This window comes from Bufo bufo, chromosome 3 (assembly GCF_905171765.1).
Source record: "Bufo bufo chromosome 3, aBufBuf1.1, whole genome shotgun sequence".
NCBI lineage: Eukaryota > Metazoa > Chordata > Amphibia > Anura > Bufonidae > Bufo > Bufo bufo.
This window is the reverse complement of record NC_053391.1, coordinates 646,744,958-646,817,046: the sequence shown is the minus strand read 5'-3', so window position 1 is coordinate 646,817,046 and position 72,089 is coordinate 646,744,958. Positions and strand designations below refer to the sequence as shown.

Genomic DNA, 72,089 nt, shown 5'->3' with positions numbered 1-72,089 from the left:
GAATGGCAGTGTTATCCAGTCACAGTATGGTGGTATCATTCAGTGATGGTATGGAGATTTTGTCCCGTCATAGTATGGGGCTATGAGGATACAATGTTTGTTATCCACTCATGGTATGAGCTATTATCCAGGGGTCTTATTTAGCCCTGAGAAAATGAGCCTTGGAGAACACAGTCCACACCACCGATTTCCAGGACCCGGCTGTGCGCTATGTAACAATGAGTGGTGCTGGCACAATTAATGTAACCACATCCCCACTGATGTTCAGTGATAAGCAACAGTTTTAGCATTGATCTTCTTCTCTGTTAACACTGACCACTTTATTATTACACTTCTATTAAAAGCAGCAAAACATGGTGGTAATTGTCAAGCGTAAAAGTACCTTTAATGGGGGGCGTATATGACCAGGGCCTAGCGTAGCATGAGCTGTAAATGCAGCCCTGGTTTCTCTTCTTATATACAGTTTCTAGCTATATTACAACCTTCTAGAGGTAAAGGTGGAATGGAGAAGCACAGCCGAAGCACAAACACTGTTGCAATTTCTGTTTATCATAAATTTGTATAGAGCTTTAATTCAAGGCTATGCAAATGCATAAGCAGTTTTCCAGATATAAACAAGTCTTTAGACATACACAACTGAGCTAAACCAGACAATCAGAATGTCAATGTGTCTGTTTTTTTTCCCCCTCCAAAACTTTGCATAGGTAAAAGTCAAAAATCCTCTCAGTATTAGCTGACTGTACTGTACATTTAAACCCTTCCACAGTGCAGTGCAGCTAGAGTGTAATAACAGTACAAATGAACAGGATATACCGTATTGCAAAAACATATTAATGCAGTTCAACAATATAAAACAGTATAAGTACACACAATAGCATACATTACAGTGCAAGTTAACCCTCCAAAGTGCAATAAAGTAGGGAGTTGATGGCTTTCCATAGTAGCAATAAGGGCAAGTTTCCACAAATGTCCACTGTCCATAGTCCATTTGCAGGAGCTTAGCAGAAGGAAATTGTTACGAAGCAAATGCGAAAGTGCTGCGTAACTTAAACAAATTTGGCTCGGGGCCTCTCCTTGGGTCTTTAGGGAGAGGTTAGTGGCCCCCCTTATATTCACTCTTTAACCATTGTACAGGGATCTGGACTTCACTGCAGTGGATCCATCAGGCCACTACTGCAGCATCCTGCTCCATGAGTCGCATTATACTGCAAAGTGCCAAAAATATGTTTGTCATGTATGCATTTACTATATTTTTTCTATAAGCACATGGTAATCACAGGCTGTGTCTTTAGCCACCACTATATTGGGCTGGTGTCACCCTGTATATAAGAGAGGGCAAAACATTCTAGAGTCAATCTATTCCAGTTAGTCTGTTGTAGCCTACTCCAGCCTAAGTCTAGGCGAAGGAAGCATATGTAAATCTGACAGGCCAGCTCTTACTGGACCTTTTACCAATCAAGATACAGCCAGAACATCTCCAGAAAGCGAGCCCGATGCAAGAGAGGTGTAGAGAAAGAGCTGTAGAGGGGATCAGTCTTAAAAATGACTTTATGGACTCTAAGGCACCCCTGTTCAGGAGAAGCCTTCAGTGCCTGAGCACACGCCACATCGTTTGGACCACCTGTGTAGATTTCCATATTGCAAGGTGGAAGAGTGGATTAGCAGCCTGTTCAAATATTGTAGCAGAAGGTTGGGAGATATTGCTTATGGTAACGTATTACACCACACACTGGGATGCTAAAGTACAAGTCAACTAGCAACGTGCAGAGTAGGAAAGTTTGCTTCAACAATTTTAATGGGACACCTTTTGGCCTGTGATTACCTGTGCAGCTGTGAAAACTGTAAAATCTGAGTGTGACAAAACCCCTGTTTTAGGAATGTCCAGACTCTTGTATTTCGTCTGCTGTTTATGTAGTTGACCCTTTTTTTTGCCCTTTAAATGTACACAAACCTCTTCATCTGCCTGTGACGCAGTTAGCGAACACAATGGACATTAGCGAACACAATGGACATTGCCCGTGACGCAATCCACAAACACAATGGATATTGCCTTTGATGCATTAAGCAAACACAATGTTCTTAGTCATCGAATGCATGGAACTATGTCCGGCCCCTTTATCCAATTATCTCCAGGATAGAGAGGAGAGATTTTACTGTTCATGTGGGAGTGTGTTATTTCTTACTGTATATTGATTGGTCACTGTATTTTGTGTGCCTGTTCCCTACAAGGGCCCCGTGGGAGTAACCCTTGCTGGAGGACTTGATAAAAGGGTGAGCTGTGGCCATTAATAAAGTTGATAGTTTTTACCCCCTTTCTGAAGTCCTGGATCCTGTTTGTGGGGGATTGGGAGCTATATATTCACAACACCTTCGGATTTACTTGGTTTTCGGGAGACGTTGTACGGATTTACTCATCTGAATGGCCTATAGATACGAACGTTTCAAACGAACGACGATAAAGGAACTACTGGAAGCTCGCGGCATAGTGGCAAGTAACAAACCGAAAGCCACGATAATTGCCGAATTGCTAGAGAGCAACAGAACCAGCGACGCTACCATGGAGATGCCAGAAGAAACAGAATTTCAAAAGGACGTAAGATGGAGGCTTAGCATTTTGGGTCCCAACCCATCACAAGAGACGATCGCCCAAATAATGGCGCAAGCAATGCAAGCACAAAGCGCAAGAATACAAGCGACTACAACCCAACAATGGGATAAAATGGCACTACAGAGAGCTGCTAATGGACAGGGATGTAAGATTATTTATGCTGCATTTAAAGCCTTTACAGATGGTGAAATGGACATAGACAGCTATTTGCAGGATTTCGAACAACAATGTGCATTGGAGAACCTGGAGAGAGATAGCTGGGCTGCAATATTGAGCAGTAAGCTATCAGGTCGAGCAGCAGAAGCCTACACTTGCCCGAACTTGACCCCGAACCCCATTGAAGTCAATGGGGATCCGAACTTTTGAGCACTAAAATGGCTGTAAAAATGTCATGGAAAGGGCTAGAGGGCTGCAAATGGCATCAAAATGTAGTTAAGAGCATGGCAAGTGCTGTGGATAGGGAAATGACTTTAAATAACATAAAATATGTAAAAATATAAAATAATAATCTTGATCTAGGAGGACTAGGTTCATATGCAGTAGGAGGATAAGGAGGTGGTGGATGTGGCGGTGTGGGTGGAAGCGGCGGTGGATAAGGAGGAGGTAGTCTACACTGCTTTTAAATTTAAATTTATTTTTATTGATTTAAATCAGGGTACACCCCCAAAACATTGGGAAATATAACCTGTGATAACCCGCTCCAGTCGTGCTAAACACACGTTCAGACAATACACTGGCTGCAGGGCAGGCCAGCACCTCCAAGGGGTAAAGGGCAAGCTCAGGCCATGTGCCCAATTTGGTGACCCAAAAGTTGCAGGGGCTGACCCCTGTCAGTCAGTTCGTGTAGGCGTGTGCATACTTACTGCCCCACCATGTCGCACATCCCCATGATGTTCACGATCCAATTTGATATCTGCTCTATCAACTTTTGATGTTCTTTTATGCGCCTACCATGGTGATCACGGGTGGCGGGGAATCAGGATTCCAGGCCGATGAGGGAGCGTGAGAAATAGAGACCACATCCAAGGGAGGATTAATTTTTTTAAATTTAAAATTATAGAGCGGAAATATGGGACAAAGTATTAAAGTGTAAAAGTGGGACAACTTTTTAAAATTTAAGCATTGAATGAAAGGATGTGTCGCGCATCAATTAATGAAGAATTTCTTAAATTTTATTCCCTGTCAACTATGCAGAGCAGGTGTTTCTATCCGGCAAAATTTGAAAAATTTCACCTGACAATGTAATTGATGATATTTTTAAATTTATGTTCCTGTCACCTATGTAGAGGTGCCCCAGTGACATCCACCATCCATTTGGATATCTTCTCTATCAACTTTCAATGTTCTTTTCTGAGCCTACCATGTTGATCACGGTTATCAGCGAATCAGGGTTCCACACAGGAGAGGGAGCGTGAGAAAAAGAGACCAAACTTAAGGGAGATAAAAAAAATTTTTTAAATAAAGAGCGGAAATGTGGGAAAAGCTGTCCTCTGTGGGAGGTGTATCGTCTGTGTCCTCTGTATCCCCCCAGCCACGCACCAGTGATGGCCATTAGCTGGTCTGCGTGCCACCCTGCTATGAACATGGTTCCTCCTCCTCATCCTCCACCTCGTCATCCTCCAGAACTGTGCCCTGGCTGGACAATTGTGTACCTGGCGTTTGTGGGTGCAGGAACCCACCCTCGGAGCTACTTGGGAATGACTGGCCGGAAACCCTACGTCCTCGCACGAGCGCTTCGGGGCCCCGCCAGTTGCTGACAGGCGTGAGAAGCCTTTGATCTCCCGCCTGTAGCACTTTGCATTCCGGGCAGCGTGATAGTAATCGCGCTGCCGGAATGCGCATAATAGAAGGAGGGGAGGTTTCTCCCTTCCTTCTATCATGCATAATTATTTCCAGCAGCGATAATTAAAACAAAGGACTCAGATTCTGTTGAATCTAAGTACTTTGTAGTCATTAGGATGACCGGACCCTTGTCCGGTCATTCTGATGCAATCAACCAGATTGCATCAGTGTGAATGCTTGGGGCACATTCACACTGATGCACCTGGTTTCAGGTCAATTTGGGGACATATAAAGGGGCCTATGGATATGGGGGTATACGATTTATAAGGGGAACATAATATAAGGGGACCCATATATGGGGGCACATGTATAAGGGGGCACGTATTCCCCACAGGGGCCACAATGAGCCCCTGTGGAATATTAAGGACAGATGTGCGCAGATGTTGGGCACATCTGCGCACATCATCCTATAATGCGCCTATTTATGTATGTATGTATATATATTATACATGCACGCACGTGTTCTCATGCATATATATATATATACATACATACATATATATGCATATATTTCAACCCTTCCTCAACAGGCACGTCGCATATGAGGCGGTGAACGGAAAGGCCGAAGTTACGCTGCAGCGCTGACAGGCGAGCAGCAGCAGGGTGAGAACGCCGAAAGCGCGCACAGACGGCCTGCACTTTATGCAGCAGCTCTGACATATCGGGGTAATTTTTAAGGAATCTCTGCACCACCAAATTCAGCACATGCGCCAGGCAAGGGATGTGCGTCAAACCGGTTAGTCCCAGAGCTGCTACGAGATTTCGCTCATTATCGCACACCATCAGGCTGGGATCTTGGGCACATCTGCGCACATCATCCTATAATGTGCCTATTTATGTATGTATATATATTATACATGCACACACGTGTTCGCATGCATATATATATATATATATATAAATTTATACACTCACCTAAAGAATTATTAGGAACACCTGTTCTATTTCTCATTAATGCAATTATCTAGTCAACCAATCACATGGCAGCTGCTTCAATGCATTTAGGGGGGTGGTCCTGGTCAAGACAATCTCCTGAACTCCAAACTGAATGTCAGAATGGGAAAGAAAGGTGATTTAAGCAATTTTGAGCGTGGCATGGTTGTTGCTGCCAGACGGGCTGGTCTGAGTATTTCACAATCTGCTCAGTTACTGGGATTTTCACGCACAACCATTTCTAGGGTTTACAAAGAATGGTGTGAAAAGAGAAAAACATGCAGTATGCGGCAGTCCTGTGGGCAAAAATGCCTTGTGGATGCTAGAGGTCAGAGGAGAATGGGTCGACTGATTCAAGCTGATAGAAGAGCAACGTTGACTGAAATAACCACTCATTACAACCGAGGTATGCAGCAAAGCATTTGTGAAGCCACAACACGCACAACCTTGAGGGGATGGGCTACAACAGCAGAAGACCCCACCGGGTACCACTCATCTCCACTACAAATAGGAAAAAGAGGCTACAATTTGCATGAGCTCACCAAAATTGGACTGTTGAAGACTGGAAAAATGTTGCCTGGTCTGATGAGTCTCGATTTCTTTGAGACATTCAAATGGTAGAGTCCGAATTTGGCGTAAACAGAATGAGAACATGTATCCATCCTCTGATGGCTACTTCCAGCAGGATAATGCACCATGTCACAAAGCTCAAATCATTTCAAATTGGTTTCTTGAACATGACAATGAGTTCACTGTACTAAAATGGCACCCACAGTCACCAGATCTCAACCCAATAGAGCATCTTTGGGATGTGGTGGAACGGAAGCTTCGTGCCCTGGATGTGCATCCCTCAAATCTCCATCAACTGCAAGATGCTATCCTATCAATATGGGCCAACATTTCTAAAGAATGCTATCAGCACCTTGTTGAATCAATGCTACGTAGAATTAAGGCAGTTCTGAAGGCAAAAGGGGGTCCAACACCGTATTAGTATGGTGTTCCTAATAATTCTTTAGGTGAGTGTGTATATATATATACACTTCTCAAAAAAATAAAGGGAACACAAAAATAACACATCCTAGATCTGAGTTAATTAAATATTCTTCTGAAATACTTTGTTCTTTACATAGTTGAATGTGCTGACAACAAAATCACACAAAAATAAAAAAATGGAAATCAAAATTTTCAACCCATGGAGGTCTGGATTTGGAGTCACACTCAAAATTAAAGTGGAAAAACACACTACAGGCTGATCCAACTTTGATGTAATGTCCTTAAAACAAGTCAAAATGAGGCTCAGTAGTGTGTGCGGCCTCCACGTGCCTGTATGACCTCCCTACAACGCCTGTGCATGCTCCTGATGAGGTGGCGGACGGTCTCCTGAGGGATCTCCTCCCAGACCTGGACTAAAGCGTCTGCCAACTCCTGGACAGTCTGTGGTGCAACGTGACATTGGTGGATAGAGCGAGACATGATGTCCCAGATGTGCTCAATTGGATTCAGGTCTGGGGAACAGGCGGACCAGTCCATAGCATCAATGCCTTCGTCTTGCAGGAACTGCTGACACACTCCAGCCACATGAGGTCTAGCATTGTCTTGCATTAGGAGGAACCCAGGGCCAACCGCACCAGCATATGGTCTCACAAGGGGTCTGAGGATCTAATCTTGGTACCTAATGGCAGTCAGGCTACCTCTGGCGAGCACATGGAGGGCTGTGCGGCCCTCCAAAGAAATGCCACCCCACACCATTACTGACCCAATGCCAAACCGGTCATGCTGGAGGATGTTGCAGGCAGCAGAACGTTCTCCACGGCGTCTCCAGACTCTGTCATGTCTGTCACATGTGCTCAGTTTGAACCTGCTTTCATCTGTGAAGAGCACAGGGCGCCAGTGGCGAATTTGCCAATCTTGGTGTTCTCTGGCAAATGCCAAACGTCCTGCACAGTGTTGGGCTGTAAGCACAACCCCCACCTGTGGACGTCGGGCCCTCATATCACCCTCATGGAGTCTGTTTCTGACCATTTGAGCAGACACATGCATATTTATGGTCTGCTGGAGGTCATTTTGCAGGGCTCTGGCAGTGCTCCTCCTGTTCCTCCTTGCACAAAGGTGGAGGTAGCGGTCCTGCTGCTGGGTTGTTGCCCTCCTACGGCCTCCTCCACATCTCCTGATGTACTGGCCTGTCTCCTGGTAGCGCCTCCATGCTCTGGACACTACACTGACAGACACAGCAAACCTTCTTGCCACAGCTCACATTGATGTGCCATCCTGGATAAGCTGCACTACCTGAGCCACTTGTGTGGGTTGTAGACTCCGTCTCATGCTACCACTAGAGTGAAAGCACCACCAGCATTCAAAAGTGACCAAAACATCAGCCACGAAGCATAGGAACTGAGAAGTGGTCTGTGGTCACCACCTGCAGAACCACTCCTTTATTGGGGGTGTCTTGCTAATTGCCTATAATTTCCACCTGTTGTCTATCCCATTTGCACAACAGCATGTGAAATTGATTGTCACTCAGTGTTGCTTCCTAAGTGGACAGTTTGATTTCACAGAAGTGTGATTGACTTGGAGGTACATTGTGTTGTTTAAGTGTTCCCTTTATTTTTTTGAGCAGTGTATATATATATATATATATATATATATATATACATACATACCTATATATGCATATATTTCAACCCTTCCTCAACAATCCCCCTGTTTTTGGAAATTCAACAATCTTTTGGGGGAAAGGGTTGAGACATATTTGTCCCCCTCACCCCCATCCTTGGTGGAAGTTCAGGAAGAACTGTAGTGAACATTGATCTTTAGGTACCTAGACATCCCCCATCCAGCTTCCTCCGACCTGCCCTTCACCGTAACCTACTCATCCATCCACAGGATACACCGTCTTCTTCTCGCGGGAACTTTCTTGACATCTTTTGCTTCCATCTTCCGGTATCAGCCCCTCCTACTGTCGTCTTTTCCTGACTTCCGGAGCGATTTGACCCTCACAGAACAGGCCTTTCTTTCAGGGAACCATCTTCCGGTGTCGGCCACCCCCAATGAATTTGGAGTGACCACACCCCCACAGTCTCTCGGTATTAATGCCGATCTTCAGGTGTTGTCCACCCCCAAGGAACCTGGAGCGGGTTCACCCTCATAGTCTCAATTTTCCATCTGCGCTAACTTTCTTTAACCAACATCCCTTGTTCCGTCTTGATTGAAGGATGAGTGCGGTTCTCCCATGGACAGAGGACAGATGGGTTCAAGGTGGCAAATGGCGAACAGAGGGGGCCTGTCCCTATCGTGCCCTAATCTTACCCCCATTCACACAAAATACATCGTATTTACACAGTTCCCCTCCCCAACCCACCTAAACCTGAGGACATTTATGATATACACAATACTACACTGCGTGCAGAATTATTAGGCAAATGAGTATTTTGACCACATCATCCTCTTTATGCATGTTGTCTTACTCCAAGCTGTATAGGCTCGAAAGCCTACTACCAATTAAGCATATTAGGTGATGTGCATCTCTGTAATGAGAAGGGGTGTGGTCTAATGACATCAACACCCTATATAAGGTGTGCATAATTATTAGGCAACTTCCTTTCCTTTGGCAAAATGGGTCAAAAGAAGGACTTGACAGGCTCAGAAAAGTCAAAAATAGTGAGATATCTTGCAGAGGGATGCAGCACTCTTAAAATTGCAAAGCTTCTGAAGCGTGATCATCGAACAATCAAGCGTTTCATTCAAAATAGTCAACAGGGTCGCAAGAAGCGTGTGGAAAAACCAAGGCGCAAAATAACTGCCCATGAACTGAGAAAAGTCAAGCGTGCAGCTGCCAAGATGCCACTTGCCACCAGTTTGGCCATATTTCAGAGCTGCAACATTACTGGAGTGCCCAAAAGCACAAGGTGTGCAATACTCAGAGACATGGCCAAGGTAAGAAAGGCTGAAAGACGACCACCACTGAACAAGACACACAAGCTGAAACGTCAAGACTGGGCCAAGAAATATCTCAAGACTGATTTTTCTAAGGTTTTATGGACTGATGAAATGAGAGTGAGTCTTGATGGGCCAGATGAATGGGCCCGTGGCTGGATTGGTAAAGGGCAGAGAGCTCCAGTCCGACTCAGACGCCAGCAAGGTGGAGGTGGAGTACTGGTTTGGGCTGGTATCATCAAAGCTGAGCTTTTGGGGCCTTTTCGGGTTGAGGATGGAGTCAAGCTCAACTCCCAGTCCTACTGCCAGTTTCTGGAAGACACCTTCTTCAAGCAGTGGTACAGGAAGAAGTCTGCATCCTTCAAGAAAAACATGATTTTCATGCAGGACAATGCTCCATCACACGCGTCCAAGTACTCCACAGCGTGGCTGGCAAGAAAGGGTATAAAAGAAGAAAATCTAATGACATGGCCTCCTTGTTCACCTGATCTGAACCCCATTGAGAACCTGTGGTCCATCATCAAATGTGAGATTTACAAGGAGGGAAAACAGTACACCTCTCTGAACAGTGTCTGGGAGGCTGTGGTTGCTGCTGCACGCAATGTTGATGGTGAACAGATCAAAACACTGACAGAATCCATGGATGGCAGGCTTTTGAGTGTCCTTGCAAAGAAAGGTGGCTATATTGGTCACTGATTTGTTTTTGTTTTGTTTTTGAATGTCAGAAATGTATATTTGTGAATGTTGAGATGTTATATTGGTTTCACTGGTAAAAATAAATAATTGAAATGGGTATATATTTGTTTTTTGTTAAGTTGCCTAATAATTATGCACAGTAATAGTCACCTGCACACACAGATATCCCCCTAAAATAGCTAAAACTAAAAACAAACTAAAAACTACTTCCAAAAATATTCAGCTTTGATATTAATGAGTTTTTTGGGTTCATTGAGAACATGGTTGTTGTTCAATAATAAAATTAATCCTCAAAAATACAACTTGCCTAATAATTCTGCACTCCCTGTATGAGGTCTCAGGAAGGCATAGGATGTACCTCCCAAAACCTCATATGAAAATTCAGTTTATGGGGTCTCAGGATAATTTGCCATCCTGAACCCCCCCTCACCTCCACACACACACACACACAAACACACACACAAATTGTCCTGTCCTTTGGATCTTTTTAGGCTTCAGGACTTTGGTGAAATCAAGTCCTGAGCCTCCGGTGGTTGAGTTCGTGAAGTGCCGTCTGGTTCTGGCTTAGTTGGTCTGCTAGTCTCTTGATCCTCCGGTACATCCACCACAGTCCTAGGTACATGAGTCCAACCAGAACCAGAAGCACTATCACCGGGTGTATCAGTAAATTGAAAAACGAGGTTGCCTTAGGACTGTATCCAAAAAGTCTCTCCCACCATGAAATCTTTGAGTCCCTTTCCAATGCTGTGGCAACCACAGTAATTTTCGTCCGGTCATGGGTAAGTCGGATGGTGGCCTGTTTTTCCGTCTCCCGAAGATGTTGTATAATTTCTTCCTCTTGGCTGAAGTCCAGCAGGAGCTGTTTAAGTTCTTTGCCGAAGCCAAGAGGAATCTTCTGGAGTCTCACAGGAACATCGGGGCAAATTTTTAGTCTTTTTTTCCGGGGTAATCGGGGTTCTTCCTTGCTGCTCTGCGACGTCCAGACCTACAACGGAACAATGGGTACTGTACGCTCCGGGGAGGAGTACTCCTCGCTCGGTACAATTAAGTCCATAAATTGTATACGATTCGTTACCCCCTTGGTACCAACACCAATACCCCTGTCCCAAGTATTTTAAAGAGGACGAGGGTATTGGGTTGGCCTTCATCTCACAGGTCCCCTCGGTGTTCCAACACTGGTGCCTAAGCACCCGGTCCCGACTACCCTGACAGAGGATTGCATCCTCTCTCAACCAACATCCCTCAGTGTCAAACAAAGAAGGATGGCCTTCTTCATAGGTTAGAATGCTCGAGGGGAGCTGGGGATGAAGTTCCGTTCGGTTGTTCATCACCGTTCCTAGATTGATGGCACTGTATCCCTGTCTGAGGCGACCGGACACAGGTGCCAAGGACGAAGCAGTGCAGGTTAAATTTCGACATCCATGCCACTGAACCACCCACCATTTGGTATGATTGATGGCGAAAGGAGAGATCAGTGGACTTATTCGCTGACGGAGGTTGAATGGGAAGTGGCCGCTGTGTAACGCTGAGACAATATGTTCAAGGTTGTCCGAGAGTTCGCTTTGGACCTGTGTACATGCCAGAGCAAGCTGAGCCCGATCCTGCTCCTCCAAGAGACCCACAACTAACCTCCTAAACTTCTCACATATAGCAGAAGATAGAGAGGTAGTGGCATCTATGTGTGAATGCTGTAAACCCTCTAAGACGGGGTTTACATCAAGCTGGGTCTTGAATCCTTCCCCAGCGTGTCACGCAACCTCCCCAAGCTTACTTCTCAGGACTTCCATATCCATAGTGTTCAGGGCGCCCACTCCCAAAGCACCTCCGCCAAGTCCCATAGCCACTAGATATCTCCTCCCCCTGTTCTTCCTATGTCGGGAGTCGTCTTTTCTTACCTCTTGCCCCGCCTCTATCCAACCTCTTACCATGTCAATTTGGTTCCTAACAAACTCCTCACACCTGTGATCCCAATGGTCAACTCGGAAGTCATCTACGGAAATTCTTCAGGTAAACAGGATGAATTTGGCATCCATGATGATCTTCCAGGGGGATGACAGTTGAGGAGCTATAGGATCTGCCAATTGATGGATAGGGGGCGGTGCAAGAGTCCGAATGCGGTTTTACCGGTTGGAGATTTTCTTTATCGTAGGGGACCCTCACCATTGTTACACAGATCTGCCCCCTTCCTTTGAACGGATACCACTGTTCGTTTTCTCCAGCCTGTAACACTAGCTTCCCTACAGGTTTAGTTTGGGACAGATAGACCCACTGAGTAAAGGTCCAGCATCCTTCGTCTACTGCCTCGCACAAAGGCCACTTAAACGAACCATCTATATTGATGTCAAAGTTAATATCCCTGCCCCTGGGGTCTTTCCAATCAGAAGACACATATCTACCCCAGTATTCTTCAGTCATAGGAGTACCATCCATCCATACATCCACCGTAGGGGTATCTACCCCGTTGCACACCAAATCCCAACTCCAGGGATTAGTGTCCAACATCACCATCTGGGTTTCCTGCTCCCAGTGGGCATAGGTGACGAAATAGTGTCCTGTCACCTCAGGAACACAGTTGTCTCTCATGATCGTGATCATAAAAGACCGTATGGATGGAGATCCCTCTAACTGAACATACCTAGGGTCCTTGGCATCGGTCCGTACCTTTAAAACTGTGGCTCGGTATAGGCCTTCCAGTTTTACCGGACCACTCTGGTCATTCCAAATGGCCTGACCAGAGTCACTGCAGTTTAACTTTAACATCATTATACTGGTTCGCAAGTAATCTGTGGACACATGTCCCTGAACATAACTGGATTCCCTAGTGATAATCATCTGGGAATCCCTCAACATGCAATAAAGCCTTCAGGGTGCCTTTTACTGGAATGGGCCTATCAAAATACGTCCTAACCCTTAACCTGTCCTGGCTATCCTTCCCCAGGAAGGTAGCCTTCAGGATGTACCAACCGCTGTACTCTGCCCCAGTGACATCTTTAGGACTCAGCATTCTCTCCTTGGTACACAACACCGTAGTAGTGTTGGCTCTCACTTGCTGGTAAGGGTGCAAGTGTGGGTCCCTAGACACCCATCTTAAGGATTTGATAGGTGTAGGGTCCGAGTCCTGAAAATGTCTGAATTCCTTGAGACAGAGGGCGTGTAAGTCATGTTGTATGGCAGACACATTCTCCACCGGGGTATACGGTAATGCTGAATTACACCGTTGGCAAAACCCTCTCTCTGGAAACCATACAGATACCACTGACCCGATGTAAAGGTGAAGTTCTCGTATGGTTTCCGGATTTTGCCACCCAAACATTCCACCATTAAAAGGCCGGGTCCACTAAGGGATATGTTGGCCATACCAATGTTAGTCCGCAGGCCCTCCCCTGAAGAGACAGATCCTGCCATCAACATGCTTACCACCAGTGTCACAAGCTGGAGACGTATCCCGTTCAGAGGACGCCCAGCTCTTCCCTGGCAATGTGGTCCCATGGCGTATCTCCCTCTTGTGTTCTGTAATTAGATGGAGTGTGATAAGTGTAATGGATTCACCATCGACCCACCAAGCCCTCTCCCCCCCTCACCCAACTCGGAACGGTATGGGTTATTGAGTTGGGGAGGCTCGGGTGGCCTTGGCCTGGTCGATGTGAATCCACAAGACTTCCTGCCGTCTACGGGATTTCTTTTTGTTTGTGATTGGCCTTTGTACCTTCAGCATGGTGTCTTCCATTACTTCAAGGACCTTGTAGGGTCCTTCCCAGTTTGCGTCCCATGGGCCAGCCCGACTTTCACCATCACCATTTCTCCTACAGCGGGCATTGGTGTTTCCCCCTGTAGATACGGTTTGTGCAACCGTATAGCTGCATGAGGTGGTAACTCCTTCAGGTTCTGCTGAACCTGTTGGAGAAACATGTCTCTGGCGATGGCGTTCTTCGTGGGCTCCGACACTTGGGGTTCGTTAGGCAGACATAGGGGCATCTTACGTCCGGTCATAAGTTCAAACGGGGAGATAGCAGTACTGGAGGCCTCGGTGGCTTGAATACCCATTAGCACGGTGGGGAGAGAGATTACCCAAGAGGATCCTTTCTCCAGCAGTGCCTTGGAAAGCCGGGTTTTGATGGTCCGGTTCATCCGCTCCACGATGCCCGCAGACTGAGGGTGGTAAGACACATGAAACCTTTGCTTTATGTCTAAGAGACCACAAAGCGCTTTCATTACCTTACCCGTGAAATGGGTCCCTCTGTCTGATTCTATCACTCTGGGGATACCCCATCGTGACCGAACCTGTTCCCAGAGAACACGGGCAGTGGTGGCAGCCGTATTGTTGACCGTGGGGATGGCTTCTACCCATTTTGAGAAGACATCCACTATCAACAGTGTGTAACGGCAGTTACGACTTCCGGTCGGCAATGGTCCGATAAAATCTATTTGTATCGCGGACCACGGACCATCAGCAGGAGGATGTCACGAGGGTGTCTAGAACCACGCCTGACTCTGTTATACCTGGGGTCAGGAAGTCGCAGCGGTTGGCTGCGCGCTCTATGTAAGATAGGGCTGTTTCCTTATGATAGCTTTCTGGGTTTGCTTTGCAACCCTTTTGGCTCACTCAGGGATCCGTAGCTCTTTCTCCTCAGCTGTTCCTTGTCCAGCACTCCCAACCTCCTTATATTCCCCTCTCACACTTCTCTGGTTGCCAGATATAGAGCTTCCTGCCTGGACATCTATTCTGACCCTCTGGAGCTGTGTTGCTGCGTTCTCTGGTAGTTGGTCCAGAACGCTACCCCCTGGATCCCTGTTAAACCTTTGTGGACTGCTGTGGTCGCCCACCTGGGTGTATGTGTTTGTTTGTGTTGTCTGTCCTCTCCCTGGTGTTTTCCTTTAGTGTCAGTTGTGCGGACTAGTGATCCCACCGGCCCGTTCACTATCTAGGGCTCATTTTAGGGAAAGCCAGGGTTTAGGCACGTGATCGCCGCACGGGTGAGGAACCCGTCTAGGGACGTCAGGGCAGTCAGGTGCCAGCCGCAAGGTGAGTCAGGGGTCACCACCTTTCCCTCCCCCTTGGGCAGGGCTTTCCCTTTTTCCTCCCTGTGCGTGACGCCGGTCATTACAGAGGAACTCACTGCAACACCGGCTTCAGGGCTGACGCCCTTGGGTCGACTTGAGCACACACCAGGCACTGTTGAGTAACCTCCTCTACTGTATTGGACATTCCTGGCCAGTACAATTTGTCTCTCAGGAGAGGCAAGAATTTATTCCGGCCGAGGTGTCCAAACAGTTGGTGGTTCAATCGCGTCAGCTCTTCTTGCAGATGCTGCGGGACCACCGGAAGAGGAAGTTGCTGAGTACCGGTATCGTAACACAGGATCCCTTGCTGTACAGACCAGGGATACTGTGGTGATTTGATATGTGTCATTAGAAGAGGATCTTTGGCTTGTTACTCTTCAAATGACACCGGGCCGTCACTCAGATGGGTACGCGCTGCAATCCGGTGCATTGGTAGTGGCCCAGTGCCTGGTTCCCGGAGGGTACCAGACACTGCCGCTAGTTTTGCCAGCTTGTCTGCCTTGTTGTTACCAATTATCAAAGTTTCGTCCCCTTTTTGATGCGCAGGGATTTTGATAATGGCTGTTTCCGTCATGTTGAGCCAGAGGTATGTTTTGACTGTCCACAAATCCTCTCCTCTTCCATATGTCAAGATGCAGGTACCCAAAATTTCCTCCGACTCCTTGACTCCGACTCCACAGCCCTGCTTGATAGACTAACCACAGACCACCCGCCCTGATAAGAGTGACCCCGTCCGGAACCTTACCCTATATAAAAATGGCCCTAGTAAGCCCCTAGGCCCCTGACTTCCAGGTGATCACTATATAGATCTATGTGTTTATGACTCATTATAAAAGTATATTATAAGTATATCGCACCCCTCTGTGTATCACACCTATCGATAGCACACCTATACCAGTCCTTAAAAGTACTTTTGTGGCCCTATTAGCTAGCGTTTGGTGTCCCTAACAGCCTGTCCCTGCTCCACACAGCAACCTCTCCCTACACTGGCAAAACACTGAATGTAAAATGGCGGCCAGATCAGGTTTACTTATAAGGTAGGGGGTATGTCCATGTGCTGAAACGTCTCAATTGGCTGTCCTGTACCTCCTGATGGATGTGTCATGGGTCAAAGTTCTTCACAATGTAAAAGAATATGGAGGGCGCGAATATCTCCATATATTTGCATGTTTGGCGAATCGCGAACACGCAAACTTTGCCGCGAAACGACCGCCCAGGCGAACCGCAAGGCCATCTCTAGTCACCATATGTTGCTGCTGGTAAGGCATGGTGCACCCCAATGGGAAATAACTCCAGAGAGTCAATGTTTGCAGTAAACCAGTGTGCTTCTTTACTGGAGGAACTCAGTACAAGTCAACACAGGCAAAGCACAGAACGGACTTCTTCAGTCTCAGACTTGAGCTAGCTGTCTCCCCCCCCCCCCCCCCCCCCTCCTCTCTGTCTCTCTCAGAAAGCTGGCTCCCTGGCCCAAGGCTGGTGGCCCAGGGTTTGTGGCTCAGTCGTCCAGCCGGTTCTCTGGTCATAGGGCTGGTGACCCAGGATCTGTGGCAGAGTATCCCCGTCTCAGTGTCTTCTTTTGGTCACTCATATTCGGTCTGGCAGAGTCTCTCCTATTAAGCACTGGTCCCTATCTGCAGACAACTAGGGCTTCTGATCAGGACAGTATTTCTAATTAGGCCCTCAAGGACACGTGCCTAGGGTGTGCCCATCAGGATAGGCATTGTGAGAGAGTTAAACTTTTTTCTTTTCATTTTTTATAATAAATCCCAACTCGGGGAACCAGCTGTAGTGTGTCCCCTTGTCATACCCTATACAAAGCCCCCAAACCTGTTTTGTGCCCTCTAATCTGTACTGTGCTTTCAATACCCTGTAATATGCCCCACTATTATACCCTGCACTGAGCCACCTTATAGGTGGTACTGTGCTTCCCAACATGTACTATGCCCTCTTATACCCTGCATTTTGCCCCTTATCATACCCTGCACAGCACCCCAGTCATACCCTGTACTTTGCCCCTTTATTATACACTGTACTCTGCACCCTAATCATATTCTGTACTGTGCCACCTAAACCCTAAACTGTGTCTCCTTATACCCTGTTATCCAGTCATTGTATGGCGGTGTTATGCATTCATTGAATGGCAGTGTTATCCAGTCACAGTATGGTGGTATCATTCAGTCATGGTATGGAGATTTTGTCCAGTCATAGTATGGGGCTATGAGGATACAATGTTTGTTATCCACTCATGGTATGAGCTATTATCCAGGGGTCTTATTTAGCCCTGAGCAAATGAGCCTTGGAGAACACAGTCCACACCACCGATTTCCAGGACCCGGCTGTGCGCTATGTAACAATGAGTGGTGCTGGCACAATTAATGTAACCACATCCCCACTGATAATAGTGGTAGGTTGTGGTGGCTCACTAGCAAGTAGTTAAGGTATGGTGCTGCAAGCTCATATAGAGGGAATCACCCCACCCTCTCTTAAAGGCAAATGTAGTAATAGAATAATGAGCGAGCACTCATACACTTGGCAACCAAATTGACATGTGCAGAAAATATTTATTATATCCCCATAAAATACAAGTAATAAAATTTATAAGAACAATGTAGCAATAATATACAACATTACAGTCACATATTGTGGTAGATATGATCAACACTATATTCATATGACTCAATAGTGTCGATAAATTCAATAATATATATCACACCAAGAAACTTCAAGTATATGCTGTTATTTGGGAAGAGGGGGTATTATCTTCTAGCGCTCTATCCCAATTTGGGAAACTGAATGTCACTGAAAATGTTGTAGGTGTATTCACTGGGAGCGCAATATGTTCATAAAGTGTCCACAGGAATCCTGATAATGTGAAAAGTCTCTTATAGCATATCCTTTTATGGTCGATATGAGCTTTGGATTGAAGAAAACTTTAAATCGATATTTGGCTTACCGTCTAGCGTCTGCTGTCTCCCTATTGCTTCAATGGAGCTTTAAATATTTGCCGGCTTATTCAGTCGTTCCATACAGCAAGCTGGTTTAAATTTCGCGGGAGTTCCAAAGATCGCAGGAGTTGCCACTCTGTTCCGCAATTTCCTTTGGTGCAGCTTTCGACGATAAGAATAGTTAATCCTTTACTGTAGAAATTTTCTTCTGTATGGCCATACAGTATTATCGGAGGCTTTTCAATGCAGGTACATCACTTGTTTCACCATATGCGTTACGGGTAGATTCACTCTCCCTTCCCCCGGATTGTGGTAGGACATATGAGGAAGGGAGAGTGAATCTACCCGTAACGCGTATGGTGAAACAAGTGATGTACCTGCATTGAAAAGCCTCCGATAATACTGTATGGCCATACAGAAGAAAATCTCTACAGTAAAGGATTAACTATTCTTATCGTCGAAAGCTGCACCAAAGGAAATTGCGGAACAGAGTGGCAACTCCTGCGATCTTTGGAACTCCCGCGAAATTTAAACCAGCTTGCTGTATGGAGCGACTGAATAAGCCGGCAAATATTTAAAGCTCCATTGAAGCAATAGGGAGACAGCAGACGCTAGACGGTAAGCCAAACATCGATTTAAAGTTTTCTTCAATCCAAAGCTCATATCGACCATAAAAGGATCAGCTATAAGAGACTTTTCACATTATCAGGATTCCTGTGGACACTTTATGAACATGTTGCGCTCCCAGTGAATACACCTACAACATTTTCAGTGACATTCAGTTTCCCAAATTGGGATAGAGCGCTAGAAGATAATACCCCCTCTTCCCAAATAACAGCATATACTTGAAGTTTCTTGGTGTGATATATATTATTGAATTTATCGACACTATTGAGTCATATGAATATAGTGTTGATCATATCTACCACAATATATGTGACTGTAATGTTGTATATTATTGCTACATTGTTCTTATAAATTTTATTACTTGTATTTTATGGGGATATAATAAATATTTTCTGCACATGTCAATTTGGTTGCCAAGTGTATGAGTGCTCGCTCATTATTCTATTACTACACATCCCCACTGATGTTCAGTGATAAACAACAGTTTTAGCATTGATCTTCTCCTCTGTTAACACTGACCACTTTATTATTACACTTCTATTAAAAGCAGCAAAAAAAGGTGGTAATTGTCAAGCGTAAAAGTACCTTTAATGGGGGCGTATATGACCAGGGCCTAGCGTAGCATGAGCTGTAAATGCAGCCCTGGTTTCTCTTCTTATATACAGTTTCTAGCTATATTACAACCTTCTAGAGGTGAAGGTGGAATGGAGAAGCACAGCCGAAGCACAAACACTGTTGCAATTTCTGTTTATCATAAATTTGTATAGAGCTTTAATTCAAGGCTATGCAAATGTATAAGCAGTTTTCCAGATATAAACAAGTCTTTAGACATACACAACTGTGCTAAACCAGACAATCAGAAAGTCAATGTGTCTGTTTTTTTTCCCCCTCCAAAACTTTGCATAGGTAAAAGTCAAAAATCCTCTCAGTATTAGCTGACTGTACTGTACATTTAACCCCTTCCACAGTGCAGTGCAGCGAGAGTGTAATAACAGTACAAATGAACAGGATATACCGTATTGCAAAAACATATTAATGCAGTTCAACAATATAAAACAGTATAAGTACACACAATAGCATACATTACAGTGCAAGTTAACCCTCCAAAGTGCAATAAAGTAGGGAGTTGATGGCTTTCCATAGTAGCAATAAGGGCAAGTTTTCACAAATGTCCACAAATAGTCCATTTGCAGGAGCTTAGCAGAAGGAAATTGTTACGAAGCAGATGTGGAAGTGCTGCGTAACTTAAACAAATTTGGCTCGGGGCCTCTCCTTGGGTCTTTAGGGAGAGGTTAGTGGCCCCCCTTATATTCACTCTTTAACCATTGTACAGGGATCTGGACTTTACTGCAGTGGATCTATCAGGCCACTACTGCAGCATCCTGCTCCATGAGTCGCATTATACTGCAAAGTGCCAAAAATATGTTTGTCATGTATGCATTTACTATATTTTTTCTATAAGCACATGGTAATCACAGGCTGTGTCTTTAGCCACCACTATATTGGGCTGGTGTCACCCTGTATATAAGAGAGGGCAAAACATTCTAGAGTCAATCTATTCCAGTTAGTCTGTTGTAGCCTACTCCAGCCTAGGTCTAGGAGAAGGAAGCATATGTAAATCTGACAGGCCAGCTCTTACTGGACCTTTTACCAATCAAGATACAGCCAGAACATCTCCAGAAAGCGAGCCCAATGCAAGAGAGGTGTAGAGAAAGAGCTGTAGAGGGGATCAGTCTTAAAAATGACTTTATGGACTCTAAGGCACACCTGTTCAGGAGAAGCCTTCAGTGCCTGAGCACACGCCACAACGTTTGGACCACCTGTGTAGATTTCCATATTGCAAGGTGGAAGAGTGGATTAGCAGCCTGTTCAAATATTGTAGCAGAAGGTTGGGAGATATTGCTTATGGTAACGTATTACACCACACACTGGGATGCTAAAGTACAAGTCAACTAGCAACGTGCAGAGTAGGAAAGTTTACTTCAACAATTTTAATGGGACACCTTTTGGCCTGTGATTACCTGTGCAGCTGTGAAAACTGTAACATCTGAGTGTGACAAAACCCCTGTTTTAGAAATGTCCAGACTCTTGTATTTCGTCTGCTGTTTATGTAGTTGACCCTTTTTGCCCTTTAAATGTACACAAACCACTTCATCTGCCTGTGACGCAGTTAGCGAACACAATGGACATTAGCGAACACAATGGACATTGCCCGTGATGCAATCCACAAACACAATGGATATTGCCTGTGATGCATTTAGCAAACACAATGTTCTTAGTCATCGAATGCATGGAACTATGTCCGGCCCCTTTATCCAATTATCTCCAGGATAGAGAGGAGAGATTTTACTGTTCATGTGGGAGTGTGTTATTTCTTACTGTATATTGATTGGTCACTGTATTTTGTGTGCCTGTTCCCCACAAGGGCCCCGTGGGAGTAACCCTTGCTGGAGGACTTGATAAAAGGGTGAGCTGTGGCCATCAATAAAGTTGATAGTTTTTACCCCCTTTCTGAAGTCCTGGATCCTGTTTGTGGGGGATTGGGAGCTATATATTCACAACACCTTTGGATTTACTAGGTTTTCGGGAGACGTTGTACGGATTTACTCAGCTGAAGTGTAAAATATCTGTAACACTGGTGGCAAGCAGCGGGATTTTCTCCCAAATGGGCATATTGAACCGAAAGAAGGAGTGAATGGCCTATAGATACGAACGTTTCAAACGAACGACGATAAAGGAACTACTGGAAGCTCGCGGCATAGTGGTAAGTAACAAACCGAAAACCACGATAATTGCCGAATTGCTAGAGAGCAACAGAAGCAGCGACGCTACCATGGAGAGGCCAGAAGAAACAGAATTTCAAAAGGACGTAAGAAGGAGGCTTAGCATTTTGGGTCCCAACCCATCACAAGAGACGATCGCCCAAATAATGGCGCAAGCAATGCTAGCACAAAGCGCAAGAATACAAGCAACTGCAACCCAACAATGGGATGAAATGGCACTACAGAGAGCTGCTAATGGACAGGCATGTAAGATTATTTATACTGCATTTAAAGCCTTTACAGATGGCGAAATGGACATAGACAGCTATTTGCAGGATTTCGAACAACAATGTGCATTGGAGAACCTGGAGAGAGATAGCTGGGCTGCAATATTGAGCAGTAAGCTATCAGGTCGAGCAGCGGAAGCCTACACTTGACCCGAACTTGACCCCGAACCCCATTGAAGTCAATGGGGACCCGAACTTTTGAGCACTAAAATGGCTGTAAAAATGTCATGGAAAGGGCTAGAGGGCTGCAAATGGCATCAAAATGTAGTTAAGAGCATGGCAAGTGCTCTGCAAACAAATGTGGATAGGTTAATGACTTTAAATAACATAAAAAATGTAAAAATATAAAATAATAATCTTGATCTAGGAGGACTAGGTCCATAAGCAGTAGGAGGTTAAGGAGGCGGTGGATGTGGCGGTGTGGGTGGAAGCGGCGGTGGATAAGGAGGAGGTAGTCTGCACTGCTTTTAAATTTAAATTTATTTTTATTGTTTTAAATCAGGGTACACCCCAAAACATTGGGAAATATAACCTGTGATAACCCCCTCCAGTCGTGCTAAACACACGTTCAGACAATACACTGGCTGCAGGGCAGGCCAGCACCTCCAAGGGGTAAAGGGCAAGCTCAGGCCATGTGCCCAATTTGGTGACCCAGAAGTTGCAGGGGCTGACCCCTGTCAGTCAGTTCGTGTAGGCGTGTGCATACTTACTGCCCCACCATGTCGCACATCCCCATGATGTTCACGATCCAATTTGATATCTGCTCTATCAACTTTTGATGTTCTTTTATGCGCCTACCATGGTGATCACGGGTGGCGGGGAATCAGGATTCCAGGCCGATGAGGGAGCATGAGAAATAGAGACCACATCCAAGGGAGGATTAATTTTTTTAAATTTAAAGTTATAGAGCGGAAATATGGGACAAAGTATTAAAGCGTAAAAGTGGGACAACTTTTTAAAGTTGTCGAGCATCAATTAATGAAGAATTTCTTAAATTTTATTCCCTGTCAACTATGCAGCGCAGGTGTTTCTATCCGGCAAAATGTGGGAAAAGCTGTCCTCTGTGTGAGGTGTATCGTCTGTGTCCTCTGTATCCCCCCAGCCACGCACCAGTGATGGCCATTAGCTGGTCTGATGCCACCCTGCTATGAACATGGTTCCTCCTCCTCTATCTCCTCCTCCTCATCCTCCACCTCGTCATCTTCCAGAACTGTGCCCTGGCTGGACAATTGTGTACCTGGCGTTTGTGGGTGCAGGAACCCACCCTCGGAGCCACTTGGGAATGACTGGCCGGAAACCCTACGTCCCCGCACGAGCGCATCGGGGCCGCGCCACTTGCTGACAGGCGTGAGAAGCCTTCGATCTCCCGCCTGTAGCACTTTGCATTCCGGGCAGCGTGATAGTAATCGCGCTGCCGGAATGCGCATAATAGAAGGAGGGGAGGTTTCTCCCTTCCTTCTATCATGCATAATTATTTCCAGCAGCGCTGGATATGATTAAAACAAAGGACTCAGATTCTTTGTAGTCATCAGGATGACCGGACCCTTGTCCGGTCATTCTGATGCAATCAACCAGATTGCATCAGTGTGAATGCTTGGGGCACATTCACACTGATGCACCTGGTTTCAGGTCAATTTGGGGACATATAAAGGGGCCTATGGATATGGGGGTATACGATTTATAAGGAGAACATACTATAAGGGGACCCATATTTGGGGGCACATGTATAAGGGGGCACGAATTCCCCACAGGGGCCACAATGAGCCCCTGTGGAATATTAAGGACAGATGTGCGCAGATGTTGGGCACATCTGCGCACATCATCCTATAATGCGCCTATTTATGTATGTATATATATTATACATGCACGCACGTGTTTTCATGCATATATATATATATACATACATACAGAAAAAAAACCACTGGCAGCACCACCCTAGGAAGTATGGAAAAACGGGACGGGTGCAATGTCCAAGTACGGTAAAAGGTGCTTACCCACTTATAGAGAACAAAAATCGGACTGCACTCCAAGCAACTCTTCAGAAAATGTGTTTATTCACCCATTTGGTGGCAAAAGCGACGTTTCGGCTCAAGCATGAGCCTTTCTCAAGCATTGGTGAACAGTAAATAGCAGGTATATAAAGGTGTGTCAAATACATACAATCAAACAACATAATTGATGCATTAAAAATAATACATACATACAATATACAAATATGTGCAAAAACCGTATAATGGTCATGATTATTAAAGTGACTAGTGCATTACATACAAGAGATTTCCAAGATACAGTAGATTACATGTCAAAATACCATAAGACATATAATTGATTACATCTGTAGCTCATCAATATATCATTCGTGCATCAACCATAATAGTGCACATGTGCAAATAGGGAAGACTGATGATTTACTACCTGGGGTAATGCTGTCGCCCACATATACAATAGCGCTGTTCCGCGCGTTCTCAGGAGACCAGTGCGCATGTCCCAATCCATACACATCATCCCGGAAGACCGACTGATGCATAACAGTGCCGCCTACTGATGACGTCAGTGGCGCACACAATGGCATGTCACCGCCTTCTCCCAATGATGCCTCCACATCGCGGCGCATGCGCAATAGGTGCAGCAAGCTTGTTTGCCGCCATATTAAATAAGGGAATCCGAGCAGAAGAAAGATAATCGTAAGATCTGTCGCTTGCTACCCTCCTCGTTCTCCATATTCAGTTGTTGTGGTTGAATCCCACAATAACGCAGGGTGGATGAGTAACCATCTTTTCCAAAATGGTATACTCTATTCCACTAGTCACCCCAATACCAGCGGCACGTCAGTGTCGTCAGTATTGTAGGATCTTATCCTGCTGAAGCATACAACTGTGAGGGTACTGAAAAGACACTGGCCAATACTTGGTAGTTGCTTAAAAACAGTACCAGAATTTGGAACATCTCCCTTATGTGCCTACCGTAGGTGCAAAAACATAAGAGACCAACTGGTGAGAGCGGACGTGGGACCTGGATCTGTGGTCAGGCAGACCAAGTTGGCACCATCGGGCACGGGCTGTTTCCCGTGCCTACATTGTGTTAACTGTAGCCTGATCTGTAGATCTAGGACTTTCACGCATCCTGATACGGGACAAATATACCCCATCAAATTTACCCCATCAATATACCCCATCAAGTACCCTCACAGTTGTATGCTTCAGCAGGATAAGATCCTACAATACTGACGACACTGACGTGCCGCTGGTATTGGGGTGACTAGTGGAATAGAGTATACCATTTTGGAAAAGATGGTTACTCATCCACCCTGCGTTATTGTGGGATTCAACCACAACAACTGAATATGGAGAACGAAGAGGGTAGCAAGCGACAGATCTTACGATTATCTTTCTTCTGCTCGGATTCCCTTATTTAATATGGCGGCAAACAAGCTTGCTGCACCTATTGCGCATGCGCCGCGATGTGGAGGCATCATTGGGAGAAGGCAGTGACATGCCATTGTGTGCGCCACTGACGTCATCAGTAGGCGGCACTGTTATGCATCAGTCGGTCTTCCGGGATGATGTGTATGGATTGGGACATGCGCACTGGTCTCCTGAGAACGCGCGGAACAGCGCTATTGTATATGTGGGCGACAGCATTACCCCAGGTAGTAAATCATCAGTCTTCCCTATTTGCACATGTGCACTATTATGGTTGATGCACGAATGATATATTGATGAGCTACAGATGTAATCAATTATATGTCTTATGGTATTTTGACATGTAATCTACTGTATCTTGGAAATCTCTTGTATGTAATGCACTAGTCACTTTAATAATCATGACCATTATACGGTTTTTGCACATATTTGTATATTGTATGTATGTATTATTTTTAATGCATCAATTATGTTGTTTGATTGTATGTATTTGACACACCTTTATATACCTGCTATTTACTGTTCACCAATGCTTGAGAAAGGCTCATGCTTGAGCCGAAACGTCGCTTTTGCCACCAAATGGGTGAATAAACACATTTTCTGAAGAGTTGCTTGGAGTGCAGTCCGATTTTTGTTCTCTATACATACATACATATATATGCATATATTTCAACCCTTCCTCAACAGGCACGTCGCATATGAGGCGGTGAACGGGAAGGCCGAAGTTACGCTGCAGCGCTGACAGGCGAGCAGCAGCAGGGTGAGAACGCCGAAAGCGCGCACAGACGGCCTGCACTTTATGCAGCAGCTCTGACATATCGGGGTAATTTTTAAGGAATCTCTGCACCACCAAATTCAGCACATGCGCCAGGCAAGGGATGTGCGTCAAACCGGTTAGTCCCAGAGCTGCTACGAGATTTCGCTCATTATCGCACACCACCAGGCTGGGATGTTGGGCACATCTGCGCACATCATCCTATAATGTGCCTATTTATGTATGTAATATATTATACATGCACACACGTGTTCGCATGCATATATATATATATATATATATATATATACACATACATACATACATATACACTCACCTAAAGAATTATTAGGAACACCATACTAATACGGTGTTGGACCCCCTTTTGCCTTCAGAACTGCCTTAATTCTACGTGGCATTGATTCAACAAGGTGCTGATAGCATTCTTTAGAAATGTTGGCCCATATTGATAGGATAGCATCTTGCAGTTGATGGAGATTTGAGGGATACACATCCAGGGCACGAAGCTCCCGTTCCACCACATCCCAAAGATGCTCTATTGGGTTGAGATCTGCTGACTATGGGGGCCATTTTAGTACAGTGAACTCATTGTCATGTTCAAGAAACCAATTTGAAATGATTTGAGCTTTGTGACATGGTGCATTATCCTGCTGGAAGTAGCCATCAGAGGATGGATACATGTTCTCATTCTGTTTACGCCAATATTGGACTCTACCATTTAAATGTCTCAACAGAAATCGAGACTCATCAGACCAGGCAACTTTTTTCCAGTCTTCAAAAGTCCAATTTTGGTGAGCTCGTGCAAATTGTAGCCTCTTTTTCCTATTTGTAGTGGAGATGAGTGGTACCCGGTGGGGTCTTCTGCTGTTGTAGCCCATCCGCCTCAAGGTTGTGCGTGTTGTGGCTTCACAAATGCTTTGCTGCATACCTCGCTTGTAACGAGTGGTTATTTCAGTCAACGTTGCTCTTCTATCAGCTTGAATCAGTCGGCCCATTCTCCTCTGACCTCTAGCATCCACAAGGCATTTTTGCCCACAGGACTGCCGCATACTGGATGTTTTTCCCTTTTCACACCATTCTTTGTAAACCCTAGAAATGGTTGTGCGTGAAAATCCCAGTAACTGAGCAGATTGTGAAATACTCAGACCGGCCCGTCTGGCACCAACAACCATGCCACGCTCAAAATTGCTTTAAATCACCTTTCTTTCCCATTCTGACATTCAGTTTGGAGTTCAGGAGATTGTCTTGACCAGGACCACCCCCCTAAATGCATTGAAGCAACTGCCATGTGATTGGTTGACTAGATAATTGCATTAATGAGAAATAGAACAGGTGTTCCAAATAATTCTTTAGGTGAGTGTAGACCCATCTCTCTTCTTAATACAGATGTTAAACTTTTCTCTAAGATCCTGGCGACGAGGTTAGCTAGTGTTATGGCATCAATTATACATCCAGACCAAACTGGTTTTATGCCTAATAAAGGGACCCATTATAATTTACACCTTCTCTTTACTAATTTACAGACGTCTGGAGGGGATTCATGATCTATCTTGTCTATAGACACCGCTAAGGCTTTTGATAGAGTTGAGTGGAGGTTCCTGTGGAGAGTGCTTCATAGGATGGGCTTCGGCCCTAGGTTTATTGGTATGATAAAACTTCTGTATAGATCTCCTACCGCAAGGTTGAATATAAATGGGTGTCTTACAAGAAGTTTTCCTATGACTAGAGGCACTCGCCACGGATGTCCACTCTCTCCGCTTTTATTTGATATCTATATTGAGCCCTTGGCCGCTAGAGTTAGACAGGACCCTAAGATTCTGGGGTTTGGGGTACTAGGAGTTGAAGATCGAATCTCTTTTTATGCAGATGATATTTTATTTTATGTTCAACAGACTCAATCTACTTTGTTGAACATCATTCAAACGATACATCAATTGGCTCCGGTTATCCCTATCAAAAGCAGATAAAGTATCTCTAATTAAGATAGTGATTCTTCCCCAGTTATTGTATGTCTTTAAGAATTCTCCAGTCTGGATTGGGGATAGATTTTTGAAATTAATAGAAAGAATTATTAGGGACTTACTATGGGGGCTGAAACGCATAAGACTTAAATTAGACTATTGGTATAAGCCTTTGGAGAGAGGAGGAGTTAATCTCCCCTCCTTCAGGGGTTATTTCTTGGCCACGCAGTTCTGTTTTCTCCGTGAGTGGATGGATAGCCCACTCTGCAAGTATTTAGTGTATAGATCCCCTTATGATAATTTTTTTATGCTATTGGAGTCGGATCATTTGAACGACTCCGATAGAGAATTTAAATCCGCCAGGAATTTGATTATGAAATCATGGTATTCGATTAGACTTTGGTGTAGAGTGAAAGGTTCAATTGGATGTACTCCGTTGTGGTATAACAAGCACTTGCAAACTTTAGTTGAATTAAGTAGAGATTTATATTGGCATAAAGGTAATATTTTATATTTGACACAGGTAGTAGGAAGTGGGGATATTGTTTCGTTCACGGAATTATCACAAAGACAAAAATCACAGAAATTAACATGGTTTCGGTTTCTACAGTCGTGGCCAAAAGTTACATAAATATTGGAAATTGGAAAAGTTACTGCTTAAGTTTTTATAATAGCAATTTGCATATACTCCAGAATGTTATGAAGAGTGATCAGATGAATTGCATAGTCCTTCTTTGCCATGAAAATTAACTTAATCCCAAAAAAACCTTTCCACTGCATTTCATTGCTGTCATTAAAGGACCTGCTGAGATCATTTCAGTAATCGTCTTAACTCAGGTGATAATGTTGACGAGCACAAGGCTGGAGATCATTATGTCAGGCTGATTGGGTTAAAATAGCAGACTTGACATGTTAAAAGGAGGGTGATGCTTGAAATCATTGTTCTTCCATTGTTAACCATGGTGACCTGCAAAGAAACGCGTGCAGCCATCATTGCGTTGCATAAAAATGGCTTCACAGGCAAAGATATTGTGGCTACTAAGACTGCACCTCAATCAACAATTTATAGGATCATCAAGAACTTCAAGGAAAGAGGTTCAATTCTTGTTAAGAAGGCTTCAGGGCGTCCAAGAAAGTCCAGCAAGCACCAGGATTGTCTCCTAAAGAGGATTCAGCTGCGGGATCGGAGTGCCACCAGTGCAGAGCTTGCTCAGGAATGGCAGCAGGCAGGTGTGAGCGCATCTGCACGCACAGTCAGGCGAAGACTTTTGGAAGATGGCCTGGTGTCAAGAAGGGCAGCAAAGAAGCCACTTCTCTCCAAAAAAAACATCAGGGACAGATTGATCTTCTGAAGAAAGTATGGTGAATGGACTGCTGAGGACTGGGGCAAAGTCATATTCTCCGATGAAGCCTCTTTCCGATTGTTTGGGGCATCTGGAAAAAGGCTTGTCCGGAGAAGAAAAGGTGAGCGCTACCATCAGTCCTGTGTCATGCCAACAGTAAAGCATCCTGAGACCATTCATGTGTGGGGTTGCTTCTCATCCAAGGGAGTGGGCTCACTCACAATTTTGCCCAAAAACAAAGCCATGAATAAAGAGTGGTACCAAAACACCCTCCAACAGCAACTTCTTCCAACAATCCAACAACAGATTGGTGAAGAACAATGCATTTTCCAGCACGATGGAGCACCGTGCCATAAGGCAAAAGTGATAACTAAGTGGCTCGGGGACCAAAACGTTGACATTTTGGGTCCATGGCCTGGAAACTCCCCAGATCTTAATCCTATTGAGAACTTGTAGTCAATCCTCAAGAAGCGGGTGGACAAACAAAAACCCACTAACTTTGACAAACTCCAAGAAGTGATTATGAAAGAATGGGTTGCTATTAGTCAGGAATTGGCCCAGAAGGTGATTGAGAGCATGCCCAGTCGGATTGCAGAGGTCCTGAAAAAGAAGGGCCAACACTGCAAATACTGACTCTTTGCATAAATGTCTTGTAATTGTCGATAAAAGCCTTTGAAACGTATGAAGTGCGTGTAATTATATTTCACTACATCACAGAAACAACTGAAACGAAGATCTAAAAGCAGTTTAGCAGCAAACTTTGTGAAAACTAATATTTGTGTCATTCTGAAAACTTTTGGCAATGACTGTACAGCTAAGATCGGCACTTTTAAGTATTAAAGAAAAAAATAGGCTAGAAAAATGCACACCTGTCCACAATTTAATGAATTGATAGAGAACTTGGCGCAAAAAATGTAGATTTATCAGCTTTATAAAAATTTATTTACGTCACGATTTGGTGATATTTGGTCCCCGGGACAGAGGGCGTGGCAAAATGAATGTTCAATGACACACTTGGAGGATCAGGAGAAGTTAGCTCAGGATCTAAAATTGGTATCGCATAATTTTAATCACGTTTTGGTGCAGTTTAATATTCTACACAGACTTTGTTACCCCTGTTTGGCTTAATAAATGTGGTATTAGGAATCACTCTAATTGTCCTAGGTGTGATGTTTCTGAGGCGGACTATCTGCACATGTTAAAACAATATTGGGAGACTATTCACGACTATATAGAGAGAAAACTGAAGGTGCGGATTCCTTTTATTGCTGAATGCTGGGTATTGGGGGATCTTGCCAAGGTGGGCTGTCACCAATATAAAAAAAATCTTCTGTTTAAAATAATGTTTCTGGCAAGACTCCTAATAGCACGCTCTTGGTTTGTGTGAGAGGTTCCCAGTATCAATACATGGTTAAATTTGGTAAATACCAATAAGAAATATGAACATATTCTGTATACGCAAAGAGATACCGAGATAAAATGGAGTAGAATTTGGGGAGAATGGAATCTATAGAGTTCTCTCCGCTCTCCACCCTTCTCCATCATTCCTCGGTCATGTTACGGAGGGCTGGTGGAGAAGTTAGTGGGTTTTATATGAAGGCCATCCTTCATATAAGCTAAGGGCCGGGGGCTATCCATAGGATTCAGATATATTGGGCAGACTAGATGGGCCAAATGGTTCTTATCTGCCGACACATTCTATGTTTCTATGTTTCTATAAGTAGGACACATCATGGGAGGGGGAGGGAATGGGGGGGAGGGTTTTGGATTTGGAAAATGATGTTAATATTGATATGTGTTTATTAAATTGTTTGTTAATATTGAAATAAATAAAAAAAGAATAAAAAAAAAAAAACATTTTAGTCACCTTACATCACAAAAAGTGTAATCGCAAGCAATAAAAAATCATATGCACCCCAAAATAGTGCCAATCAAACCGTCATCTCATCCTGCAAAAATGATACCCTACCTAAGACAATTGCCCAAAAATGAAAAAACTATGGCTCTCAGACTATGGAGACACTAAAACATGATTTTTATTTTTGTTTCAAAAATGATATTATTGTGTAAAACTTAAATAAAGTAAGTATACATATTAGGTATTGCCACGTTCGTAACTACCTGCTCTATAAAAATATTACATGACCTAACCCCTCAGGTGAACACTGTAAAAAAAATGAAAAAACTGTGTCAAAAAAGCAATTTTTTTGTCACCTTACATGACAAAAAGTGTAATACCAAGCGATCAAAAAGTCATACGCACCCCAAAATCATACCAATCAAACCGTCATCTCATCCTGCAAAAAATGAGACCATACCTAAGACAATCGCCTAAAAAATTAAAAAAACTATGGCTCTCAGAATATGGAGACACTAAAAGATGATTTTTGTTTGTTTCAAAAAGTCTGTTATTGTGTAAAACTTAAATAAATAAAAAGAATATACATATTAGATATCGCCGTGTCCGTAAGAACCTGCTGTATAAAAATATCACATGAACTAACCCCTCAGGTGAACACCGTAAAAATATAAAAATAAAAACAGTGTAAAAAAAGCCTTTTTTTGTCACCTTACATTACAAAAAGTGCAATACCAAGCAATCAAAAAGTCATATGCACCCCAAAATCATACCAATAAAACCGCCATCTCATCCCGTAAACAATGAAACCCTACCTAGGACAATCGCCCAAAAAAAAAAAAATATGGCTCTCAGAATATGGAGACACAAAAAAAAAAAAATTCTGTTTAAAAAATGCTGTTATTGTGTAAAACTTAAATAAAATAATAAAAGTATGCATATTAGGTATTGCCACGTCCGTACGAACATGCTGTATAAAAATATCACATGACCTAAACCCTCAGATGAACACCATAAAAAAATCATATTTCGTATTGTCGCATCCGTAACAACCTGCTCTGTAAAAATACCACATGATCTAACCTGTCAGATGAACATTGTAAATAACACAAAAAAACGGTGCCAAAACTGCTATTTTTTGTTACCTTGCCTCACAAAAGGTGTAATATAGAGCAACCAAAAATCATATGTACCCTAAAATAGTTCCAACAAAACTGCCACCTTATCCCGTAGTTTCCAAATAGGGTCACTTTTTTGGAGTTTCTACTCTAAAGGTGCATCAGGGGGTCTTCAAATGTGACATGGCAACTTAAAATTATCACAGTGAAATCTGCCTTCCAAAAACCATATGGCGTTCCTTTCCTTCTGCTCCCTGCCGTGTGCCCGTACAGCAGTTTACGACCACACATGGGGTGTTTCTGTAAACTACAAAATCAGGGTAATAAATATTGAGTTTTGTTTGGCTGTTAACCCTTGCTTTGTTAGTCCACAGGACTGTGACAAGGGGACATCCTCTGCGTCTGGAGGAAAGAAGGCTTGTACACAAACATAGAAGAGGATTCTTTACGGTAAGAGCAGTGAGACTATGGAGCTCTCTGCCTGAGGAGGTGGTGATGGTGAGTTCACTAAAAGAGTTCAAGAGGGGCCTTGTCACGGCCTTGGTCTTGTGGGCTGTGACACGTTTGCTGTACCTGCCGGTTGCCAGGAGCAACGCTTTGATGTCGCTTGTATGTGATTTTCTCCCCTTCTCCTGGTTTCTCCCATCTGGTGCTGGAGGGGTTAACTCCCTTGCTGGGTGTGGTCTTATACCTGTGGCCTTTGGCCAGGAGTCAGTTGTACTCCAGCCTTGGTGTGCTGGAGTTATGCTCCTTGTCTGGATGTTCCATCTTGTGTGAGGGCCACCTAGTGGGACATCGATGTCTTCCTTATGTCTCCTCCATTTCCCCTTCCTTACTTGTTGTTATGTTTGGTGTGGGTATATATTCTGGGGTTGTTGTACGTAGAAACATAGAATGTGTCGGCAGATAAGAACCATTTGGCCCATCTAGTCTGCCCAATATACTGAGTACTATGAATAGCCCCATGTCCTATCTTATATGAAGGATGGCCTTATGCCTATCCCATGCATGCTTAAACCCCTTCACTGTATTTGCAGCTACCACTTCTGCAGGAAGGCTATTCCATGCATCCACTACTCTCTCAGTAAAGTAATACTTCCTGTTATTACTTGTAAACCTTTGCCCCTCTAATTTAAAACTATGTCCTCTTGTAGAAGTTTTTCTTCTTTTAAATATTCTCTCCTCTTTTACTGTACCTTGTTGATTCCCTTTATGTATTTAGCAGTTTCTATCATATCCCCTCTGTCTCGTCTTTCTTCCAAGCTATACATGTTAAGGTCCTTTAACCTTTCCTGGTAAGTTTTATCCTGCAATCCATGTACCAGTTTAGTAGCTCTTCTAGTTGTTGTTCTGTGTCTGGTCAGTGTTTGGTGTATTCTGTCCGGCATGGATGCTAGATGTTCCCCTGTTTGTCTGTTGTGGCCTCCGGAAGGGGGTCTCATGGTTTCCTGGAGGGGTGAACCAAAAGTCAAGTCTGTGAGCTGTTGCTGGAGTGCTGGTTCCTATGTGTGTCAGTACGTACTGAGTCCGGTATGGTGTTCTGATTGCAGTACGGTTGCATGGGTTCCAGTTCACCTTGGTGTGGTCTTCTGTTGTGCCGTCCAGCAGTTGCGGCAGGTAAGTTACTATGCCTTTCAGGGTTCTAGGTTCAGTGGTTATCCCCGCCACTGGATACTTACCTGCCGTTCCACTTGGCTTCCTCTCCTTGCTGTTAGGCCTGCAGAGACTCCTGCTCTTCCGTGTCTTGAAAGAACAGGTCGTCTCTCCTCTGCTTCTGTGTGAGGGATTATCAGGGCGACTCAGGGTCCTGGGTATCCTGGGTATGAGCCGTCCTACCATCCAGGTCCGCTCATACGGTTAGGAGTTAGGGCGAGGACTAGGGACGCTTTAGGAGGTGACCAGATCTCGGCCTCCTGGCCTAGCTGCTTCCCCGCATTCCCATTATCGTGCGGAGGGGAGTTCCCCCACTCCCCATCATGACAGGCCTGGATGTATTTCTGGAGTGTTATAATATTACAGGCTATAGCTACTAGAGAGGGGTCGTTGATCCAGGGAGTTAGTCTGATTGCCTGATTGGAGTCGGGAAGGAATTTTCCCCCCTCCTTAATGGGAACCTGTCACCGGTATTTTGTGTATAGAACTGAGGACATGGGCTGCTAGATGGCCGCTAGCACATCCGCAATACCCAGTCCTCATAGCTCTGTGTGCTTTTATTGTGTCTGAAAAAAAACGATTTTATATATATATGTAAATGCACCTTAGATGAGTCCTGTCTCCTCCATGCTTCAGAGATGAGTCCAGCGTTCTCTGACCCTGAGCCCGGCCACTGTGAAGGAGTCCAGCACCGCACCGCGTACTCTGAATCTTCTCCTTGCTCCCCGACATCCCAAAGCTAGAGCGCCGTAATATATCGCGATGCGCTAGCTAGCGCATGCGCAGTTCGTTCCCTGAGGCTGATGCCAGCACAGGGAAGGAACACTATGCCGACACTGCGCATGCGCTAGCTCGCACATCGTGAGGTTACGGCTTTGTGACGTCGGGGAGCAAGGAGGAGATTCGGAGTACGCGGTGCGGTGCTGGGCTCCTTCACAGTGGGCGTGGCTGGGCTCCGGAATCGTTAGTAACAGCTCCTTGGGCTTCTTACTTGCCTCATTTACATATATATAAAATAGTTGGGGACTGGGTATTGCGGATGTGCTAGCGGCCATCTAGAAACCCATGTCCTCAGCTCTATACACAAAATCCAGGCGACAGGTTCCCTTTAAGGTGAAAAATGGCAGGGGCCTTAAGGGGTTAATATACAGTATAACAGAACACTGTAATCAGCCTCTACATCTCCTGTATCTTTCACCGTAGAGAGCGCCCTCTGCTGGCGGCCAGCAGACAACAGGGGGAGGAGCCTGTGAGCTCCGCCCCGGCTTGTATAACTTTGCCACTGGTTCCGGGAACACAGGGGCAGACATGGCAGCGGTGACCAGACTCCTCTCCGGCTCGCGCTGCCTTCTGGCCAGCTCCAGGAGCGGGATGTCCGCGGCACGGCGGCCGCTGAGGGCGGCTGGAGGCTGTCTGTGGACCGGGGCGGCGCGGCTCTTCAGGTAATGCCTGTGTCATGGTGACCCGGTGTACTACACATGCCCCTGCCTATACCCAGCACTGACAGCCCGCACCTCTGTGCTGCTGTCGCCGGGGACTACATCTCCCAGCATGCTTTTCGAAGCCTTACTATTCAGAACAACTGTCATCCGCTGGAAAAGCATTCTGGAATGTGTAGTTTTTGCAGAAGCCGCGGTCCCCTGATGTTTGCAAGAACTTTATCTTGGTGCCGTAAGATTCCAGGACAGATGTGGAATTGTCACTTTATTCACACTTTCTGCTCTTTACTCGTGAGCCTCAGATATGGGTGTGCAGGTTGTGTCAGTGTGCTCGGTGCTGGTCTCCAGCATTGACTCTAATGGGGAACATCAGGGACATTCCCGGATTTTATCTGGCTTTTTTGATGGATCAGTGACAGCGGCTTCTAAGGCAGATGTGAACAGAGCCAATTTTCTCTGCATATTTTCCACTACTGGGCATTAAAGGGTTATACGCCGCAAGATATGCGCTGTGATGGAGAATCGCTGAGTCACTCAATTTTTTAATGTAGATTTTATACTTTGTGTACACGGTGAATACTTCTCCATATTAAGTATCCCTCAAAGGGCTTTTCTTTTTTAATGTAAATTAATTTATATTCTGCAACTTCTATTCTGCTCCTTTCACACGCTCGCCAAAGTCCTCTGCCGGAGCCCATTGACTATAATGGGAACCTTTGGACATCCAGCTGGACAAAAACTTTTAGGTTACTTTCACACTTGTGGCAGAGTGATCCGGCAAGCAGTTCCGTCACCGGCAAAACGTATGCCAACTGATGGCATTTGTAAGACCGATCAGGATCCTGATCCGTAACAAATGCATTGAAATGGTGTCATCCGGAAAAAAAAGGATCCAGAATTTTCTTTTTTTTCCATATTATTATTATTTTTTTCGTTCTGCGCATCTGGATTCGGCACTAATACATTCCTATGAAAAAAAAATACCGTATCCGGCATCCAGGCAAGTGTTCAGTTTTTTTCTGGGCCGGAGATAAAACAGTAGCATGCTGCGGTTTTATCTCCGTCCTGATCGGTCAAAAAAACGGAACTGAAGACATCCCGATGCATCCTGAACGGATTGCTCTCCATTCAGAATGCATGGGGATATGCCTGATCAGTTCTTTTTCGGTATTGAGCCCCAAGGACGGAACTCTATGCCGGAAAATAAATACGTAAGTGTGAAAGTACTCTAATGCTTATTTATTTTTTAACCCATTCTGCCCTTTTAAAAAAAAAAGTTTTATCCAGATGGGCCACTCCTGTCATTTCAGCATGCTTCCTGTCAATGAAGAGGAGCATACCTTTAGAGGCCAAAAACCCCCACAAGCTGAAAAGGAATCTGTCAGTAGTTTTGACTATGCTAAAATGCTGTCAACACTAGGTAGGAGCTGGGGAGAGGAGGACAAACATACATTTTGCAGAGCTTTTCTCTTCAGGAGTAGTGGAAATATGAAGTTTTATGCTGCTAGATTCTGCTCCTGCAAATGCCCAGGAGGCGGAGCTTCACTGTTTAGTGCTCCCTGCATTGAGCTGCTTCATAGCCTCCTCTCTGCTCTGGGTGACAGCTGTAGTGTTCTCCTGGTTGGATGCTACAGCTGTCACCCAGACGAGGGGTTATGAAGTGGCTCGATGCCGAGAGCACTTCGCAGTGAAGCATTGCCTCCTGGACACTGGCAGGAGCAGAATCTGGGAGAATAGACGTTCATATTCTCACTACTCCTGATGAAAAAAAGCTCTACAAAGGGTGTTTGTGGTCCTATTCCCAGCACCTACCTAATGCTGTCAGTAGTTTAGCATGGTCCAGACTGCCAGACTATGCCATAAATGTGTGCTAGCACAGGCCCTGTTTCGGGGACCCTCCACTGTCGGGAGAATTGTGGTCCCTTGTCCACTGATTAATGACTTGCAACCCTTTCTCTCAGTTAAAATCTGTGGGAATTAAAGGGGTGTTCCCATGTCAGACATTCATGGCTGAGATTGGAATACCCAATGTTTGTGGCAGACAAAGGTGACCAGAGGTACTGAAACAGCGTAACACGACCTGTTCTGCTCTTCCGGTAACTCAGCAACATACGTTGGGTATTCCAATGTCTGACATGGGAACACCCCTTTAAGAAAAAGCTGAGTGCTGCTTGGAACATACACCTGAAAGGGGATACAGTGGTAGCAAATGGGGTTTTTACCGCATCCGCTCACCATGTAAAAACCCTAGCTTTCCATCAGCCTGACTTCCGTACTGAGAGGCCCTTACTTACCTGCTTCCCACTGCTCTGGTCCTCCACGTTTGCTCCAGCATCTCCATCTTCCAGTCTGGGGGCTTGTTTTCGTCCTCCCCGGCATGGACCTGGTCACCTGCTCCTCTTCAGCCAACCATCTTTGTGGACACCTCACCGCTCAAGCCAGTGGTTGGCTGAAGAGGATCAGGTGACCATGTCCATGACAGGGAGGAAGAAAACAAGCACCGGCCTGGAAGGTGGAGATGCCAGAGCCAACGGGAGGACCGGAGCGGTAGGGGGGCAGGTAACGGAAATTTGGTATTCCCAGGAAAACTTCCATTCCATTACTCCCAGGCAAAATGTCACCACTGCAGGGAGACCATCCTATTCCATGCCTGGCTTTTGAATGGACATTTTGTGTCCACCAGATGGGAAGCCTCTTTTGCTTTAGTGGCTCGTAGAGGAGGCTCCTGGAGGGTATGTTCAAACTCGGCAGATCTGTTGTAGAAATGTTCTGCAGCTGGAAATCTGTTCCAAACATGTGAATGGCATAGTTTCTGCAGCTGTGCTTGGGGACCTGTGAGGAGGCCACAGCGCTCACCAGGCGCCCTAGCGTCTTTAAACAGCTGATCGTCAGGGGTGCCAGGTTTCAGACACCCACCGATTAGGTAGTGATCAATATTAAAGAGTACCTTTCATTACAATAAAAAATCTAAACTAAGTATGCTGACATGGAGAGCGGCGCCCGGGGATCTCCCTGCACTTACTATTATCCCTGGGCGCCGCTCCGTTCTCCCGGTATAGGCTCCGGTATCTTCCGATTTTCGGCTCAACTGGGAGGAGCCTGCTCTTGTTCTCCTGGGCGTCTCCTTCTCCCAGGCTGTAGCGCTGGCCAATCGCAGCGCTCAGCTCATAGCCTGAGAATTGCAAAATGGCGACAAGACTTTGTTGTCTTGTTGCCATTTGCGCCTAGACCCTCCGCTGCTCTGGGGGCAGTGGATCGTGTGTACGGGGCTGTAAGGTCAGGATGCTGCTAGGATGATGAAGGCTGGCAAGGCGAGAGACTGCACAGAGAGCCGCTTCGGGTGTCCTCAGCAGGTCCTGGTGGTGGGGGAACTGTGGGATCGGGCGGAGAACCGGCATCTGCTGGAGAACTTTCTGCGGGAGCTCTTCTCGGCCGAGCTGGTGAACGGCGGAGATATTTTTAAACAGGGGGCCTCGCAGCATGGAATCCCGAAACATGACAACCACTGCAAGTGGGAGAAACCGGGCCCAGACCGGCCGCAGCCTCCCCACAACCGGACTGGTATTCTTACTGTGCTGCCTGGAATCGCTGGCCAGCTGTGGGAAATACTGAGGGACATCCGTAAACGCCTGCCTGCAGGGGGCGCTGTGGTCGGGGTGGTTATGCTGCCTGGCAGTAAGGTGAATGGCCAGGAGGCGATAACGGAGGATGGCCCGGTGTGTGCAGTGTCTGCTCTCCTCTCCCTCCTCCGCGCTGTCTTTCCGGTGACCGCTGAAGTCCGGGCCCGGCCGCCGCGCTCACGCCGGGACACGAGGAGAAACGGCGACAGCTCCAGATGGCTGCGTGTGAGGCGCTGACTGCGGCAGGAAGGAGAGGACGGTTAGCAGTTGCCCTTGGCAATCAATCGAACCCGTTCATGTTCTCTGAGCTGCAGGCTGACTGGTCCCTATGGGCAACTGCCACACAGAGGATATGACGCCCCAAAATGTTCTTGTCTGGAGGAATAATTGGGGGTGACTGTTTAGGCTGGACACATGCAGTTTTTGGTGCATCTCAGCGGTGATGTGTGCACTGCCGCATAATACACCCGCATACAGCCTTAGGGCTCATGCACACAGCCGTGGCCGTATTGCGGCCCGCATACAGCGTCTCCGCAATACACGGGCACCGGCCGTGTGCATCCTGCATCACGGACCTATTCACTTGAATGGGTCCGCAATACGAAAAATGCGGTGCAGAAGCATGCACTACTTTTTTGCGGAACGGACGGATCATGGACCCATTCAAGTTGAATGGGTCTATCCTGGTCGCGGCACGGCTGTAGCCCGTGCATTGGGGACCACAAATTGTGGTCCCCAATGCACGGAATGGCCGCACAACGGCCGTGTGCAGGAGCCTTTATGGTTTTATGATTGTAGAAAAGCCCTTAGGGGGTCATTTATCAAACTGGTGTAAAGTAGAACTGGCTGAGTTGCCCATAGCAACCAATCAGATTCCACCTTTCATTTTATACCGCTCCTTTGGAAAATGAAAGGTGGAATTTGGTTGCTATGGGCAACTCAGCCAGTTCTACTTTACACCAGTTTGATAACCCCCCTTAGTTCTTAGTAAATCCTTTACAGTAATTCTGGTGTCTAAGGGTGTGTTCACACGTGGCCGATTTATTGGAGACATTTCTGTGACCGTCCCATTCAACTGAAGGCAGTAAACTATCACCTGCTGCAGGAGCAACCCCATTCGGAAGATTGGAAGTGTGTTTTGGTCGCAAATTTCTATAACAAATCTGCTGCTTGTGAATACACCCTTAGGCTACCGTGGCGCATGCGCAGGGTAAACTGTGATGCCCCGGCCCGACTGTGGTCATTCAATGCGCACGCGCCGATATCGCGTTCATCGGCGCATGCGCGGGATTATGGACGGGAGGAGGGAGGTTAGAGCAGAGACTAAGGCCCCTTTCACACGGGCGAGTATTCTGCGCGGATGCGATGCGTGAGGTGAACGCATTGCACCCGCACTGAATACCGACATTCATTTCTATGGGGCTGTTCACATGAGCAGTGATTTTCACGCATCACTTGTGCGTTGCGTGAAAATCGCAGCATGCTCTATATCCTGCGTTTTTCACGCAACGCAGGCCCCATAGAAGTGAATGGGGTTGCGTGAAAATCGCAAGCATCCGCAAGCAAGTGCGGATGCGGTGCGATTTTCACGCACGGTTGCTAGGGGACGATCGGGATGGAGACCCGATCATTATTATTTTCCCTTATAACATGGTTATAAGGGAAAATAATAGCATTCTGAATACAGAATGCATAGTAAAACATGGAGGGGTTCAAAAATTTTTTAACTCGCCTTAGTCCACTTGATCGCGTAGCCCGGCATCTCCTTCTGTCTCCTTTGTTGAATAGGACCTGTGGTGAGCATTAATTACAGGAACAGGACCTTTGGTGACGTCACTCCGGTCATCACATGGTACGTCACATGATCTTTTACCATGGTGATGGATCATGTGATGACCGGAGTGACGTCATCAAAGGTCCTGTTCCTGTAATTAATGCTCACCACAGGTCCTATTCAACAAAGGAGACAGAAGGAGATGCCGGGCCGCGATCAAGTGGACTAAGGTGAGTTAAATTATTTTTTATTTTTTTTAACCCCTCCAGCGATGTTTTACTATGCATTCTGTATTCAGAATGCTATTATTTTCCCTTATAACTATGTTATAAGGGGAAAAAATACAATCTTACAGAACACCGATCCCAAGCCCAAACTTCTGTGAAGAAGTTCGGGTTTGGGTACCAAACATGCGCGATTTTTCTCATGCGAGTGCAAAACGGATTACAATGTTTTGCACTTGCGGGGAAAAATCGCGGGTGTTCCCGCAACGCACCTGCACATTTTCCCGCAACGCCCGTGTGAACCCAGCCTAAGGGCGGGCAGACGCGGCGGAGGGGGAACGGCTTTGTATGAAAATGACCCAGGGGCCTGGGCACCGGCCGTTGTAACGCCGCCCCTGGCCACCTTCACAGCCTAATTTGCATGTAGATTAAGTGTTTTTCTGCAGAACGATGATAGCAAGCAACATGCGGTAAGCACAGTTTTAATAGGGGGGATGCCATGGACATAAGTCTGTTATTAGGTTAATAGGGTGAATCGGCGTGAAAGACTCCTTTTAATGATAGGTTGAAGAGCTGATTTAGGGCTGGTATAAACACTGTAGTGAGGTTAGGGATGAGATGTGATCTGGAGAGGAGAGTGGAGTTTTACTTCTGTAATGGTGGAGAAGAGGACCGAGCGGTTGTGTAGAGGGACTGTGGGGACTGTGCACTGAAGCTTTCTCTCATGTTGACTATCTTTTGTTTGAAGTTTGTGGCAAAGTCCTTAGCTGAGAAGAGAGGAGAGGGTGGGGGCGCTGGGGGACGGAGAAGGGAGTTAAGTGTTAAAAAGTAGTTTAGGGCTGTGGGCCAGGGAAGATATGACAGATGAGAAGTCGCCTGTTTTGCATCAGTGAGTGAGGATTTGAATATGAGGAGGGATTGCTTGTATGCGGTGAAGTGAACCTTAGAATGGGATTTCTTCCATCGCCGCTCAGCAGCCCTGGAAGCTTGTCTGAGTTTTTTGGGTCAGGTTGGTGTGACAGGGTTGTCTGTTGATTTTTCGGGTTTTGGTGTGAGGGGGCAACAGTGTCCAGAGCTGTACTTATTGTGGTGTTATATAGGGTGGTGGCAGCATCTGGGTCTTGGAGGGAACAAATAGTAGAGGGTGGCAGAAGAGAGTCAGAAAGCAAGCGAAAGTCGAGATATTTAAGGTTCCTGCGGGGGGTGTGCTAGTGTGTGGATCGGGGGAGCCTCAGAAGAGAAGATAGGGGGAGAGGCGAATTAGAAAGGTTAGATAGGGAGCAGAGGCGGGTAAAGATAAGATCCAGAGTGTGACCATCTCTGTGGGTGGTCTTCTGCTCCCAAATGACAGCTACTTGAAGGTTGGAGGGAGAGTAGATGCGAACAGAGTGTACTTCATATGAAGCGAGTGTAATGGAGGGTGGCAGTGGAGTTGGGCTGTAGGAGCAGGTGTCTGACAGGAGAAGACCAACTCCTCCACCATGTTTGCAGCCGCGGCAGGGAGTGTGAGTGAAAGGAAATCCACTATATGAGTGTGCAGCAGGGGAGGAGGTGTCAGCCATGTTTCTGTGAGACCCACAAAGGAAAGTCTTTGAAAGATGAATAGATCATGAATGTAGGACAGTTTGTTACAGACGGAGCGCGCGTTCCATAATGCTCCTGCAAGAGGAACCAAAGGAGCAGGGGTCAGAGGAATGGTTATTAGGTTTAAGGAGATTTGTACTGGGACGTGGAGGAGATAGTGGGGATTTGCTGAGGGGGGCCTGGATTTGGAGAGATATCAGCAGAAAGTGTTAGGTGAGAATAAGAGAGGGCAGGAGGTGTCTGTGGGTGTTTGGGAAGGAAGTGTTTTACGTTGCCAAACAGGTTTGTGCAAGTGGTCAGATGAGAAGGTCAGATGGAGGGAGAGATGAATATGTCCTTGCTGGGTGAATGGATGTGGGGGATTTCAGAAGGTTTTGGAAAAGTGGGAAGAGTAAGATGAAAAATAGAAACAGTTTTTGCATTAACTACTCCTGTAATTACCTTTGGTCCCCTTCTGGTTCCATTCTGGTATAATTCAGTATGTGCACTTAGAGTTGCACTTGAAAGATGTGGCATTTGGGAAGACCAAGGTCTGGAAGTCCTAGGAACTTAGATTTATACCACTCAGTGTTCAATCAGAATATAAAACAGAAATGATGCGTGAAAAAAACGCTTGTGTCTGGATGCAATGTGTTTTTCATTGATAGTTGCTAGGAGATGTTTGTAAATCTTCCGTTTTTATTATCTCGCATGTGAAAAACGCATCAAAACGGATTGCACCCGCGTGGGAAAAACTGAACGACTGAATGCAATTGCAGACAAAACTGACTGAACTTGCTTGCGAAATGGTGCGAGTTTCAATGAACGCATCCTGAGCCAATCCGTATCGTTCATGTGAAAGGGGCCTAAGGGCGCCTTCATATGTAGCAGCTTTTGCGGCAGAAAATTCCGTGACTCAAAAGTTTGAATGGGGCGGCGAGCACACCGATTTCTGCACGCTCCATTAAGGTGAATGAAATAGATTTTTAGTCGTGGAATTTTCTGCCACAAAATCTGCCGCGTGTGAAAGGCAGAACCTGTAAAAACACATGTAACGCTACTAGGGGAAGAGAAAGAAACTTGCCAAAACCAGGAATCTCCATTGTTATTTAGCGCATATTGTTCACTGCGAGGAGAGCAAAGGCAGTTGCACAACTCGATGGGCGACTTTCCAGATTACCTACACAGTATCTGAGGAAATGCTACCAAAGGTGATCAGAGGACGGGAACGGGAGGTATTCTGAATGTTACCTTGCTTTACCTTGTGTTTATGACCATGCTCGTAGCTTGATTACAGAACGGCTAGGAGGACATGCAGCACCCCCTAGTCATACCCGCGACGCAAGAAGACTGCAACACGACCGTATTTTTCATCCGGGTGCCATACATGTTTTTTGCAGATGGCACACTGACCCATTCATTTCTATGGGGCCATGCACACGTCTCTATTTTTTACGGATACCGCATGACCGTTCTGTAAAGGATAGTACATGTCCTGTTCTTGTGTGGATTGTGGATGAGAATAGTCCTCTCTATCGATGGCAGTAAGAAAAATGCGGAGTGCGCACAGAAGGTATCCGTATTTTGTGGATGCGAGGTTTGCGCCCGGAAATACAGAGACTGCCATGTACATGAAGTCTTAGGCTGGGTTCACACGAGCGGATGCCGTGCATGGCATCCGCTCCGTGAAAGAGTGCCAAGACCCGATGCAGACTGCAGAGGCACGGAGCATTAACATGACTGATAATGCTCCGTGCCTGTCTGTGACCTCTTTACTACGAAATCACAGTGACAACTGTGATTTCGTAGTAAAGAGATCACAGAGAGGCACGGAGCATTATCAGTCATGTTAATGCTCCGTGCCTCTGCAGTCTGCATCGGGTCTTGGCACTCTTTCACGGAGTGGATGCCACGCACGGCATCCGCTCGTGTGAACCCAGCCTTAGGGTGGGAGATAAAGGGAACGTTGCAGGCCACCTACTGACCATGGCAGAAGACAAGTCCTGATTGTACCTGACAAACCCTCAGTTGCCCTGGAGGGTGCAAAATTCACAAGCGCATATATCCTCATGCGTGTGATTGTGTCCGTTGCACATGGATGGGGTTTTCTAAACTGTGCACCACAGATACGAGTGTGGATTTGTATCAGATTTTTATGAATTTCATCCATGTAAAGAGTAGGAACCTGTCTGTGTGCTCCAAGGTTCCTACAGGATGTGGGTATCTGTTTGGAGTGCCGCCCTGTGAATGATAGGTTGTCATGGGAACCTAGCGCCTGTTGCTCATTGGGCGTTAGCTGGCGCATGCTCACGCGGGAGATGATGTGGAAGCCGGTTAAAGGTTGATTGTCCATATGTATAAAGTTTTATGAAGATGACGTCACGTGACATGCGCAGTTGTACATGCTGGAGAGGCAGCCATCTTGCAGTTCACTGGTCTGGGAATATTTTATTAAACGTCATGTAAGAATTCTTTTGTATGGAGGATATTTTAATCCACATTATGCGAATGTTTGTGATTGGTATTGAGATAATAATAATTTTACACAGATTGTTGATTGGTGGAGGACTTGATGCTCCCTTTTTTTGTATGCATTTAAAGCTGTTAATGTGTGACATACAGTATGGCTCCAGAAAGGCTCGACATAAGCCGAAACGTTGCCTTGTTCTAAATGTGAACTGGAATAAACTTGTGGAAAAGAGAAGACGCTGGTCACGTAGTTTTATTCCGGCCGCCTCCCGGCATGTTTGGCGTGCTGCCGTCGGCACTCCGGCCCGCCCCCATTATAGTCAATTGGACTGGAGTGGACCTCCGCCGGCACACGTGCACTAGCGGCAGCATGGATCTGGCAGGCTGTTCACCCGCTGGAGAAGGCTAGTGTGAAAGCAGCCCAAGTCATCAGTTATAAAATCTCAGAGAACCCCTTTAACGTGTGTTTTGTGCTATTGCCGGTTACTCTTTACTTTTAGCTTTTTTCTTTCTTTCCCTACAGCTCAGAAGACAAAGTTACAGTGAAATTTATAAATCGCGATGGAGAAACCATTGTAGCAGAGGGAAAGGTTGGAGAATCCCTTCTGGACCTTGTTGTAGCCAAAAACTTAGACATAGATGGTTTTGGTAAGTGTAAGAGGAAGCTTTTTTAAAGGGGCTTTCCGGGCCTTTTTATATTGATTTCATGGCCTATCCTCAGGATCGCAGGGTCCGACACCCTGTACTCCCACCATTCAGATGTACTGTATCCACACAGTCCCTTCCACTGCGCATGAGACTGGTTAATGCGCTCCCATTGAAGTGAATGGTAACCAGCTCTGTCCACTTCACAATGGCTGGGGCTGTGTAGATACAGCACCTGAGCTACTAAGGAACTGGGGTGCTTGACACCCCCCCCCCCCCCCCCCACCCCCCGCCCATGAGATATAGATCTATCCCAAGGATAGGCCATCATTTTAATGGGAGACGACAACCCCTTTAATTTAAGATGTGAGGGCAGCCTTGCTATATTGCACATGTTAAAGCACATCTGTCAGCAGTTTTGTACCTATGAAGCTGGCTGACCTGTTACATGTGCACTTGGCAGCTGAAGGCATCTGTGTTGGTCCCATGTTCATATGTGTCCACATGTTATATATGCAAATGAGCCTCTAGGAGCAATGGGGGCGTTACCATTACACCTGGAGGCTCTGCTCTCTCTGCAACTGCCGCTCCCTCTGGACTTTGACTGATCTAGGTGTGATGATGTTTACATTGCCTGGCCCTGTCAATCAAAGTGGAGATGATACGGCTTTTGGAGAAAGCCGGGGATCCAACTTCTGAGGCCCCTGCCTTTTTTTGAGACCAGTGACCCTATAACCTGTTCTGACATGTCCATTTTAGTAACTTCTTGCAGTTCCCGTGTAATTGTAACCATTTTTGAACATCTTTTCGTATAACAGTTTTGCCTTTGATCTATTATTCCTACTAGAAGTTTATGAATGAATCCCCAGCAGTTTGCAGTCAAGGTCCAGATGGGTGTTACCCGTTGGGATGTGTCCCTGCACAGTCTATCCCATGCAGCATTGATTGGAATAGTGTCAGATTGTGCAGGGACACCCCCCAACTGGTTACACCCAGCTGGACCTTCATTGTAACCCGCTGGAAATTCATTCATAAACTTGTGAGATTGCGGACTAACACAATTCCATAATGCACATCTATAATCTGATCATGTGTGACATTAATACCACGGACAGGTGACTTGAATGACATTGATAATCCCGGCAGTATCGGCTGGTCACATACGTTCTGCAGCAGTTCTTGAAGTGGACGTGCTTGCATCAGGAAAGAAACGGGCAAGCATGAGAATCTGAGCGACAGATTGTGATCACAGCATCTCCAAAACGGCAGGTGTTGTGGGGTGGTTCCTGGTGTGCAGTGGTTGCTACCTTCCAAAAGTGGTCCAGTGCAGGACCAAACCTACAGTAAGTGTCCGATCACACAGGGCATCGCATGGTGCAGTCTTTGAGGCTGTTAAGCCATAGACCAGTCAAAGTGCCCATACTGCCCCCTGTCCAGTATCATGGGAATGTGAGCGTCAGACCTGGGCCGTGGAGAAAGGTGGCCTGGTCTGATGAATCACACTTTCTTATCATGTACTAGGTGTATCTGGGAAAGAGATGACCCCAGGATTCACTATGAGAAAAAGCCAAACCGGTGGAGGCAGTGTGATGTTGTGGGCAACTGGGCATCATCTGTGGCATGTGCCGGAAAAACAAGTCCCGACCCATGGTGGCCGCACCTTACACGGATGCCACAGAGCACCTTCAGAGGTCCTGTACACTCCATGTCTCGAAGGGTCAGATCTGTTTTGGTGACACAAAGAGGGACCTACACAATATTTGGCAGATCGGTGTACATGGATGCAGTATATACAGTGCTACACCTTTAAGGAGCGGTGCGGCTTCCTGAAATGCAGTTGGGTCAGCCCCTAATAATATGTAAGGAGATACAGGACTGATACCATCATATACCATATCTCCTTCTGGATGGTATCCTCTGCCATGCTGGTTGTCGCTGTGACCTTGTCTCCAGTTCTCCTGTTGTCACCTTTTATTGCGCGCTCGTTAGGACTGATATTCTACTAGAGCTGCAGGTTTTATCTCTGCTGAAGTTCTTCCCGGTCTCCTCCAGTGATTTACTTACCGTAGTGTTTTGCTGTCCGTGAACTGCAGATCCACAAAACACTGATACCGCCCCGTGTGCTGTCCGCATCTTTTGCAGGCCCTCTTTCCGCAATGGATGCGGCGGACTCCTTCATTCTATCGTGTGAATGAGCCCTTATTTAGACCCTTCGACTTTAAATCTGCTCGGTTAGGGTCCATTCACACGTCCGCAATTTCCTTCCGAATTGCGGACCCATTTATTTCTATGGGGCAGTGCTGCCCATATCCGGAATTGCGGATCCGCACTTCCGGGTCCGCAATTCCGATCCCGAAAAAAATAGAACATGTCGTCCTATTCTTGTCCGCAATTGCGGACAAGAATAGGCATTTTCTATTAAGTGCCGGCGATGTCCGTGTTTTTTGGATTTGCAAAACACACACGGACTAGTAAATGGACCCTTATACAGCAGTACAGCATAGGGGTGAATCCTTTAAAGGGGGGTTCTCCAGAATCCTTATATTGATGGCCCATCAGTATCTAATAGGCGGGGGTCTGACACCCTGAACCCCAGTAGATCAGCATTTAGTGATTTCCATCAGTGATTTTGAGCCAAAACCAGGATTGGAGCCTCCACGGAGATGAGGTATAATGGAAATATCTGCTCCTGTTCTGTGTTTAGAGCCGCACCTGGTTTTGGCTCACAATCACTGATGGAAATCACTGACCAAACACTGACGTGTCAATGAGGCTTTGCTCAGCTCCATTCATTGTATGGTTACTGCAGGGCTGCTCCCATTGATGTGAATAGAAGCAGCGCTGCAGTAACCGGCTTTGTCCACTGCACAATGGATGGCGCTGTGTAGTGCCAGAGCTACTGCAGAACATCTAATCCGCGGAGGTTCAGGGTCTCATACCCCAACCTATTGGATACTTATGGACCATCAATATAAAATTCCTGGACAAACCCCTTTAAAACCTAGGTAGATTTACCTGTCAGGAGTCTGGAAAAGCTTGTGATAGGACCTGTAACAGCTGTTCATATGGTAAACCTGACGTGGTAGAATCATGCACACAACCATTGGTTTTTGTCCGCACCCGATCCTCATATTTTTGCGGGTTGGATGTGGACGCAAAAGATGCCGACAGCGCGTTGTTTGCTGTCCACATCCGTATGGCAAAAAAATAGAAATGTCCTATTCTTGTCAGTTCTAGTTGCCCATGTCTCTCTGAACAGGGCATACATTCTAAGTCAAGACCTAACCAATCAATTATTACTGAGACCCCCACTGTCTCCCAAGATCAGGCACCTCTGCTCCTGGTACAGCGGTTGTTGTCCATGTCCTCTCTATTGAAGTATTAAACCTATCCAGTGTTCTTCAGTGCAAAAGTTTGGGTGAATTAACCCCTTGGATACTGGAGTATTTTATTTATTTTATTTTATTTTTTCGTTTTTGCATTTTCATTTTTCTTCCCTGTCTTCACAGAGCCATAACTTTTTTTCCCTTTCCGTTGACATAGCCGTATGAGGGCTTTTTTTTTTTTTTTTTTTGCAGCACAAAAATTTAATGTTGGCATTGGAAAGTACTTCCAATGCCACCATTTAACCACCTCCGGACCGCCTAACGCAGATTCGTGTTCCGGAGGTGGCAGCGCTGCGCACAGTCACGCATATACGCGTCATCTCGCGAGACGCGAGATTTCGCTCAAAGCCGGCCCGCGCATGCGCATCGCGGGCCGGCAAAAGTTAAAGAACAAGTTCGTCACCAGCCTGCCAGCAACGATCATTGGCTGGCAGGCTGGCGATTTTCAAAAAATCCAATCACAAGCCATATAACAGATCATATTAGTAAATATGATCTGTTATATGGCTTCTCTGCTGGTCCTTTTCGTCGGTTGGATCCAGCAGAGGAGCAGACTGAACTGTGAGTACACCAAACACTTCACTGTAGCCCCAGATCACCCCCCTGCACCCCAATTAACCCTTTGATCACCCTTGTCAATCACTAGTGAAAGGAAAAAAAGTGATCAGTGTAAACTGTCACTTTTTTTTTTTTCACTAGTATTGGCTGTTAGGTTTTAGGGATAGTTTAGGCCCCTTGGTTAGGTAGTTAGCGTCAGTTAGCGCCCAGCCCACCGCACCGCAGTCACTTATTCGCTGTTTAGCGTATCGCTAATCAGCATTTGTACTTTTATAGTATCTGTAAGTGATCAAAACTGATCACAGTCAGATCTATAATTGTATTAGTGTCACTTTAGCTCGTCCTCCACTCAAAACGCAGTGTTTGCCCGATCAGGCCTGATCGGTCGCCCACACGTGCGTTCACCCACGCCCGCCCCACCGCAGTGACAAAAAATATATATTTTTTTGATCACTGCACATTCATTTTACACGCACTGCGGCGATAAAAAAATCAGTTTTGATATTTTTTATCAACCGCAGCGGCCTCCGGTACTTCGCTAGCCTCCCCTTTGTAAGACAGGCTTGCTTTTTTTCTTGGGTAGTCTCAGGGAATACCCCTAAATTTAGTAGTCCAAAATGTCAAACAGGGGGTATTCTTCTGAAGAGGCCTACAGGATTCTGACCCAGTCGGATGAGGAGTGGGAACCCTCATCTGACGAATCTAGCGGGTCAGAATATGAACCTGTGGAAAGCAGTGGCTCTCTGACCCAAAGTTCGGACGAGGAGGTGGAGGTCCCTGGCAGCACCAGGCGTACCCGGCCCCGTGTCGCTAGACCACAGGTTATGCAGGATCCGCTTCAAGAGCAGCAGAGTGGGGCTGTCGCTGCCGGATCTCGTGGTGAGGCATACACCAGCAGCGCAGCCCTCCCTGGATCTAGTACCAGCACTGCCGTACAACATGGTGACGTGGCGAGCACCAGAAGGGCAGTTGAAGCTGGTACGGTGGCACGTGCAGTAGTTACCCCGTCGCAGCCACCGCACAGACAGGCCCGTAGAGCCCCTAGAATCCCTGAGGTGCTGGCAAACCCTGATTGGCAGTCACCAACTTCAGCCGCACCATTAGTTCCCCCTTTCACCGCCCAGTCTGGAGTTCGGGTTGAGACGGCTCAAATCGGTTCGGCCCTGGGATTTTTTGAGCTGTTCTTGACTGCGGAGCTCTTGGACTTAGTCGTGGCAGAGACAAACCGGTATGCCACACAATTTATATCCGCCAACCCGGGAAGCTTTATGCCCAGCCTTTCCGGTGGAAACCAGTCCAAGTTTCCGAACTTAAAATTTTTTTGGGCCTTCTCCTCAACATGGGTCTAACTAAAAAGCATGAATTGCGGTCATATTGGTCCACGAACCCAATTCATCACATGCCCATGTTCTCTGCTGCTATGTCCAGGGCACGATTTGAGGCCATCCTCCGTTTCCTGCATTTTAGCGACAACACCACCTCCCGTCCCAGAGGCCACCCAGCTTTTGACCGGCTCCACAAAATTCGGCCCCTCATAGACCATTTCAACCAGAAATTTGCAGATTTGTATACCCAGAGCAAAACATCTGCGTAGACGAGTCCCTAATACATTTTACCGGGCGCCTTGGCTTCAAACAATACATCCCAAGCAAGCGTGCCCGGTATGGGGTCAAATTGTATAAGCTCTGTGAAAGGGCCACAGGCTATACCCACAAATTTCGGATCTATGAGGGAAAAGATCAGACCCTGGAGCCGGTCGGTTGCCCTGACTACCTGGGGAGCAGTGGGAAGACAGTCTGGGACTTGGTGTCACCCTTATTCGGCAAGGGGTACCATCTTTATGTGGACAATTTTTACACAAGTGTGGCCCTCTTTAGGCATTTGTTTCTAGAAAGGATTTGCGCCTGTGGCACCGCGCGAACTAGTCGCGTGGGCTTCCCCCAACGGCTCGTTACCACCCGTCTTGCAAGGGGGGAGAGGGCTGCCTTGTGTAACGAAGAACTGCTCGCGGTGAAATGGAGAGACAAGCGTGACGTTTACATGCTCTCCTCCATTCACGCAGACACGACAATCCAAATTGAGCGAGCAACCCGTGTAATTGAAAAGCCCCTCTGTGTCCACGACTATAATGCGCTCATGGGAGGGGTGGACTTCAATGACCAGATGTTGTCTCCGTATTTAGTTTCCCGCAGAACCAGACGCTGGTATAAGAAGGTGTCTGTATATTTAATTCAATTGGCGCTGTATAATAGTTTTGTTCTCTACAGTAATGCTGGGAGAACAGGATCCTTTCTCAAATTCCAGGAAGAGATCATCGAGAACCTCCTGTATCCAGGAGGTTCCGTGGCCCCATCCACCAGTGTAGTTAGCCGTCTACACGAGCGACATTTCCCCAGTGTCGTTCCTGGTACCTCAACCCAACCGTCACCCCGAAAAAGATGTCGTGTCTGTAGCAGGAGTGGAATAAGGCGTGACACCCGCTATTTCTGTCCTGACTGTCCTGACCACCCTGCCCTATGCTTTGGTGAGTGTTTCCGGAAGTGCCACACACAGGTACACCTAGCATAGGGATTGCATCTCACAGGACAGGCACACAGGGCTATTAGGACCCTTTTACTCACAGCTGCTGCAAACCTCTCCTTTCACCTGGGATAAAGTGCATAACGTACTTCGCCACATCTTTGGGCGATTTGCGCTTTGCACATTGTCCCATGGGGAAGGAGAGGTTTGTTCTATAAAGGTAAAAAAAACTAAACAAAAAAAAAATACCGGTAAGTAAAAAAGTTAACGTTCAGTTAAAAAAGTAAAAAAAAGTTTAATATGTTCTGTTCAAAAGTTAATAAATTTATTGCGTTGCGGCCTGGTTTTTTCTTTTTTGTTTTGTTTTTTTTACCTTCCAGGTGGACCAACCGATCGACTAGCTGCAGCACTGATGTGCATTCTGACAGAAGCATTGCGCTGCTGTCAGATTACACGCAAGTCGGTGTATGCGGCGCTGCAAGACGAGATTTCTCCTCTGCAGTAAAAGATATGTTTGCCGAGGCATATGAGCTGAGGAGGTGGCGGTGTTCATATACTTTGGCAAACACTTTGTATATATAAAAAAAAAAAAATCCCGGCAATGATTTATCCGAAAGGTGCTCTTTGGAATTTGGGCACCTTTGCCCACCTAGGCTGCAAAAAAGTGTCACACATCTGGTATCTCCGTATTCAGGAGAAGTTGGGGAATGTGTTTTGGGGTGTCATTTTACATATACCCATGCTGGGTGAGAGAAATATCTTGGCAAAAGACAACTTTTCCCATTTTTTTTTTTATACAAATATGAATTATGATGTTAACACTGACACCATTAAAACAAATAATATTGTTACATGAAAAACAAAAATAAATAAATCAATACAGCTGCAGCGCTGGGTAAGTTTTAAAATACAGCAAAAGTTTACAGGCAAAAATAGACCAATATATACAGCGTTGCTGCTATATTGATTTATTATATATAAATATATTTTATATATTTAGATTATATATACAGGGAGTGCAGAGTTATTAGGCAAGTTGTATTTTTGAGGATTAATTTTATTATTGAACAACAACCATGTTCTCAATGAACCCAAAAAACTCATTAATATCAAAGCTGAATATTTTTGGAAGTAGTTTTTAGTTTGTTTTTAGTTTTAGCTATTTTAGGGGGATATCTGTGTGTGCAGGTGACTATTACTGTGCATAATTATTAGGCAACTTAACAAAAAACAAATATATACCCATTTCAATTATTTATTTTTACCAGTGAAACCAATATAACATCTCAACATTCACAAATATACATTTCTGACATACAAAAACAAATCAGTGACCAATATAGCCACCTTTCTTTGCAAGGACACTCAAAAGCCTGCCATCCATGGATTCTGTCAGTGTTTTGATCTGTTCACCATCAACATTGCGTGCAGCAGCAACCACAGCCTCCCAGACACTGTTCAGAGAGGTGTACTGTTTTCCCTCCTTGTAAATCTCACATTTGATGATGGACCACAGGTTTTCAATGGGGTTCAGATCAGGTGAACAAGGAGGCCATGTCATTAGATTTTCTTCTTTTATACCCTTTCTTGCCAGCCACGCTGTGGAGTACTTGGACGCGTGTGATGGAGCATTGTCCTGCATGAAAATCATGTTTTTCTTGAAGAATGCAGACTTCTTCCTGTACCACTGCTTGAAGAAGGTGTCTTCCAGAAACTGGCAGTAGGACTGGGAGTTGCAAAAAAGAAGAAAAGTCAGTCCTGTGTCCCAACACGGACAATTACTTGCGCTGCTGCTGGTCCCGGAGTAGTATGGTAGGTCGTGCACACTGATAGATACAATATGAAGGGTTTTGGAACCGCGCTGCTCTGGACCGTGTCTCCTGATAAAAGTGGATGGCATAGGGTGAGCCCCTTTTCCCAGCACCCAAAGGATCCAATCCTCCACAGATCTCCTCTTCTAAGGGTTCAAATGGGATAGGCAGAATAGTGAAGCACCCTTTGCAATCTTTTGTTAAAAGGTTTTATTATACTCACAAGAGTTGGTAGACAAAAAGCATGTAATACAAATATCAGAACGTCAGTTGAGCTTGACTCCATCCTCAACCCAAAAAGGCCCCACAAGCTCATCTTTGATGATACCAGCCCAAACCAGTACTCCACCTTCACCTTGCTGGCGTCTGAGTCGGACTGGAGCTCTCTGCCCTTTACCAATCCAGCCACGGGCCCATCCATCTGGCCCATCAAGACTCACTCTCATTTCATCAGTCCATAAAACCTTAGAAAAATCAGTCTTGAGATATTTCTTGGCCCAGTCTTGACGTTTCAGCTTGTGTGTCTTGTTCAGTGGTGGTCGTCTTTCAGCCTTTCTTACCTTGGCCATGTCTCTGAGTATTGCACACCTTGTGCTTTTGGGCACTCCAGTGATGTTGCAGCTCTGAAATATGGCCAAACTGGTGGCAAGTGGCATCTTGGCAGCTGCACGCTTGACTTTTCTCAGTTCATGGGCAGTTATTTTGCGCCTTGGTTTTTCCACACGCTTCTTGCCACCCTGTTGACTATTTTGAATGAAACGCTTGATTGTTCGATGATCACGCTTCAGAAGCTTTGCAATTTTAAGAGTGCTGCATCCCTCTGCAAGATATCTCACTATTTTTGACTTTTCTGAGCCTGTCAAGTCCTTCTTTTGACCCATTTTGCCAAAGGAAAGGAAGTTGCCTAATAATTATGCACACCTGATATAGGGTGTTGATGTCATTAGACCACACCCCTTCTCATTACAGAGATGCACATCACCTAATATGCTTAATTGGTAGTAGGCTTTCGAGCCTATACAGCTTGGAGTAAGACAACATGCATAAAGAGGATGATGTGGTCAAAATACTCATTTGCCTAATAATTCTGCACGCAGTGTATAAATTTACATATAGTATAATTAGTGTAATGTATAATTAATTATTTTTTAATACAGAGGTTATCTATCTTTCTATCTATCTATATATGTCCATTATACTGTACAATACACTATCTAAATCACCATACTTTATATGGATCATGGAATAAATAATTATACAATATTACACTAATTATACTATATGTAAATTTATATATAATATAAATACTGTATTAACATTCAGCCACTATAGGAACATGGCTAATAAATACACTCTGTATCCACTACTTCAGAGAAAAACAAATAATAATAAATAAAAATAAATATGGAAAACTGCATCAAGATACAAAACAATATACACTTAAAGGATAAAAAAACAGATGAATGCAATAATATTGATTGTGTATCTGACATACTTGAAGCAAACTATCTTATTACTTGAAATTGGGACATTCTCTAATAACTTTCTTATCCCCTAAACACTGAAGGTATTTAGATGCATATCGCGATTCATATGCTAATGCCGCCCTTCATTAAGGTTGCAAGTACATACAAAAGGATCGACTAATGGTGTACATTGCAGTATTAACCTCAATTTTGCTGACTACACTGCCTGTGCCTGACTCTGGTGAACAGCTAGCGGGGTTAAAAATAGGGCTGGAGGGGTTAAAAATTAATAAAAAATAATTTAACTCGCCTTAATCCACTTGTTCGCGCAGCCCGTCTTCTCTTCTGTCTTCTTCTGTGCTGTGTACAGGAAAAGGACCTGTGGTGACGTCACTACGCTCGTCACATGATCTTTTACCATGGTGATGGATCATGTGACCGGAGTGACGTCACCACAGTTCCTTTTCCTGCACACAGCAAAGAAGAAGAAGACAGAAGAGAAGACTGGCTGCGCGAACTAGTGGATTAAGGTGAGTTAAATTATTTTTTTATTAATTTTTAACCCCGCTAGCTGTAGACCGATAGTTCGTCAATAGATTTGCACACTGGCAATTGTTTGGCACATGTGTTCAGGCCTTCCACATGGACTCAGGCCTTACAGGTTGTATTCTAAGTAAGCCATTCGTGTGACAGACGATTCCTTCTTAACAGATATCCAGTAGATTCTCCAGATTCCCAAGTGGTCCAAGTTTCTGGGGTCCTGTCTAAGCTAGACACGTTTCGGGGTATCACATTACCCCTTCCTCAGTAGCTAACTGTAGTTACTCTTGTGCGTTACATTTATTTTTCTTATTGTTCTACATGTCTTTGATATAAAAGAAAATGCAATAAGTGTATATTTATTGGTTTGGGTAAAAGTTATAGTGTTTACAAACTATGGTACAAAAATGTGAATTTCCGCATTTTGAAGCAGCTCAGACTTTCTGAGCACCTGTCATGTTTCCTGAGGTTCTACAATGCCCAGACAGTAGAAAAACCCCACAAATGACCCCATTTCGGAAACTAGACACCCTAAGGTATTCGCTGATGGGCATAGTGAGTTCATAGAACTTTTTATTTTTTGTCACAAGTTAGCGGAAAATTATATATAATATATATATAATTTTCCGCTAACTTGTGACAAAAAATAAAAAGTTCTATGAACTCACTATGCCCATTACGAAATACCTTGGGGTGTCTTCTTTCCAAAATGGGGTCACTTGTGGGGTAGTTATACTGCCCTGGCATTTTAGGGGCCCTAATGCGTGAGTAGTTTGAAATCCAAATGTGTTCAAAATGCCCTGTGAAATCTTAAAGGTGCTCTTTAGAATTTGGGCCCCTTTGCCCACCTAAACTGCAAAAGTGTCACACATGTGGTATCGCCATAGTCAGAAGAAGTAGGGCAATGTGTTTTGGGGTGTAATTTTTACATATACCCATGCTGGGTGAGAGAAATATCTCTCTAAAAGTCAACTTTTCCCATTTTTTTTTTTATACAAAGTTGTCATTTGACAGATATTTCTCTCACCCAGCATAGGTATATGTAAAAAGACACCCCAAAACACATAGCCCTACTTCTCCTGAGTACGGCGATACCACATGTGTGACACTTTTTTTGCAGCCTAGGTGCGCAAAGGGATCCAAATTCAGTTTAGGATGGCATTTTTAGACATTTGGATTCCAGACTTCTTCTCACGCTTTAGGGCCCCTAAAATGCCAGGGCAGTATAAATACCCCACATGTGACCCCATTTTGGAAAGAAGACACCCCAAGGTATTCCGTGAGGGGCATGGCGAGTTCATAGAAGATAATTTTTTTTTTGTGCACAAGTTAGCGGAAATTGATTTTTTTTATTTTATTTTTTTTTCTCATAAAGTCTCCCTTTCCGCTAACTTGTGACAAAAAATAAAATCTCCCACGGACTCAATATGCCCCTCAGTGAATACCTTGGGGTGTCTACTTTCCAAAATGGGGTCACATGTGGGGTATTTATACTGCCCTGGCATTTTAGGGGCCCTAAAGCGTGAGAAGAAGTCTGGAATATAAATGTCTAAAAATGTTTACGCATTTGGATTCCGTGAGGGGTATGGTGAGTTCATGTGAGATTTTATTTTTTGTCACAAGTTAGTGGAATATGAGACTGTAAGAAGAAAAAAAAACTTTTGACAAAAAAATAAAAATCTTCTATGAACTCGCCATGCCCCTCAAAAGTGATCTTTTTATAGCGCCGCTGCGATTTTACGCTGTTTTGCAGTGATCATAAAAAAAAAAAATTCTGCCACTGCGGTGGGGCGGACTGAACGCAAGTGTGCGCACAAGATCAGGCCTGATCGGGCGAACACTGCGTTTTTTGTAGAGCCTATAGAACATGTCCTATTCTTGTCCGGACAAGAAAAGGCATTTTCTATATAGTTCTGGCAATGTGCGGATCCGCAAAATGCAGAAAGTACATTGCCGGTGTCCGTTTTGCGGTGTCCGTGTTTTGCGGATCCGCGGATCCGCAAAACACATACAGATGTCTGAATGGAGCCTTCCAGGGGGGTGATCAATGACAGGGGGGTGATCAGGGAGTCTATATGGGGTGATCACCCCCCTGTAAGGCTCCATTCAGACGTCCGTATGTGTTTTGCGGATCCGCAAAACACATACGGACGTCTGATTGGAGCCTTACAGGGGGGTGATCAATGACGGGGGGGGGGGGGGGGTGATCAGGGAGTCTATATGGGGTGATCACCCCCCTGTAAGGCTCCATTTGGACATCTGTATGTGTTTTGTGGATCCATGGATGTGCGGATCCGCAAAACACATACGGACGTCTGAATGGAGCCTTACAGGGGGGTGATCAATGACAGGGGGTGACCAGGGAGTCTATATGGGGTGATCAGGGGTTAATAAGTGACGGGGGGGGGGGGGGTGTAGTGTGGTGGTGTTTGGTGCTACTTTACAGAGCTGCCTGTGTCCTCTGGTGGTCAATCCAAGCAAAAGGGACCACCAGAGGACCAGGTAGCAGGTATATTGGACACCTTTATCAAAACAGCGTCTAATATACCCTTCAGAGGTTAAAAAAATCGCATCTACAGCCTGCCAGCGAACGATCGCCGCTGGCAGGCTGAAGATCCACTCGTTTACCTTCGGTTCCTGTGAACGCGCGCGCCTGTGTGCGTGCGTTCACAGGAAATCTCTCCTCTCGCGAGAGGGCGCGTCCAGGAGGAATAACAGGGCTGCCGCCAGGACGCAATCCTGCGTACGGCGGTCCTGTAGTGGTTAAGTGTATATTGTTTTGTATCTTGATGCAGTTTTCCATATTTAATTTTATTTATTATTTGTTTTTCTCTGAAGTAGTGGATACAGAGTGTATTTATTAGCTATGTTCCTATAGTGGCTGAATACAGTATTTATATTATATATAAATTTACATATAGTATAATTAGTGTAAATATTGTATAATTATTTATTCCATGATCCATATGAGGTATGGTGATTTAGATATAGTGTATTGTACAGTATAATGGACATATATAGATAGAAAGATAACTCTGTATTAAAAAATAATTATACAATACTAATTATACTATATGTAAATTTATATATAATATAAATATATAAAATATATTTATATATAATAAATCAATATAGCAGCAACGCTGTATATATTGGTCTATTTTTGCCTGTAAACTTTTGGTGTATTTTAAAACTTACCCAGCGCTGCAGCTGTATTGATTTATTTATTTTTGTTTTTCATGTAACAATATTATTTGTTTTAATGGTGTCAGTGTTAACATCACAATTCATATTAGGTTTCCATTGCACAATTGTGGAGAAAGAGATCCAACATTAAGAATAGCAAGAATAGGTGTGGGAATTGTCCTGGCAGAAGGGGGGGGGGGGGGGGCTGCCGTCAAGGAGGAAATGATCAAAAGGCTTTGCTAAATACAAATGTATCCATACTGTACATGTTGTTTTTCGATACTGTATTAACATTCAGCCACTATAGGAACATTACTAATAAATACACTCTGTATCCACTACATTATATATCTGTATACTGTACACTGCTCCATTACATATCTGTATACAACACTTCATTATATATCTGTACACACCGCTCTATCACTGTATATATCTGTATGCAGTAGACCGCAAAAAATCCGGTACAATGTATCACCAGGTGTTATCCAAATCTAATCCACTTTTATCACAGATCTAAAGACATAATGGAGCGGTGTATGCAGATATATTATAGAGCTGCATATGCAAATATATAGTCTAATTCTCGATGTACTGAATCATAATTGTGATCGATATATGAATGTACAGTTAGTCCATTGTACAGTAGTTTATTATTTTTTTATTTATTTTTAACCCCTCCAGCTCAAGTTAGAATATACTAAGAACTGTGTACATAACTGCCCCCAGTATTAAAAGCATTGGTGGCCAGTGCGGCCCTCTCTCCCTCCCCAGTATTAAAAGCATTGATGGCAGTGGCCACAGGCTAACAACCCCGCCCCCCCCATCATTGGTGGCAGCGGAGCAGCATTTCCGATCGGAGTCCCAGTTTAATCGCTGGGGCTCCGATCGGTTACCATGGCAGCCAGGATGCTACTGCAGTCCTGGCTGCCATGGTTACTTAGCTTATACTTACATGCGCTGTCTGTGGCCGGCGCTCCTCCTACTGGTAAGTGACAGGTCTGTGCGATGCGCCGCACAGACCTGTCACTTACCAGTAGGAGTAGCGCCGGCCACAGACAGCGCATGTGGGACTCCGATAGGAAATGCTGCTCTGCTGCCACCAATGATGGGGGGGGGGGGGGGTTGTTAGCCTGTGGCCACTGCCACCAATGCTTTTAATACTGGGGGGAGGGGGGGGCCGCACTGCTTGGCAGCACCCGATCAGGGGGCTGAGATCCGCACAATTACCCCCTTAACTTGAAGCGTCCCCATCACTATGGGAACGCCTCTGTGTTAGAATATACTGTCGGATCTGAGTTTTCACGATCTAACTCAAATCCGATGGTATATTCTAACATAGAGGCGTTCCCATGGTGATGGGGACGCTTCTAGTTAAAATATACCATCTGATTGGAGAAAACTCAGATCCGATGGTATATTAATAGGGACTCCTGACTTTACATTGAAAGTCAATGGGGGACGGATCCGTTTACAATTGCACCAATATTGTCTCAATGTAAACGGATCCGTCCCCATTGACTTAACACCATATACAGTAATATATATTTGTACTGTATGTATTTTTTTTATTTAATTAGGCGATTAGGCTATCTTTCTATGCTTATTTTTTTATTTTAAAATTTTTAATCATTAGGAGTATGTTATCTCACAGTGCTATTTGTTAAATAAACTTAGATGCAAGACCAGCAGAAGGTGTGCACACCAAAAAGTTTTACTTTTAGATCGATAAATTGATAGATGGCTTAATATCATACTTTGGTTTGGATTGCACCAGTATGATATTAATAAGCGCTATAGCTGGGTTATATTACTGCCTGTGTAATTTTAACATATTCTTATATGTACTGTACATATTTTTTACAGGACAGGGGCACAGGACAGTTCAGTCGGGTGCAGTGGGGCACAGGACAGTACAGTCGGGTGCAGTGGGGTACAGGACCATTTTTTATATTTTTATGATTTAATGTTGAGGTGCCATCGCCCGGCTCCTGTATAGTGTCGGGATGACTACGGGCTGTATCAGGAGCCGGATAGCGATATTAACTTTAACTCAACAGCGCCATCTACTGGCATTGGTGTGTATTGATAGACTGGAGGAGATAAAATCGCGTTTAGTTAGTAACGAATTGCGAAATAAGGGAGCGGTAGCGATGACACATCTGTATTACATCCATCTTCTCCTGGCCTCAAAGATAGCGGAGCCCACCTCCCGGCTAGCAATGAAGGCTCAGAGCACATATCGCTGCCCTCGCTGGCCGCAGCTTCACCACCACAAGTCTCCCAACCTCAGATGACCAAAGGCCGCAAGAATGGTGGATGCCATTGCGGCGGATCAGAGGGACATTGATCACTAAGCCTTAAAGCTAGAGGCCCTGGAATTGAAATACTTGGAAAATTGCTCAAGAAGGGCAAACCTGCACATCTGAGGGGTTCCTGAGACAACCTTCTTATCCAATATGGCAACGTCTTTTTCAGGCCCTCCTCCCGCAACATAGTGTTTCACTTTTCTGCATGGACAGGATCCAAAGGGCGCTAACCAAACCCTGTAAGCCTGTTTTCCCCAGAGATGTAAGGGGGCAAATTTTAGGTGAAGCAAGGAACCAACCAGCACTCCTGGGGAACACCCCACCCCTTCCCCATATGCTTGTTTGCCAACTTGGCTCCATCAGCGCTAGGACAACATAGAGCGATCATGCCAGTCACTATGGCACCACAACAGGCCCAGATGAAATATTGATGGGAGTTCCTGTTCTTGCTATTCTATGGACTCTAAGTCCATTCTCGTCCTGACTCTGTTCGCTCTGTGGAAGAGGGCAAGAGGCTCTTGCTAAAGCAGGAATTCCTATGGCACCTCCGCAGCCCTTACCACCACAGACCCCTCCTCTGTCAAGGACATGGATCTCTACATCGAGGCCCAGACCTCTGTCTCCTGCTTCACCTGGACCCCCCCCCCCCCCAGATGATGGGAGATTATGTGAGTTCCTCTTTGGGTTCTTTAGTTATTCTTATTCCTTTTATTGTATTGTTTTTTTACCTTGGTCCACAGTGAGATGCCAATGATATCTAAGGTTGGCATTGGCAATGACTTTATAATTATCTATGCTCTGGGGGTTGACTGGAGGGGATTGATTTGGGGAAGGGGGGAGTTGAGGCACTGCTGTCATTCTATCTATACTGTTATTTGCCCTCTCTTAGTACTTACCCACACTTTCAACATGTGTTGTATAATGCATCATGTACGGGGTTTCAGGTCCCTTTCTAAACATAAAAAACCTTTATTGATTACATTAAACAATCCCCATACATAATTTACAGGATTCCCCCCCCCCCCCCCCCCCATCATTTCCTAAATATTTCCATCAGCAATATCCCTCCTTTTTTACATGGCTTCCTATGACACCAAGACTAGAGGAGTCGCTACCCTTATTCACCGCTCTTTTCAAATCAGGGGTTTTAGGGACACTGAAGGGCGTTACTTCATACTATTGGATACTTACCATGATGCCCGTTTATGTGTGGTCAATTCTTACGCCCCTTTTTTTTTAAATAACCTGGCCTCCATTATTGAACCCCCCTCCCCTAGAATACCAGTATCTGCTGTCTGTGGTGTGGGGATTTCAATTTTGTGATGAACGTAACCTAGGACAAATCTCAGCCCTCATCTGCCCAGCGTTCTGATGTTCAAAATTGGCTCATCTCTGAGACTATGCAACTTTTGCAATTTGCTAAGACCTGGAGAGAGCATAATGGTTCACAAAGAGAATACACGTTTTCTTCTAGTTCACCTCACCACTATTCCAGAATTGAGATGATGCTCTCATCAGCTCACACACTTTCTTATCTATTGTTTTCTAATAGAGTGGACCCAGCATGCATGTGGAACATGCATTCCCTGTATTTTATGGTGGCCAGTTGTCACGGATTATAGACGATTGCATGCCCACGTACCTAATACTGTGCGACACCTGAAAACCCTATAATAGTGAGGGGACACGACCACCGGCTCCCTGCACTTAATACGGACTGAGTCAGGGTCACCTAGAATCAAGCCAGCAAGGAAACCCAAATAAAGGAAAGACTTATCTGAGGAAACAGCAGCTGCCTCCAGCAGTGAACACCTCATCCAGGAAGTAGTATAAACCGCAAAGTGAGGCAGTATGGGAGGGAATATAAAGGGAGACAATTAGTCTAAATAGGTGACACCTGGGAGAAGGAAAGGAGATGACAAAGTGAAACCAAAACCAAGAACGTCATGCAAGAGGTAGAGAAGAACGTCTGCCAGGCCTTCTCACAGAACTGGTGGTGACACCAGTATGGCACGATAACGGGTAGTGGTATTTAGGCTACTTTCACACTAGCATTTTTGCTGGATCCGGCAGGGCTCAGCAAAATCGCTTCTGTCACTGATAATCCAACTGCCTGCATCCGTTATGAATGGATTCGGGTGTATTATCTTTAACATTGCCACGACGGATCCGTCATCAACTCCATTGAAAGACAATGGGGGACGGATCAGTTTTCTATTGTGTCAGAGAAAACGGATCCGTCCCCATTGACTTGTATTGCGGGTTAGGTGTTCTTCACAGAAGTTCGGGTTTGGGTTAGGTGTTCTGAATATTTTATTATTTTCCCTTATAACATGGCTATGGCACATTTTTCACTGAATGCATCCGGACACGCTCGTCTGCAAGGGTTTTAAGACTGACTTGACCAAATGGTATTCCCCTGTGTTGTCCTGGATTGGCAGAATACATGCCATTAAAATGATGTCCCTGCTATATCTGTTTCCCTATGCCTGTCCCTATAAAAGAGCTTCTTGGGTTACACCAGGAAACTTCTTGATTTATACTTGCAAATAAACGCCCTAGGATTAAACTTTCTATAATGTTTCTCCATCGATTTCATTAAATACCGTAGGGCTGCACTATTAACGCCACTTTTATTTCATTTCACTATTATGGCGCCCAGTTGGGTCAAGCTGGAGTCTGACCTTTTTGGCTCCCGTCTCACTGGTAGTGCTCTTCTGGTCCACAAAGCTTATTCCTGCTGAGATGAAGTCTAAAGGTGCATTTAGACACATCCATAATCATCCAGATTATCGGGAATGACCATTCCTGCGAACAGTCCTTCCCGATCATCTGGCCTAAATGTGCTGCCGATCACCCGATGAACGTATGAAACGCTCGTTCATTGGGTGATCCTGTTGTTCATGCAGGCACCATCAATCGAGGCTTCTGAGCAGCAGATCATGTGGTTTAAACAGCCATGATCCTGTATGAGGATGAGGGATCGCTATAGCGATTCCCCCGTCCTCGTACAGTGAAGGAGATCACTGCATTTAGATACATGGTCTCCTTCACTGAACGAGCAGCCGACTGTTGGGAAGAAACGCTTCCTTCTCGACAATCGGTCGCTCAGTCAACCCATCTAAATCAATCTCCGCTTTCATTTTATTCCATTTAATTGTGGAGAACGGTTAGGTTTAAGCTTAAATTGCAGTCGAGGCTTGCATAATCAGCTTTCCCACCTAGTATGAACAGCCTTTCCTTCTCTTGGTGGACTTCACAATCTGACATGTCTTCATGATTTTCTATGGAGGGGGAGGAATATTGCTTACCACTTCACAACTAAGGCTACTTTCACACTCGCGTTTTGGCTTTCTGTATGTGAGATCCGTTCATGCATTCTGAATGGAAAAGGATCTGCTCAGAATGCATCAGTTTGCCTCCGACCAGTCACCATTTCACTTTGGAGGCGGACACCACAACGCTGCTTGCAGCGTTTTGGTGTCCCAACTGACGAAACTGAGCCAAACAGATCACAATCTGGCACAATAGAAAACGGATCCGTCCTCCATTGACTTTCAATGGTGTTCAAGACAGATCCGTCTTGGCTATGTTAAAGATAATACAAACGGATGCAGGAGTTTGTATTATCTGAATGGATCAGTCTGTGCAGATCCATGATGGATTCGCACTAAATGTGAAAGTAGCCTTAGAGATAACTATTCGCCTTCCCTCCGGAAACTCTATAGATTTCCGCAAATTGTTTGTTTCTTTTTGGCAGAGTAGGATTAGGCATGTACTGTAGAGAATACCACCTTTTCCCCCCTGGACGCTTTGCACTGTGCTCTTTCCGAAGAAAGGGCTTGGTCTCCTATGTTTATAATTGGTTGAATACCTGAATGAGGCCTCATTTAGCAACCAGTTCATGATTTGTGTACTATTTAAAAAAAAAAAAAATATATATATATATTTATTTATTTTTTTCTTTAAAAGTGTAATTCCACCTAAAAATGTTTGTTTCCTCACCTCGCTCACGTGCTGCTCGTATGTGGAAGAACCCCTCTCCTAACAAACCTGTAGCCGTCAGTCCCTCATTTTGTGGAGCAGCATCAAATACAAGAAAAACCCTGCCGCCCCGCCGGGCCTTGACCTTTGCCTCTTTATCTTGGCAATACCTAATCGCACAAGGCCATTTTACGTCTTTCTCCAAACTATTGCAATATGAGAAATTCCAGGAAACCTACAATCTCAACTGCGAAGAAATAGTTTGCTGCAAATTTTCCATTTTTGTTCACTCATTCGCCCCCCTCCCCCCCTAAGTGACAGAGATCCCAAACCGTACGTCGGAGCTGCTCATTGCAGCGATGGGGTATATATATCCACCTTCTACTCCTTTTTAATGCCCCCTCCCCAGGACAGAAATTGGAGGTTTATGCTCGGATAGGGACACAGTCCTGGGATCTGTTTTTCTCTCCATGGCTGTGCTGCCATATCTAAAGGCAGACATAACATTTTCCTTCCATTGCAACTTGTGCTGAGAATCCATAGGATCTATCAGATGTCTTCCCCACTGTGTTTCCAGGAGACAGGGTCTCCTGTCCATATCTGCTGGACATGCCATCTAATGTCTACATCCTGGTCTAAAGCTTTACTATAGTTAAGTGTTGGTTGGCCACTTCCTGGGCAGGCCTGCAACGGGAAGCATCCTTTACCTGCTTCCCGGAGCTCTGTCCCGGCTCCTTCGTTGTCCGTCCTTTGCTACCTCACTTGCCTGCCCCGCTGTGAACATCCAGTTTGGTGCTGCTGCAGCCAATTGTTGGCTGCAGCTGTGACCTGATTTCCTCGCGTCACTGCCGCGGCCAACGATTTGGCTGCAGCGCCATCAAACAGGACGTTTAAAAACAGGCGAACCGAGTGAGCCAACCGAGAAATAAAGGAGCCAGCACCCATTGCCAGCAAGCAGGTCTGCCCAACACCTTTACATGGCAGCCAGCTAGAAATGTTTTTTTTTTTACTTTGGAGAGAATCAATGGAATGATGGTATATGGAAAAAATCTCAACCTTCCAATCCGATTCTATGGCCCGCCCAGTATCCGCTCACTGTACACCCGTGGATAGATCACATGTATACCCCAGGCCTACAACACGTGCCCTGAACGTAAAAACCTCTTCCTTTGTTTCCTATAAAGACTCTTGTTTTATGATTTTGTGTATTTAGGGATGCTCAGATATGTAAACGCATTATACTTTTACTGGTTTTATATATACTAGTCCTCAGTCTTATCTATGTTGTGCCATTCCTCGATTATTCCTCCTAGAAGTTTTATGAATGACTTGCCAGCAGCCTAAAATAAAGGTGTTACCAGTTTGGGGCATGTCCCTGCACAGTGTGACACTGTCTAATCAGTAAACTGCGCAGGGACATTCCCCCCCCCAACTGGTGACATCCTGATGGACTTTTATTGCAAACTGCCAGCAATTCATTTATAATCTTTTAGTAGGAATAATGGAGGAATGGCACAACATAGTTATATTAAAAGATGCTCCAGAATTCTTATTACACGGGCAATGCAAGTCGTTACTAAAACAGACCTGTCAGGAGAGGTGACGGCTCCTCGTTGAGATGCTTTTCCCCTGTATGGGGTATTGGTTGAAGCGTATTGTGCTACCTTTGGAAATAAAGTTTTAGGAGGGAAACCCTAGCACAGGAGTGAGCGGAGCCTTTGATGCTGTAATTCCCATGTTGCAGTGCTGACTATCACGACTTCATGTCTCCATCCAGGTGCTTGTGAGGGGACACTAGCCTGTTCTACTTGTCATCTCATCTTCGAGGATCATATATTCCGACAGCTGGAGCCAGTGACCGATGAGGAGATGGATATGCTGGATCTCGCCTATGGACTCACTGAAATGTAATGTATTTTCTTTGGGCTACAAGCAGAAGGGAGGCATCATGGTTGGAGTCTATTTGGGTATTTGATCGCACTTGGCAGTTTTGGTGCAGAAAGTTCTGCGATAGAAAAGTCACCTGGAATGAGGTGGCTTCGGCAGCATGTGCATGGATTCCAGCGCATCCCATTCAGATGATTGGGACAGTCGTGGAAATGTTCTGCAGCAAATCTACTGTGTGTGGATCATCCTTATACAAACCCTGAAGCTAGAAATGAATTCTCTAATAAACTGGAGATATACTGCCCCTAGTGGCCTGTCGGCTGCCAGGATTTTCTGGATGCTGAAACTCTTGGTCTTAGGGCTCATTCCTTGGCCGTTCCCGTATTGTGGTCCACAATATATGGGAACCAGCCGTGTGAACAGATTGGAAGCACTACGGAGTGTGTTTTCTGTCCATGTCTCCGCACCGCAAAAAAGTAGTGCATGCATGGGTCCTGCGTCCGCATACGGCGGCCCTGCGCTCAGTGGACGTGCATTGTGGACTGCAGTATGGGCCCAGCCGGCACAACCAAAGAGCGTATCTAGTCTCCTGGTACAGATGGCATTGGGGGAGGGCCCCTTCTGTAGCCAGGTGCTTTACAGCAGGAGACGAGTTTGTGATAATGAATGAAGGAAAAACTCTTATGCCTCTTTCACACGTCAGTGATTTCCATCGGTGATTTTTAGCCTAAACCAGGTGCGGCTCTAAAGACAGAACAGGAGCAGATCTTTCCCTTATACCTCATGTCTGTGGAGGCTCCAATCCTGGTTTTGTCTCCCAATCACTGATGGAAATTACTGACCAAAACACTGATGTGAGGCTTTATTCTTTCGTATTCTTCTCTGGACAACCCCTTTAAGCTGTATGTATAGCGAATTTTATATATGTAAATCTCATGAATAATTAGTTCATGTTTCTCACCCTGTAGGTCAAGACTGGGCTGCCAAATCTGCCTCCAGCCGTTCATGAATGGCATGACTGTGAAAGTTCCCGAGGCGGTGGCGGACGTCAGACAAGCAGTGGATATGAGCAAGAGTTCTTGAAACCGGCCAAATACGAAGCGACTCTTGGCGTTTTTTTTTTATATTCTAGTTCTTAATCCAATGTAATGAGGTATCTTCTGCTGTAGGATAGCAGTTAAAATGTGTTTTGGAAATTTGCCTTAGTGTATTTTTGTTATCTGCACGTCCCAGGGGGGGGGGTTTGTTTGTCAGGACAAGACTGTCCTCTTCATATACATGAGCTACTTCGATCGTCCTATGGGAGGCGCTATGAGGACACACCACACCTTTTTCTTTGCCACCTCCATATAGGAGTTGGCAGCGCTCGAGGAAATGAAGTGTGTAACATACCTCAGCCATGTTCTAGATGAGCTCCGCTGGCCAGTCCTGAGAACAGATACTCGATGCATCTATCGTATTGTCCTCCCCGACATTTTTAATACTAAAAATAATCCATGTTAACAGAGATTAAAGTGGTTGTATGGGATCACAGTAGAGGGGCTTGTGTATTTAATGGAGCTAAGCTGCAATACCAAATACAGCCACTGGTCCTGGGTGGCCCCATTTCTAGGTGGGGGATTTAAATGGTTGTGTTGGATATTTTGGGTTGAGAAGCCAAGAAAATTGAAAGCTAGAATGGGGATATTTTATCAAAACCAGGGGGACCGGGCTGCACAAGATGTTTATAGTAGAACTACATTGACCTGTTTCAGGATGACCGCGAGTACTTGGATTTCAGTCACGTCAGGAGCTGGATTTTTGATCAAACTAGGCACCACTGGTGAAAATTCATGATGGTTAATGAAGGACATTGACCGTTTTGAGTAATATTGGCTGTCAGAAAATATATCTAGCGTTTTCTGTAAGCTCTAGGTCTTACTTTTTATGTTTTCAGATGGGCCTTGTAGGAACAAAGCTACCTGGAAACCATCAACAAGCAGGCTAACTACTGTTGACAGATCTTGTTGTATTTTTTTTCAACCCTTGCACTGGCCAAATGAAAAGTAGTGCCCGGGTTCAGAGAACCCCTTTTGAATCCTGAAGCATCTTTCTGTTGTGTGGCTTTGTTCACTCTGTGCCTTTATTTTAGTTACACTACAGTTTTGTACTTTAATGCGCCTCACTCTACTCCAGTGGACTCTTACGGTCTTGAGCATTACTTCTTTACCGAGGGTCTTCAAAAAAATAAGTTAATCACAGGGTATCTTATTGCTGGAACCCTGGTGCCACCACAGGGGCAATAAAGCCTTACATTGTCCCCTTTGATTTCGGAGGCCATCCATGTATTGCACACCACAGGTCATGCAGGGCGAACCTGACAAACCCTTTACGTCTGTATGCAGCTCCAGCCTAGCACTCCCTGCGGCTCAAGGTGAATATGAACATAATCCTTGCTGACGATTCGGCCACTATACATGAAATGGGGAGCTTCTTTTCAAATAATAAATGTTTGGTGAGCATGGAGTAATTTGAGAATGTTTTTTAGAATTGTCATGCTATCAAATAATTTTCAATAAAGTACAGTTTTCAGATGCTGTGCATATATTTTTTTTCTCGTTTGCCCTATACATATATGCATCAACAAACAGGTTTTTAAGGCCCTTTTTACACGGGCCAATGCTCAGGCAATTATTTGGCACGAACTGAATTTTACCGACAATTGCCTGATTCTCAGTGGAGGTAAAGAGGCATTTATGGGCAGCAATGATCTCTGTATGGGGATGAACAATCGCTACAACGATCATTCATCCCCATACAGATACGTTGTTTGCCAGCAGCAGATTCCTATTTACACAGAATGATGTGCAGCCCACAAATGATGATTTTATGTGCTGCATAAAAGACATGAGCGCCCGATGAATGAGCGTTTGCTCATTGTTGGGGCGATTGGCAGCACCATTTACAGTTTCATGGAATCTCAGGAGGGGGTGGAGTGCTCAAGGGACAACCTAATAGTAATTACAATTTTATGGACACGAGCACTTCGAGGGGGCAGTTCACTCTGTTCTGAGGTTTATTTACAGCTGTTGGCTTGCCCCTCGGTACTTTCATGCGCCTCACTGTACTCTTACGGTCTTGAGCTTAATTATTTTCCGAAGGTCTTCTGAGAGTCAGGAGTCTTACAACGACAGGGAGTTAAGAGCAGTTCTTTGTGTTCCGAGCCAGTGGATTTCACAAATAGCAGGGAGACATGTAAAAATCTTCCTAGACAGTGCAACAGCGGTGGCATTTGTGAACCAGCAAGGGGGGACCAGGTCGCCCTCTCTCATGACCATTACTCCCTTTCAACAGTCGATCTCAAGGGGTTGAAGAACATCTGTGAAGATTGTCATCACACTGTCAGGGAGAGTGGTGATGAAATCAAGAAGTTTTCAATTGGAAGAAGTGTTTTTTGGGTGTTCCCTCCATGGATTTATTTTCCACCCAGCAGAATAGCAAATGTAAGAAGTCATTCCTGAATCCCAGGGACCGTCCATGGGAAGTATTTGTCCTGTCTCAGTCTTGGGGGGAGGAGCCTGAGCTTTTCCAGGCTCTTGGCTAGCAAATCCTTCTGGGTATTCTACAATACTAGGGATTTACTAATTCATTAATACAGTGCCTTGCAAAATTATTCACCGCCCCCCCCCCCCCTTGACTTTTTTTGTATTTTGTTACATTAGAGCCTTAAAGCGACACTGACAGGGCCAATAAGCATATTGCGGTATATATATGGCAGTACAGGTCTTATAATGGGTATTACAATCATCCCCCCTGTCCACATTATACATACAGTAAACTTAAGTTTTATAACCTGCTCCAACGGTCTTCAATCTGCCCAAGGGGCGGCGTTTCACCTCTCTTGCGCCCAGCCAGCCTTCCCCAACTGCTGCTTTGAAGCGCCGCCCAGCTCATGAATATTCAGTTTGCTGGGCGGCTTCTGCGGTCCCCGCTCTGAAGCGCTGCGCTTAACAGTGCCCTGCGCATGCGCCGGATCTTGTTTAGTCAGGGACAGTAAGCGCCGCCCAGCGAAGTGAATATTGATGAGCTTACTGAACTTACTGAACTCTCCAAACAAGTAAGGGACAATGTTGTTGAGAAGTAAAAGTCAGAGTTTAGGTTATAAAAAAAATATCCAAATCTTTGATGATGCCCAGGAGTACCATCAAATCATTACCAAATGGAAAGAACATTTGTCTATACACTCCACACCAGAAACGCTCCAGCTCTGTGCAGGACCAAAACATATGAGCCAAGTCTGCATCCGGGGCAGCACACCTAGGACAGTTAGAGTCCGCACGTAGACCCATCTTAAACAGGAGTCGTGGCGTCTTGTATACCCTATAAATAAGGAATAATTGCGATCGCCTATGTGCCACACTCATAGATATCGCGAGTACTGCCCCCAAAACATCCCATTTTTCCTCCGACAATTCTCCAACATCTCTCTCCCATTTACTGGTTAATGGATCACGTACTAATTTATCTAGTAGACTGGCATAAGCCATGGAGATAATCGTGCGCGATAATCTGGCCTGCACCACTGAATCAATCACCGGCATGGAGTGCACAGTCAAAGGAGGAGTCTTCCGTTCCTGAGTCTGCATGGCATGTCTCAATTGTAAGTATACAATTGTAAGTAAAATACACGGTTCGACAATTGAAATTCTGTCTGTAGTTGTTGAAAGGATTTAAGATTATTTCCTAAGTACAGATGTGCTATTCTTGTTACCCCAGCTTTTTCCCAACTGTCAAAACCTTCCAGCTGGAATAGTTCCCCCAACCTTTCATTCCTCCAAATAGGGGTATATTTTGTACATCCAGTAATTTCTCCCACATTTTATGTATCAGGAGCATGGTAGGTAG

At 45.2% G+C, this 72,089-nt stretch overlaps 1 protein-coding gene across 1 annotated transcript; it reads left to right on the top strand.

The window, feature by feature from the left end:
• Positions 1-35,092: 35,092 nt before the first annotated feature.
• On the top strand, positions 35,093-69,779 carry FDX1 (ferredoxin 1). Its single transcript, XM_040426249.1, has 4 exons — positions 35,093-35,266; positions 45,437-45,561; positions 67,096-67,225; positions 68,174-69,779. Exons 1-4 carry the CDS (start codon positions 35,133-35,135, stop codon positions 68,286-68,288), a joined length of 504 nt encoding a protein of 167 aa, XP_040282183.1. The 5' UTR covers positions 35,093-35,132; the 3' UTR covers positions 68,289-69,779.
• The last annotated feature ends 2,310 nt before the right edge of the window (positions 69,780-72,089 follow it).

Coding starts and splice junctions, on each gene's coding strand:
- FDX1 (XM_040426249.1), top strand. CDS start 35,133: ATGGCAGCGGTGACCAGACTCCTCTCCGGCTCGCGCTGCCTTCTGGCC. Junction 35,267..45,436: donor GGGGCGGCGCGGCTCTTCAG/GTAATGCCTGTG, acceptor CTTTCCCTACAG/CTCAGAAGACAAAGTTACAG. Junction 67,226..68,173: donor GCCTATGGACTCACTGAAAT/GTAATGTATTTT, acceptor CTCACCCTGTAG/GTCAAGACTGGGCTGCCAAA.